The sequence below is a fragment of the Humulus lupulus genome, chromosome 1 (genome assembly GCF_963169125.1).
Source record: "Humulus lupulus chromosome 1, drHumLupu1.1, whole genome shotgun sequence".
NCBI classification, from domain to species: Eukaryota; Viridiplantae; Streptophyta; class Magnoliopsida; order Rosales; family Cannabaceae; genus Humulus; species Humulus lupulus.
The window spans coordinates 23,298,376-23,370,464 of record NC_084793.1 but is presented as its reverse complement, the minus strand read 5'-3'; the positions used below and the strand labels follow the sequence as shown (position 1 = coordinate 23,370,464).

Genomic DNA, 72,089 nt, shown 5'->3' with positions numbered 1-72,089 from the left:
ATGTTCTCGGTATAGGGTCATCGGTACACATACTAGAATGAAAAAAACCGCGTAAAGGAGGCGGGTGTGTAAAAGATCTATACCGAGAACTTGTACTCGGTACGATGTTCTCGGTATAGGACGTTTTTTTTGTAGTGACGGTGAAGAAGGTCTTAGTATTTGTTTTAAAAAAATATTTTATGAAATATAAATATTAAAAAATATTACAAATAGAATAAAATTATAAAAATAACCTCAAAATATATTAAAACTAGCCACTAAAATTGTATAAAATTAGAATATGTTATAAAAATAAAATATTACAAACATATGAGAAAAAAACTCCACTAAAACTGTAAGTAAAAAAAATATAACATAAGAAACTTAAAGAAAAACAAATGCCATATATTTTTCGAAGCTTAAAAATAAATTCCATTTTTACTGTAATTTACTCTACAAGATATGAAGATACAATAAGGACACGAGAACAAATACAATACAAGCCCATATACTTTATGAATAAACATGAATGGAGATAATGAAAGAGCTGTTTGTGTTTTTAAAATTTAAATGGACAGCTAAAGTGCTATTTTTTTTTTAAAAAAAATTAACCTATATTTAAAAAATATTGCTATATTTTTTTTACAAAAAAAACAAGGAATTGAGTTTCCTCTTATTTATCTGGTTCTTTTATTTATGTGGAACTAACATAATATGATACGATTATAGGGTTAGTAATTATGTCTTACGATACAATTAATTATTATACTTAAATTGAGTGCCTCCATAATTATTATGCAATTGAGTAACATAACACGAACTATTTTATATTATAACCATGATAACACAAACAATCACATATATATAATATGAATTAATTATTTTTCATGATGATTGATAAAATTAGTTCAAAACTTTAATTTAAACCATAGTTTTCAAAGTATTTTTAACTATATATTCGTGATAATTATAAATTGCACCTAAATTACAATGGGCTCCATACTAATAAAAGTTGATATAAAATACAAGAAGAACAAATGACATGAATCGAACTTTAAAAAAATTGTATATCTACAATTACCGGCCAACATTTTGGTGTTGATCGAGACCAAGTAGTTTCCTGCTTTATATATCTTTCTTCTAAATGAAACTATTGTTTGTTATTTCAGTTTTGTACGTCCAAGTAGCTATTTCTCTTTGGACCAGTCTTGTCTAAGCAAGTACACCAAATATATTACTAATATATATTATGCTTTCATCACACTCTAGTGAGAGTGCTGAGTTATCTTTTTTTCAAGTTGACTATATATATATACTACTTTTGTATTTGGACAAAATTAATGAGAAAAAACACATACAGTGTATGTTAATTTCACCCATTTGTACTTTGAGTAATTTGAAAAAAATAACAGATATAGAAGTTATCTTTAACAAAGTACCACTAAGCTTTTTTTATTTTATTTTATTTTATTCGTAACTAATCTTATTATTGTGCTTTACTGAAAGTTGCAGCAAAGTGTACAAAACTCTCATAAGGGGGAAGGATCTGCTTACTATTTACTTCTTTAAAACCTTTAAATATTCCACAATTGTTCATGCACTTAATACTTTCCAACTCTATAAATACCTTATTATGATTCCCAAGTCAACCACAACAACCCAATATATACTAACAAAGATCTCATATTACTACAAACAATGGGTTTCTGTAAAATCTCAACAATGCTATTTATTATGTTCATTTGTCTTTTGGGACTTTGCCAAGCCCAAAACACCCAACAGGACTTCCTCAACACCCACAACACGCCCCGGAACCAAGTTGGGGTGAGCAACATCGTGTGGAACATCACTGTGGCCAACTATGCTCTGAACTATGCCAACGCAAGAAAAGGAGACTGTAATCTGGTGCACTCTAACGGTCCTTATGGCGAGAATTTAGCCAAAGGCAGTGGATCATTCTCAGGCACAGCCGCGGTCAATCTCTGGGTAGCAGAGAAGCCTAACTATGTCTACTCCTCCAACTCCTGTGTCGGTGGTGAGTGCCTCCATTATACTCAGGTTGTCTGGAGTGACTCCATTCAAGTTGGCTGCGCCAGGGTCCAGTGCACCAACAGCTGGTGGTATGTCGTCTGCAGCTACTATCCACCAGGCAATTACGAGGGAGAGTACCCTTATTAGTGAGCTATAGGGTTGGATAAATCGAACACATTAATAAACAAACTAGTAGAAAGAAGATTTATAATAAGATTTTGGTTCACTTGTTGTCTTGATCTACAAGTGAGTCAACCGATCAACCATTAATTATTAGGAATATATAAAAATATATATTATATATATTGATATGTATTAATTATGTAACTGCAACCCTTCTTTTTGCTGGAATAGCAGTTATTGCAAAACAAGAGAAGCATACTTCTCTCACTTAAGTATGATATTCTCCAAGTTACCTTAAATAACACAATATGAAAATTGTTGTTGACTTTTCTCATCATCTCTTTTTTGTTTTGGAATAATTCTCATATAGTCCTAAAAATTTTTACCTTAATTTTTGAACTAGTTATAAATAAGAAAAAACTCTATAAATATTGTAATAAGTTATAATATTTTTTGGTACAATCTTTAGAAAATATGCCTCCATACAGTAATAACTGTTGACGCCGTTCTTCGTCAACTTAAAATATAGAGCACGTAAACAGTAAAAACTATGGCAAGAATAGCACAATAAAACAAGAAGAGTTTTTTACATGGTTCAGTAATTAACTCTGCCTAGTCCACGAGTCTTTGTTATTAGAACTTAGGAAATTTCTGGGAATTCTTCAGGGATAAATTCTCCAGAGATTCTCTTAAGATCACAAAATTTCCCTCCCTTACAATGGTACATGACTTCTCTATTTATAGAGGAGATCTCAGAATACTCTCCCACACGTTCGGGAAGTTATTCTGTATATTAATAAATTTAATGGCTTTAAAGCTTGTAACTCCTATATACAATGAAACGTCCCCTGAAGACCAGGGGGCGTATAACCGACTAATTAATATCCCTTTATTGTAGGGAAGTTACAACAATAAATATCTCTTGAATGCATGGATTGCGTCTCCTCAGGTGACCTATTAAACCATTCGAGGTCAGCATCATGCCAGTCTAGGTTTCTGAGTAAATTACGAGTTGCATTATTTTCCCAAGACCAGCTCGGAGTGGGTAAATACCACCGAGGCCGCCTTAGAGCTCACACTCATGCCAAGCTCGGTCCACTTGATTCGAGGTTGCCCAACAATGGATATACTCCGATTGTTCTGTTTTTCGAGCTTATAAGGACTTCGAGGCTACCCATCTTCGAGGTTGCCACCTGCTTTGAAGATTCGGCGTCTAGATTATGAACATGTATTTTAGCTATCGCAAACTCACACTTGACGGATCCAGCTTTCTTGGTCACAACCTCAAGTCTCGAAATCTGGGTGTAACAATAACTATGTTAATATTAAATATATTTATATATGCTATCTTATACATTCTAAAAATATATCGATAAAATTAATTATCAATTTAGACTTATAAAATAACTTTCACTACACCAAAAATTTCTTTCAATATGACTGTAAAAGTATTATTAAATGTATGCAATAACACTTTTTAACATGTTAAAGAAAGTGATCTTATCATAGATCTGAGTACTTTACATAATATTTTTTCATACTTATGGAGAAGTATCATTGCATAGTCTACGGTAACACTATTATTGTGTTATTTTAATAAATGGATAAGTGGTCCTTTATGTTATTTATAATTTTTATATAACACATTTTTCTACTTATAAAATATTATTATAGTATACCTTACGATAATACATTTTCTTCACTATATTAACTATAGTACATGTATAGATAAGCTTTAGCTATTATCTAATATGCTTTTTACTTGCACAAAATTGAAAAAAAAAATTGCCCATTGAAACTAATTAACAAAGAAAGATAATATAAATAAATTATTATAAATTACAAGAATAGTTTTACAATGTAGTGAGTCAAGGCTTACAAAATCATATTTCAACCAAATACAGCAAAATAAAAAGTGTATAAACAAAAATTAGGTGAAATAAATGCATTAAATATGAATATCTCAACTACAATTGTTGTATATTTTTGCTCCAATAGACAATCTAATTATATCTGCACATTGCAAAAAAAAAAAAAAACCAACAAAATCCATTAATCATTAGCAAAACAAAACTTCATATAACATCTTATAGTATTCTAAACACATCAACATAAATATCGCGATTGCCAACTATCTCACCCACAACAAGTCATTGTCAAAAAATCTTGTCTCTGTTTTTCTTGATGAAAATTTGAACTTCCACAATGAAAATCTGTATTTTGTTGCAATTGCATTAATCACGATTTGTTTGTCTTAGTCTTCTCTTTGCTTGTTAAACCACCTAAAGAGCAAAATATTTAGAAGAGGAAAACCAACGTGATGCTTTACTATGGTTAAACTAACACAACAAAAGATTAATAACTCTTTGGTTAACAAACTATAGTTATTAAATTAGAGTCATGTCACACACACCCAAACAAAATAAAAGAAAATGGAAAGAACATACAAAAAAAATGAGTGAATCTTTTCTTTGAGAAATGAAATAACTCTCAATACTCTTGGACAGCTGCAAAACTAACAGTGTCCTTGTGATGACAAATCAAGCTAATCTATTTTTTTAACTAATTCCGACAAAGATAGATAAATAACCAAAAACTCGTAACAACACCACAATGTATACAAAGAATCATTTCTTTAGTAGCGACTAAGATTTAGCAAAACAGAACAAGCTCTAAAATCAGTAGTAGTCACATACACAATTATCTCCAATAAATTCTTAAAATTAATCAATATTCCGTAAAAATTATATATAATATTATTGATTATTTTATTATACTTATCTCAAGTTCTTCATGCAAGAATTACAGAGCAATAAAACATTATTAAAACATTATTAGATAGTCATTATACCATGTCTTCAGCTTTTCTAGGAGGCAACATAAAAAGGAAAACACATAATAAGATATAGAAATGCTAAAATAAAATCAAAACATAGGCAAAAATAGTTCAAAGCAATCAACAATATGTGATGCCTGCTTAATTAGTTGTGGCGGGTATGTTTCTCAAATATAGCAGTTCCCAAAGAAACAACAAACTGTGAATGCAAACAAAAAAGACACACCCATGCAAGATGTAATATCAAGATTCTCACCATGACGAGACAAAATATATGTTGTTCTCCTAAGATTCTCACCAATCTCAATTACTACCAGTGCCTAAGAGTCTCCCAAGCATTTAGTCACTCCCATCAGTAAAGATTCACTTAAGAGAAAAAACAAAAAAACCCCAACTCCATAACCAGTATTATACACACTATAGCTTATTTATGTATGTTTATCATTAAATATGTGGCCCTACCAATCAGTAAAGGTATGGAATAAGTGAATAAAACATAAACCAATGCTAACAATTTTTCTTTTCAAACTAATAACTAAGAAGTGGCTAAGGAACACACCAATTCCTTCATTAGAAGACTAGTGATCGCAAAAGAATAGACTTGGATTGTTTGCAAGGAGATGAAACTAAAAACAAATCATTACAAAATATCAATAAACATTTAACAAATAAAACAAGAATATCATTCAAAAGTAACAATAACCATAAAACAAACACAATCATATAAATATCGAAGAAACCAAACCCAAAAAAATAGAACCCTTCCTTTAAACCAATATCAGGGTCAGGTTCCATAATTTCGCATAAAAAATTATAAAAAATTGCATTAATAAAAAAAATTATACAAAACAAAAAAGGGGAAATCAAGGTTAGCTACCTCAAAATCACACACAAAATTTAGAAATTGCAGTTCAATGGAGATATTACTTTTAGAATCCAACTGCTTAGAAAGAAGAGAGAGAAAAGTGAAAAATAAGAGGACAGGGACTAGAAATATGATTTAACTCATAGGTCATTATAGTTAAGAGAGATTAGAGGTGAAAGTCAAGCGTTGAGAGTGCAGGAGAGAGGCATGAACTTTAAATCACACATATTGTAGTGCACCAAAATTTTTTTTTTTAGATTATTTAAATTTTTGTGATTTATTTTATTTAAATGTTAAGTGTGATGAAATGTTTTATTTAAGTGTTGTTATTTTATTTAGTTGATTATTTGTTTTATTTGATTTTTTATTATTTTATTTAATTGTTAGAATTGTTTGGTATAATCTTTTGAATGTAAATTTGTTAATTGTTTGTTTGGTTAATTAATGAATAATTGTGTAACATGTTTATTTTACTATTAGTGTTACATTTTAAATAAGTGTGACAATTGATGTGATTATGTGAGATTTGGTTGAATGCACTAAGGTGCATGGTAGATAGTGATGCACCCTAGTGATTTAGTGTGTGCTAGTGCATGGTAATGAGGTGCACATGTGTAGATTTTCTACACACTCTTTCCTTTATGGGATTTATTTTAGTTAAAAAATAAATAAATAAATAAATAAAGGAAATGGCTAGTGTGGACGTGTAGTGTGTGGTGTGTAGTGGGAAAAGGATTATTTCTTTTTAAGTAATAAAATCAAAATTTGAAGACACTAGTTATTTTGGGATAGGAATGTGATCACCCTTTATTATTTTATATCTATTATAATAAAAGAAAAATGAAAGGGAATTAAAGGAAAATGGGGAAGAAAGGAAACTTACCATTTCCTCTTGATAGTGGCTTTATGGGAATGAGAATTTAAAAAGGGGATTAAGAAGAGATTAGGCCATTTGGCCGTGACCTAGAGAGGAGATAGAGAGAGAGGGAGGCGAGCTAGAGAGAGAGAAAGCAAGGGCTGCAATATTTTCTAGAGAAGAAGAAGAAGAAAAGAAAGAGAAGGAGAAAAAGAAGAGGGTTTCGAACCCTAGGTAAGAATCTATCAACTAGTGTTTCACATATTTTCTTTTGGATCTTCCCCTCTTCTCTAATCTAAGGTTGATTTTGTGGTTTCTTTCTTTGGGTGTATGGTGTTTGGAAATCATCTATAGGTGACAAGAGGTTTTCTTGCTATTGTGTTCTTGATTTTACAATCAGGAGAGGTAATGGTCTTTCTTAGCCTATATATTGGTTTTGATGGGTTGTCTTTGAGGTTTTGATGGTGATGCTAATGGTTGATTATTGTAGGATTGATGATTATGATTTGTATATTTTGAGAATATGATTTGTTTAAAAATGGTTCATGGGTATTATTGAGGGAATGGATTTGATAGGGTTTATAATGAGGAGATTTGTTATGTTTATATTGCTATGGTTATCTTTTTTTTAATCTTTGATTTATGTAAATGGCAAATGATGATTTTAGAAATATGATAAGAATTATGTTAGGGTTTTTGTAAAGGCATGTTCATGAGATATGGTGTTATGAATTTATGTATGCTATTGCCATGGTTGTTGTTGTTGGATTTCATGTGTAGATTCAATGGAATAGAAAAAATGGTTTTATAAGATTTCATGTGAATATGTTAGTAATATTAGAATCATGTATATAATAAGAGTATGATGAGATTTTGGACATGTATGATTTTATGTGAAATTTTTGGGATAAAAGATGAGTGTCATGAGGAATTAAGCTTACTGTTTTTTTGTAAATAATTGGGTAAAAGTTGATCAAAAAGATGATTTGCATGCATAAGTAATGTTTTTGATGTTATGTTAATTTTATGAAATTAAAAAGGGGATTTTAAGTCTCATTAAAATGATATTTTACTCAAATAATTACCTACAGAATTTTTATTGATTTTTGTGAAAATATGAGCTTTTAAATTGAATATGGTGATTTTTAATGATAAAAATAGTTGCTGGAATTTTTGTAAGAAAATATGAAGTGAGTTTCACTAAAATGAATTTGATGAGTTTTTGGAATAAATTATTTTTCCTAAGTTATGGTAATATTGAAAAATTGTATTTTTAATGGTATGAATGCATATTTTGATAAGTTATGATTTTCCTTTATTTTGATTGAGAAAAATATTTAGATTCTACTTATTTGTGATTTTTGAAGAAAATAAATGGTGGCTGAAAGTTTGTTTTAAAAAGGTTAAAAATTGTTATTTAATTATCACAAATGGATTTTGTTACATAAAACTAAATCTTAAATAATTTAAATAAAAATATATTTTTCCACACTATAAAATATATTTTTCACATCATTTATGTAACACAATGATAAAATTTATTTCTCTAAAGAAACATATTAAAAATAGGCATTTTAATTAAATCCATGCTTTTTGGTTAATTTCTTGTAATTTGAGATTTATGAATGAAATTTGTCACATATTTTATTTTTGAGCTAAAATAAAATAATTTTATAAAATAAAATAATGTTTTGAGAATTTAATCAATTTAGAAATTTTAAGAAAAATAAGCATGTAATATGTCTATTGATTTTAAAATAATAAAAGTAAGAATGTAGAATTATCGTTTTTGAAAACGTCCCTATTACGCAATGTTCCCACGTATGCATGTTACATGCAAATCCACTTTTACGTCCAAAATTATGTTTATTATTCAACTATGTGGTTTTTATAAAACGATCATGCTAGTAAAATGGGTAAAATGAGCATTATTCTTTTCATGGCTTTATGAGTAGTTAAGAATAATTTCATGTTTTGTATAACTGTTATTACGTGTGCATGGCCCATGCACACATGAGTTGTGTGGAAGGGCAAAATAGTAATTTTATGAACCTAAGAAATGTTATTTTGATTATGATATAGGCTCGTTGAAAGATTGTGAAATTTCTTAGCTTGGACCTGAGGTAAGGAAGTTAGATAGATTCTGTGCTTTTATGCTATGAATGGTAAGACTGTTGTATGAATGAATTGTTATGAATTATGAATGCCATAACGTGATGATATGTTGAATGTGATATGTGTATGGATGTTAGATACATCAAACCAGTTACGATGTCAGATACATCAAACAGAATACGATGTTAGATACATCAAACAGATTACGATGTCAGATACATCGAACGAGTTACTAAGGACATTGAGACGTAACTCCTAGGGCGGACGCGCCGAGGTTATTCAAGGACCAGTGATCTCCTGTTTACCTCATAGGGTGACATGGACAACTAGCGATCCATGCTCATCATGTATGCTGTATGTTTGTGATATGATGATATGTCACTATTATGTTATGATATGATGATATGTTACGATTATGTTATGATATGATGATATGTTACGATTATGATATGATATACCATGATGTTTTAGATGAACGTTAGTGTTTGTATTTGTTGTATTCTTACTTGCTTATTTGTTTGTACTTCCTTACTAGGCTTTTAGCTCACCCCTTTACTTTCCTTCCAGGTAGCAAATAAGATTTCTTTATGGCACGCGTGGTGACGCGAGGAGTTCATTCATCATGGGGTGTATGGCGTGGGGTAATCCTATGGATGGAAAAACGATCAACGTAGAACGCCATTTAAATTATGTTTTGTGTTTAAGAGACTTTCCTAAATTATCAGTGAGACTCAGTTATTTAATTTTTGGTTTCTTTGAACTCTGCATAAAAATCTATGTTTTATTTTAAAACTTATGGCGCCAACTTGCATGGTTTTAAACAAGTCCCCCTGAGACTTTGATAATGAATGGTATTCTTTTATAAACTATGTTATGCGAATGTTTTGTAAGTATTAGTCTAGGGCGTTCTTTACACATATATATCATATATGTATATATATACATATAAAGTTAAAAATTTGATTTTCAAAAACCACATATAAATGAATAGTGTATCATACAATCAAGTTTGAAGTACTTACATCCAATAGAAAGGTTGACGAAGGAATAGAGGAGACACTACAAAAAACCTCACTTTTGCTAGTGCAAATTTGCGCCGACAAAAGTGAGGTTTTGCACCGGCAAAGGCTGCGACGTACCCCCGTCGCTAATTTCACTTTTGTCGACGCAAAATGTAATGCGCCGGCAATGGTATCTTTTGGCGACGAAAAAAATGCGCCGGGAAAAATAAGGATGCACCGGCAAAAAATTTTGTCAAGTTGTTGTGGAAAACTCTTTTAGCGACACAAAAATGCGCCAGCAAAAGTTGACTCTTTTAGTGGCGCGTTTTTGCTCCGGGAAAGGTATATATATGCAGTGAGGGTCGAGACTTTTGCCAACGCAATTTTGCGCCGGTAAAAGTAATTTTTAAATAATTTTTTTTATTATATTAATAATTTTATTTTCAATATATTAATATTAATTAATAAATTTCGATTTTAATATATTAATAATTATTTAATTTTTTAGTAATATTATTTAATTAAAAATGAAAATAAAATTAAAATTTTATAAATAAATAAAAAAATTACAACTATTAATATTTATTGTTTCCACCAAACATGAAAATATAAAAGTAGTTCAGTAAAATAAATGTCTAATAAGTTAAACTTTAAATAAATAAATAAAAAGTTCTACAAATGAGTACTGCCCGCCTCATCATCCCCGCCCCCGTCAGCATCATCGTCCTCGTCCGAATCCTGTTCTGGTAAGTCAACAGTAAAACCAGGAGCCATTTCACCAACCTGCTTCAACAAAGCACAGAGCAGGAGATCTTGACGCCGTTGACGACTCTCAAGTTTAGTATTATGCTTTTTTAGGTTCTGATTTTCTAGCATAATGTCCTCAGTTCGCTGCAAAATGTTGTCCACTTTAGGTGGCAATTGCCTGGACATTTGAGAAGTTGACGAAGATGCTGCCCTCTTTGCGCCAATTGCCTTCAACCTAGACAACCCCCAAACCCTTTCTTATAATGCGAGCGGGGTCCAAGGACATCCGTGACAATATCCATATCAGGCGAGAACTGACCGTCGACAATATCGCCGACACAAGAACCAGCAGATGATACAAGGGCCGTACTATGCGATGCTCGACGCTCGGTCATCTCAGTCTGCACAATAAAAAGCACGTATCTCGAATTCCAATATAACATTATTTGAAAACCTAACTTATAAATTTTTAATATAAAAACATATAAAATATAACTTTATTATTTATCTGCCAACATCCTATCATTAATGACTGCAGACCAGTGATTGAAAAATAATGTATTAATTTTATTCCTGTATCAGGGAGCAAGTGCGCTAAAGCAAATTTGGTCATGAAAATCCATATCTGAATCAAAATCATGAATATGTTGTTGATATATACGGTAAGTGCAGTTAATTCCATTAATGGGGAATTTACGTCTCCAAACATATACATGAACTATATTTGCATGTTTTTGATTCAGATATAGATTTTCATAACCAAATTTACTTTAGTCCACAAGCTCCCTGATACGGAGACAACATTAGTTACGTTCTTTTTTTATCTTAGTCCACAATCATTAATCATAAAAATATTGGCACATAGATTATAAAGATTTAATTGTTAAAAATTTAATTAATAATTAATAAATAATTACTAATTGACAACAACCAATTAATAATTAATATTTATTAATTATTTACTAAACCTTTTTAAAGATAAATGATCATAAATTAGTTAAGGTTATCCAACTTACATGTTTTGTCGCCGCTACATCACTAATCCACTTATCATTCTTCTTGTGGAGGTGCTCGAATGTGTCGATCATGCTCGGGAGCTCGCCAGTAGATGAGTAAATCTAAAAAAGAAAATTATTTAAACATTGTGACATTTATAATATTTTCGAAAATGTAAGGATATAGGTTATTATAATTTACGTGATCATAAACATGGGCAACGATGGATTTGGAACCTTGTCCTCCTGGTATGGTCATTTTTGCTCGAGCTTCTTTATTTTTCTTCGATATACGCTTCAAACAGAAAACAGTACTCATTAAATCTAGATTGTAATTTTATAATTAAAAATTAATGTAAAATCTACGGCATACCTGCTGAGAATTAGAAGCCTAAAAATCACATAGAATTGCCCAATCAGAAGAAGTAATCGACCCAAAAGGTTTTGACTTCGCTCTCTCATTGCCCACCTCTCCTCCAACCTCTACCCAATGTTTCTTCATCGTGTGGCACCAATCAGTCAGATGTTTTTGCATTTGTCTTACCATGGCATCGTTGATTACTGGATTGTCTTGTGGATAAATGAATTTGTCCTAAAATCACAATTAAATTTGGAATTTGTTAAAATATTATGAAGATGGACAAAATATTTAATAGTGAGTTATTAAAGGTTTAAAAAATTCTTACAGATAGCCTATTTCGAATAACTTGGATATCAGCTGGTTTTACTTGTTCCCAAGCTAGTGTAGTTGGGTACGGTGTTACGCAAATAACGAGCCATGGAATTGTTGAACCACTTGTCGTACGTTTGAATAGCTTTTCCAGTTTGTGCATCAAACTCTACTTTCAAATGACTAACTTTTTTGGTGGCCAGCTCCTTCTCGATATTGGCACCGTAATAAGCTCCCCTGCCCCTCCTGGAGCCACCACCTGTGTCATTACTTGGTTCGGCCATTCTACATTAAAATATTCATTAATTAACTAATTCAAATTATGTATGTCTATTGTTTTTTGTTACAAAATTAATATTTATTCATTATGGTATTTCCAAACCTACCCTATTTCGACCTAGTGGATTCCTTGGAGATAGTAAGAAGTCATGTACTTCTCCTCATTTTTTAAAAATGTTTCTCAAACATTTTGAAAAAATGAGGAGCAGTACATGAATACATTGGCTATCCCCAAGGCATCCACTAGGTGCATCACTGTTATTTTTTGTTATAAAATTAACATTTTATTACTTATTGTCTTTCCCAACTTACCCTATACCGACCTAGTGGATCCCTTGGAGATAGTAAGCAGTCATGTAGTAATTCTCATTTCTTCAAGATATTTCATCAAATATCTTGAAAAACTGAGAACCAGTACATGAATACATTAATTATCCTCAAGGCATCCATTAGGTGCATCACTATTGTTTTTTGTTATTAAATTAACATTTTATTACTTATTGTCTTTCCCAACCTACCATATTCCGACCTAGTGGATCCCTTGGAGATAGTAAGCAGACATGTTCGAGTACCCATTTTTTCAAGATATTTCATCAAATATCTTGAAAAAATGAGTACCAGTACATGAATACATTGACTATCCCCAAGGCATCCAATAGGTGCATGTGTACCTATATCTGATACTATCATTAATTAATGATAATAAATAAAGTTTTCATTGAATTAAATAAAAAGTTACATATATTGGTTCAAATTACATATCACTGTCCTCATCATCACCAACTACAACATCATTACGGACACCACTATCACTATCACTATCGAGTAGAACATTGTCGTCATCCTCATCGTCTTCATACTCGGCCAACGTGTCATCTTCAAATTCAACTTCATCATCGACAAAAAATTCATCTGAACCTTCGCCAACCAAATCATCGACGTTGTACACTTCAGTGGCATTGACATTAACCCGATCATACTGAAGATTATCGAAAATTGGAAGTTCTACCCACAACTGAAATGAAGAAGAATTAACTTCTTGCAATATTGGTATATCATTTGTGGTCTCAGTGTCATCAACATCAGAATTTGAGAAATCCCATACATTCCTCGGAATGTATTCATTAACGAGTCTCCAATCATCCTCATTTTTCACATCTCGAAGATAATACACCAACTTCGCTTAAGATGCGAGAACGAAAAGATCATCTTTATAACATTCTTCCTTCACATATACGCTCGTAAAATTGGATTCTACTTTAATTCTACTTGTATTGAACCATCTACACTTGAATAGGACAACACTGTAACCCATCAAGTAGGACAATTCAATTACTTCTTCCAAAACTCCATAGTAGTTCACTCCTTCCTCACTTGGCACCATTACACCGCAATTTTGTGTTTTAAGCTTCATATCATGACCATGAGTCACAAATTTCACACCATTCACTATCATCGCTGGATATGAGAACACGGTGCCGCTTGATTTGTTTGCGAGAGCATACAATTCATTAATCACTTCAGTAGGTGTTGACTCATGCAAACCGTTCACCTATCAACATTAACATTGAAAGTTAGTTTTGGATTGATTAAGTGGGGTTTCGGAAAAGAATTGACTAATATACATACTCTTTCTTTGAACCACTGAGGAAAATCAGCTTCTTGTTGAACTTCAAGATTCGAGCCCCCCCATCTTCTTAATTCATCCATATGCTCACTACAAATGGACAACAATGTTATGATTTTTGTCTTTACTCGGTATATAAACCAAACAAATTTACTGAAAAAAGACTAGAAAACACACCTAAGGTACTCCTTAATTTCAGCACAATTGTTCAAGATATACCACTCAGCCTTTTGCTTTAACTGCGGATTGAGGAGCATACTTGATTTCTTACCAAATGGACGACTGACAACCTTATAAATAGAATATTCCCGATTTGGTTGGGATTCAACACGATCGTCATTCCTCTCAGGTCGATTGAATCGAGTCTCAACCCCCCAGAGGTACATTGAGCAAAAGGTTAAGGCCTCGTTGATCACGTAAGCTTCTGCGATTGAACCTTCCGGATGTGCACGATTTCTTACATACTGTTTATAAACCGCCATCGAACGTTCAATGGGATACATCCACCTAAAGTGCACGGGACCGCCAAGAATTGCCTCTTTCGGAAGATGCAAAACCAAATGCACCATAATGTCGAAAAATGCTGGAGGAAATATCATTTCCAACTTGCATAAAATGGTGATAATGTCTGTCTCCATCTTCTCAAGGTCTTTCACATTCAAAGTCCGTGAAAAAAGTTTTTTGAAAAAACCGCACGACTCAATAATTGGCTTCCGAACTTCAGGAACAAAAAACGACCTAATTACGGCGGGCAACAACTGCTGAAACAACACGTGGCAATCATGTGATTTCAGCCCAGTTATCTTGCCATCATTGACATGGACATTCTTCGAAAGGTTTGCAGCAAAACCGTCCGGGAATTCAACTGACTTCACAAATTCACAGAAAACTCAACGCTCCGGGACACTGAGGGTGTAACTGGCATGCGGTTTCTTCCACTTGTTTCCCTCTTTGCGGAGGTGGAGTTTTCCCCTAATTTTCATGTCTGCTAGATCAAGTCTTGCCTTGTCAGTGTTTTTAGATTTTCCCTCTAAGTTCAACAAAGTTCACAAGACACTGTCGCAAACATTCTTCTCAATGTGCATTACGTCCAAGTTATGCCTCAGCAATAATTCCTTCCAATAATCAAGCTCGAAAAATATGCTCTTCTTCGACTAATTAAGTTCAATCGGAGCCCTTTTGCGTTTCACACCACCAAATTCTTTGTGTTTCCCAGGATGTCTAATCTGCAAATTCTCTAATTGCTTCAACACATCATCACCGGAGTAATCTTTCGGTGGTGGCCAGAGTTCCTTGTTACCATCGAATAGTGCTCGTTTGCTCCTCCATTCATGATCCATATCAAGAAACCTCCTATGGCCAATGTATGCAATTTTACTTCTAATCCCTACAGAGGGAGTTTCTTCATTTCATGTGGGGCACGCCTTGTACCCTTTTGTGCTCCACCCAGACATCATAGCATAAGCTGGGTAGTCGTTAATGGTCCACGAGATTGCTGCACGCATATTGAACAAGGTACTATTTTATGCATCTCGTGTCTCGACACCATTCACCCATAACTCCTTCAACTCGTCAAGCAAAGGTCTCATATAGACATCGATATCTTTTCCAGGTGAAGAAGGACCTGGAATTAGAATAGACAACATTAATGACTGTGGTTTCATGCACTTCCACGGCGGGAAGTTGTATGGGAAAAGTATCACAGGCCACATGTTGTAAGAGTTGCTCATGTTCCCAAAAGGATTGAAACCATCTGTAGCCAACCCAAGCCTAACATTTCGAGGTTCGGCTACGAAAGATGGATACAACTCATCAAGGTGCTTCCACGCCTTACTGTCAGCGGGGTGCCTCATCACACCATCTTCCTTTGGCCTTTTAGAATAGTGCCATCTCATATCCTCTGCAGTATATCTGGAACTGTATAGCCTTTTTAATCTCGGCGTCAACGGAAAGTACCGCATGACCTTATGGGCCACTTTCTTCCCGTTCCCACAATTATCTTGCCAGCGACACTCACCACAAACCGGACAGAATTCCAAATTCACATTCTCCTTCCAAAATAATGCACAGTCATGCTTGCAAGCATCGATGGACTCATATCCCAATCCAATACTCCGCAACTTTGCCTTCGCCTCATAGTTAGACTTAGGTAAAATTGTTTCGTCAGGCATAGCGTCGACTAACAATTCCAGCAAACCATCAAAGTAATGATTGTTGCACTTGTTAATAACTTTCAGATGCATCAGCTTCACCAAGAAGTTCAACGCGGAATACTTTCGGCTACCCGGGTACAGTTCACTTGACATCTCCTTAAATAAATTGTCATACTTGTCGCGATGTTGAGAATCATCTTGGGGAGGATCATTATAGTTTCCAGCGGGAACGTCATCTTCAGCGTAAACATCCTCCAGGATATCCGCTATCTCATCTCTATCATGATCTCGTACCACAGCTGGTGGCGACGGCAGCACCTCTCCATGGTAATGCCACACTTTGCAGGACTGTATGATGCCATTGTTGAATAAATGCATCGAAATTATATTTATAGGCTGGAACTTAACATTCCCACATTTCTTGCACGGACAGCGAACCAAACCCCGATCGTTCAACTGATTTTTGGCGATATCGAAGAACTCCTTAACACCATTTCTATACTCTAAAGACCAACGATTCCTCGCACTCATCCAACTTATGTCGCTCGCCATCTTTAAGCGAAATAATTAAAAAAATATTAATAATTGTCTTAAAATGAGGGAAATGATAGTCATAGTATTTCATGACAGTTTGTCTCCCTAATTATCACTAACTGATAATAATATCCTATCTCTAGCAAAAATAAATATTTATAGGGATATTTGCGGATAAAATACTCAAACTTACAACTTACTAACACTTAAATGACACGTGGCACCACATGATTGGTACACATTATTATTATTATTATTTTAAATAATTTTTCATAAAAAATATCATTTTATATTTTTCATTTTTTTTAAAAAATCAAATTTATTGTTTTTCAATTTAAAAGTAACAAAAAATAATTTTTTCTCATTTTTTTCAAAAAAAAAATCAAATTTGTTGCTTTTAATCAATTATTTAAGATTAAGTAAAAAAAAGATTTAATCTTAAATTATTACTTGGATTTTAAACAAAATTACTTAATCTTTAATTGAAAATAAGTAGACAAAATGATAAATAGGAAGATTTTAATAATAATAATAATAATAAATAAAAAAATTTGAGGATATTAACAATAAAAAATTAAATTAAAAAAAAATGTATTTTTCATACTTAATCTTAAATTGAAAAATAGTTTGATTTTTTTTTTGAAAAAAATGTAAATTTTATTTTTTGTTAAATTGAAAAATAAATTGAAAATTATTTTAAGAATAATAATATTGTGGACCAATCATGTAGTGCCACGTGTCCTTTGACCAGTAAACTTTAACATTTACTTATTTATTACTTTTATTTTAAAATTAATTTAATTATACATTAATTTCATTTTGTAATTTTTTTATTAAATTCTTCAATTTGTATTGGATTATTTACCTAATAATTAACAATTTTATTATATTTATATTTTATTAAATCATTTATATTTTTAACTTTTTCAATTACAAAACATCTAATATTAATGTTAAAATTAATTATTAATTATTATGATTGGTAATTTTATTTTATTTAAATTATAGTTAAAAATTATTTTTTTAATGAATATTTAATTATAATTAAATTTTTATTTAATTAATTATTAAACTTTTATTAATTTTACTAACTCTATCAAAAATTGGGCAGCATAACGACTATATTTCAAACTATCCCAAAAATTGAAAAACCTACAAATTAAACACATATATAACCAGAATATTCCCAGATCATACAAAACATATACATACATTAACAAATATTTAACCACAAAAAAACATATACCAAAACTGATTTTTTTATTAATACAAAAAAATTATTAAATGCATATTTACAAACATATCACATTTTGCTACACCCAGATTTTGAGACTTGAGGTCGTAACCTCGAAAGCTGGATCCGTCAGGGGTGAGTTCGAGATGGTCGAAATACATGCTCGTAATATATTTACCGAACCTTCAAAGCAGGTGGCAACCTCGAAGATGGGCAGCCTCGAAGTTGTTGCAAGCTCGGAAGACAGAACATCGGAGTATGTCCATTGTCATATGACCTCGGAACAAGTGGCCCGAGCTTGCTATGAGTGTGAGCTCGGGGTAAGGCGACCTTAGTAGCACTTACCCTCTCCGAACTGATTTCTGGAAAACAAGACAACTTGTACTTCGATCAAAGGCTTAGACGGGCATGATGCTGATTGCTGATCTCGAATGGCTTAATAGGTCTCTTGAAGGGACACAGTCCATGCATTCAAGAGATATTATTGTTGTAACTTCCCTACAATAAAGGGATATTTATTAGTCGGTTACACGCCCCCTGGTCTTCAGGGGACGTTTCCTTGTATATAGGAGTTACAGGCTTCAAAGCCATTAAATTTATTAATACATAGGATAACTTCCAAAAACGTGTGGGAGAGTATTCTGAGACTTCCTCTATAAATAGAGAAGTCATGTACCTTTGTAAAGGACTGAATTTTTGTGATCTTGAGAGAAACTCTGGAGAATTCATCCCTGAAGGATTTTCAGAAATTTCCTAAGTTCTAATAACAAAGACTCGTGGACTAGGCAGAGTTAACTGCGGAACCACGTAAAAAACTCTCCTTGTTTTACTGTGTTTTCCTGGCCATAATTCTTTACTGTTTACGTGCTCTACATTTTAAGTTAACGAAAAATGGCGTCAACAGTTTGGTGCTTTCATTGAGAGTTGAACTCAAGCAGTGCGATCCCTGAACAGTTATGGCCACAGACGATTAGAACGTTCCTGAAGAAAACTATCCAAGACGCCTTGGGAAGCAGCCAATGGTAAACCCAGATACAGAGGAGAGAAGCGAGTCCTCCGATTCTCGGGGACCTCCAACACCTCCAGCCCCAAGGGATGAAGATATGTACTACAATCCTGAACAGTACGTCCCCATTGTGGAACTTGAAAACCGACAGCTGAAAAAATAATTGGCTGAAGCCAATAAGCGGAATGAGGAGTTGGCTAGATTAGCCGCAGAGGCTCAGCCCCCACCTCCGCGTGAGAACCAAGCCCCTCCTCCGAGGGACGTGCATGTTCCTCCCCGCAGGCCCCGTGATGTCCTCAAAAAAATGCTTCCACGAGGAGGCTAGAGCAACCTCCGGCACCAGCTGAGCAATCCGCTCCCTCGAGACCCCAAAGAAGTACTCGAGTTAGGGCTCCGGTTAATTCAACTACGGAGGTACCAGCGGGAACTGGGAATAACCGAGCCCCTACAGAGGCTCGGACTCAAATCCGTGGTAACACGTCGAATGCAACCGACCCGTCTCGAGCGAACTCCGGACCGTCTCGGCCTCGAAATGGGTGGCAGCCACCGTCACCCATACGTTTCCCTCCATCGCCTATAAGATACCCTTCACCGCCTCACAGGAATGCTCAACCAGTTTGAGATGATGAGGAAAGACGTGCAGGAAGGAGGCAAGGCAACAGAGAAGCCTTCAGGGAGCGGAGAGGCGTCCAATCTACAAGAAGTCAAATGTCTCGGTCTCACACTGCAGAGCCGAGGCAGCATGAAAGAGACCATCTCGAAATAATCATGCGACGAGTCTTACCAGTGACGATTCAGGAGATACTAGATCAGCCGATATGTATGATCGAGGTTGAAATAATAGTGGGAACCACGGGAACCGCTCCGACCTGCGGAAACACTTGAATCAGAATCGGGGTAATGTTAACGCGTCAAACCGGGCCTGAGGAATCGCATAAATGGGCGTAGAGATCCCCTGCGGAGGCGCGAGCCTGGAATTGTGATCAATGATAGCCAATTTCAGGCAAGGCCCCTTGCAGACCCGGTCCAAGAAAGAATTGATCAGTTGGAAAAGACCTTTAGGCTTTTGTAGAATGAGCGAGGTCGGAGTCAGGATGAGGATTCTGACGAGGAGCTCGAACTGTTCGCTCCCCATATTTCCAACACTCTGTTTCCTCAAGGGTTTCGGATCCCTCATGTCCCACCTTTTGAGGGGAAGTCCGACCCATACAGCCATCTGAGTACATTCAATACAATAATGAGAGCAAGTAACGTGGGTTACGAGCTCAGATGCATGTTATTTCCAGCATCACTTACGGGACCAGCAAAAAGCTGGTTCGAGAAATATAAAAGACATTCGATAACTTCTTGGGATCATCTGTCGAAGGATTTCAAGAAGCAGTTCAGAGCCATGATCGGGGTGAAACCCGAGGCATCAACTCTGACCAACGTTCGGCAACAGCCAGGCGAGACATTGAAAAGTTACCTTACGAGGTTTAACTTGGAAGTTGCCCAGGCTCGAAATGTGGATGACAGCGGTCATCTAATGGCTGTCCAAGCTGGAGTAATGCCAGGAAGTCCTCTCTGGGACGATATGCAGAGAAAACCAGTGAGGTCCCTAACTGAGTTTAATAAACGAGCTCAGAGGTTTGTCAATGTAGAGGAGGCAAGGTCGACGCTGAATATGACCTCTCAGCCCGTAACTACAACGATAAACGTAAACTCAGCCTCAACCTCGGCGGACCCACCAGTCTCAAAGCCTACTGTGGAAAACCCTTCCAAGAGAAAGAAGAATGAAGGGAATAACCTTGAGGCCGAAGGGGGAAAGAAGAAGAAGGGGGAGAGATATTTCTCCGTGTACAAAGTGTACACCGAGCTCAACGAGTCTCGGGAGAACATATACCTGGCTAATGAAAACCAGGTCCTCTTCAGGCGTCTAGACCCCATGAGAAATCAGAAGTCCAAGTGGGACTCCAACAAATATTGTCGATTTCACAGAGATACCGGGCACACTACTGATGAGTGCCGACAGTTGAAAGACGAGATCGAAGGATTGATCTCGAGAGATTATTTCAGACAGTATGTCAAAAAACAGAATATTAATCAGGCGTCTACAAGCCAGAGGACAACTGCGCCACAACCTGCACAAAACAACAATTCCCGAGCCAGGGAAGAAGATAAGCCCCCTCCAATTGATGGAGAAGATGTGATAACCATCTCGGGTGGGCCTCATCTCGCAGGTATGGGCAGGAATGCCCAAAAACGATATGTGAACGAGCTAAAGACTGGGGACGGGTCTCCTTATGAACCCAAACCTAGAGCTCCAAAATGCCAGAAATTTGAATCTCAACCGATTACCTTTACTGAGGATGATGTGTCCCATGTTCAGTTCCCCCACAATGACCCGCTGGTCATCACGCTCCAGCTCGCGAATAAGAGAGTTCACCGAGTTCTCATTGATAATGGGAGCTCCGTGAACATCCTCTATAAGGCCACCCTAGAAAAGATGGGACTCGCGCTTCAAGACCTAAAAGCGTGTGCAACAACTTTGTACGGCTTTTCAAGAGAGGGGATTGCCTGTATGGGGTCCATCGAACTCCCAGTAACCTTGGGAGACTACCCGGTCTCGGTGACCAAGATGATGGAGTTTGTAGTAGTGGATCTGCCATCAGCCTACAACGTGCTGCTCGGGAGACCCGCCCTAGTAGGGATGGGGGCAGTCTCGTCTGTAAGACATCTGGCTATCAAGTTCCCGACTTCTAGTTGCATCGGGACGCTGAAGGGAGATCAGTAAGCCGGAAAGGAATGTTATAGCATTTCCGTAAGAGGAAAGAAACAGGCGAGTGAACAAACACTCGTCGTTATCCAGAATAAGGACGGGATGATCTTGGAGAAAGACGAAGAGATCGACCCAAGAGTGGAGGAAAGATCTGACCTCGAGCCATTAGAAGAGCTCGAGAGTGTCAGGCTCGAAGAGTCAGATCCATCGAGAACGATAAAGGTCGGGAAACATCTGTGCGAAGAAACTAAATAGCAATTAATTTGCTTTCTGAAGAGAAACTAGGATGTCTTCGCGTGGTCACATTCGGGCATGGTGGGAATAAGTCCAAATATTGTAAGCCACGCGTTAAATATCAATAAAAGCTTCCCACCGAAGCAACAAAAGCGAAGACAGCTGGACGACGATAGAAAGAAGGCACTGAAAGAGGAAGTCGACAGGTTAAAAGCAAACAGATTCATTAGGGATGCTTTTTATCCTGATTGGGTAGCCAATCCGGTACTGGTTCCGAAGCCCAATGGGACGTGGCGAACCTGCATTGACTACTCGGATCTCAATAAGGCTTGTCCAAAAGACTATTTTCCCTTACCACGGATTGACCAGCTCGTGGATGCCACGGTAGGGCATGGACTGATGTCATTCATGGATGCCTAGTCTGGATATAACGAGATTACCATGCATGCCCTTGACCAGGAACATACGAGCTTCATAACGGACAAAGGCCTATATTGTTATAATGTCATGCCATTCAGGCTCAAAAATGTTGGGACCACATACCAGCGGCTCGTGAACATGATGTTTTCGGAGCAAATAGGGAACAACATGGAAGTTTATGTTGACGACATGTTAGTCAAGTCCCAACTGAACAATAACCATGTTGATGATCTTGAAGAATGCTTTGCCGTGCTTCGGAAGTATAACATGAAGCTTAACCCTCAGAAATGCTCCTTTGGGGTATCTTCAGGAAAATTCCTGGGTTTCATTGTAAACGCTCGTGGAATAGAAGCTAACCCAGACAAGATCCAGGCCCTGATCGACATGCCCTCACCTTGAAGACACAAAGATGTCCAAAGTTTGACCGGTAGGATGGCGGCACTAAGTAGGTATATCTCGAAATCTACAGACCGTTGTCTTCTGTTTTTCAACCTATTGAGGGGAGGCAAGAAATTTGAATGGACGGAAGAATGCGAGTTAGCCTTCCAGGAGCTTAAAAAGCACCTCGCAGAACCCCCCATCTTACAAAACCTGTTACGGGAGAAGTGCTATATTTATATCTTGCCACTACCGAGCACGCCATACGTGCAGTGCTCGTGTGAGAAGAAGAAAAGGTGCAGAGGCCCGTGTATTACGTCAGTAAAAGATTACTGGGGGCAGAGTCGAGATACCCCTTGATGGAAAAGCTAGCTCTCAGCTTAATTCATTCATCTCGAAAACTTCGACCCTACTTTCAGGCGCACCCCATCCATGTATTAACTGATCAACCACTAAGACAAGTCTTTTCTAAGCCAGAAGCTTCGGGTCGACTTCTTAAATGGGTAGTTGAACTCGGGCAATTCGAGATCACCTACCACCCAAGGACGACCATCAGGGCACAAGCCTTGGCAGACTTTATAGTGGAATGTACTAGCATGACCAACAATGAAGTTATAACCCCGGCCCACGAGCTGTGGAAAATTTACGTTGATGGGTCATCTAATGAAAATGGATCGGGGGCAGGAGTCATTTTGATCACTCCCGCAGGAAGCAGATTCCATTCTGCCTTAAGATTCGACTTCAACGCATCAAATAACAAGGCCGAATACGAGGCTTTACTGGCGGGACTTCGTATAGCCAAGGAGCTCAATGCTAAAACAATACATTGTTACAGCGACTCCCAGCTAGTAGTTAACCAAATTTTGGGAGAATACCAAGCTCGTGGCACGAAAATGGCAGCTTACTTAGAAATGGCAAGGTCGGCGTTGAAACATTTCGAGTTTTACGCGATCGAATAGGTCCCCCGAGAACAAAACTCGAATGCAGATGCCATAGCTCGGCTCACTACTTCCACCGAGAATGATGAGTTAAATGTTGTGCCAATTGAACATCTCTCGGCACCTAGTATTAATGAGCCAGAGCTAGAAGACATGTGTATGATCGACTCTGAGCCTACCTGGATGACTCCAATAGTCGAATATCTCGAGACCGACACCCTTCCAAAAGATCGAAACTAGGCTCAAAAGTTGATGTATCAAATCCCCCGTTACACCATCATGGATGGCAGGCTGTATAGAAGGGGATATTCCATGCCATTACTTCGGTGTGTGACTCCACCCGAAGCCAAGAAAATCATTGAAGAAATTCACGAAGGGTTCTGTGGAGACCATACTAGGGGGCATAGCCTGTCCAAGAAAATCATACGCTAAGGTTATTTCTGGCCTACTATCAAGTCGGACTCTTTCGAGTACGTAAAGAAGTGTGATAAGTGCCAGCGATTCGCCACAATTCCTCGAGCTCCACCGTCCAAACTGACCATGATGACCTCCCCATGGCCATTTGCGGTATGGGGAATCGACCTCATAGGCTCTCTTCCAACTGGCAATGGCAGAGTGAAGTATGTTGTAGTTGTTGTAGACTACTTAACGAAGTGGACAGAAGCTGAACCGTTAGCAAAAATAACCTCTAAAAAAATCCTTGACTTTGTAGTGAAGAACATTATATGTCGATATGGGATGCCGAGGAATATTGTATCCGACAACGGAACCCAGTTCGATAGCGATTTGTTCACCAATTTTTGCGAAAAAAATGGAATAATAAAGAGTTTTTCGTTAGTAGCTCATCCCCAGGCGAATGGCCAAGTCGAGGCTGTAAACAAAACTCTCAAGAGTTTGCTGAAGAAAAATTTGGAAGAAGAAAAAGGACGATGGCCCGAAGAATTGCCCCAAGTCCTATGGGGATATAGAACTACGGCCTGAACATCGACAGGACATACCCCGTTCTCTCTAGCGTACGGTTGCGAGGCTATGTTTCCAGTTGAGGTCGAAATTCCTACAATTCAAGCCCACGCTTATGACCAAGACTCGAACCACACTCAGCTCGAAGAAACCCTTGACCTGATCGAAGAAAGAAGAAACGAAGCTTAGCTAAGAAATGCTGCATACCAACATCGAGCTACCAGATACTTCAACAAGAGGGTTCGGGATCGAAGATTCAATGTGGGAGATTTGGTGCTAAGGCGTGTATTTTTGGCAACACGAGATCCAGCAGCTGGCGTGCTCGGGCCAAATTGGGAAGGACCCTACCAGATAGAGTCAGTCATCCGACCGGGTGTCTACAAGTTAGCGAGATTGGATGGAAGCCTAGTACCGCGAGCATGGAATGGCGAACACCTAAGACCTTACTATTAATAGTGTAGGAAGGATGTTGCCTGTAACCATGCTTGTTTATTTGTACTGTTTTGCCTACTTTTGGATTTTATCAAATAAATATTTATTTCGTCTAATATGGTTTATTTTTGCAATATCTCTTAATCTAATAACCTATGGTTACATTCATAGGATATTAAGGGGGCATCATTGGTATATATAAATACCACCAGCTTGAAAAATAAAGTAACATATACGAAATACAGGCAAGTGTTTGGATATAACCAAATGCGCGATCTAAGATCATTTGGATATAACCGAATTATAAAAAATATACAAGTGTTTGGATATAACCAAATGCGCGAGCTAAGATAATTTGGATATAACCAAATTATCAAAAACATACAAGTGTTTGGATATAACCAGATGCGCGAGCTTAGATAGTTTGGACGTAACCAAATTATCAAAAGATAAAAATGTTTGGATGTGACCAAATATGCAAACTAGATTAAAAATATAAGTGTATGGATTACAAACTAAACACGACCTTAATAGGTTTGGAGCAAACCATCTAAAATTAATCGACAGTAAGTTGGAACATAAACCCACTTCGAGTTAAGTCGAGATCGAGGCTGGAGTATCTTATAAAACAATAGTTTCGAACTCATAACCTCGGAGAGATAACTGAGGATGAGAAAAAGTAACTAAAAATAAGATATAACTAAACCGTTTGTATTACACACCATACAAGTACTTTCGGGTTCATGGTTAAAGTAATATCCGACCTTGACAAATAACGAGATCGGAAGTGGATAATTCGAGCAAAATGTGCGTGAACGCATTGAATCTCGAGCCTAAATCCAAACTATGTTTGTGCAAATAAACAAGCATACACGATTCTTTAATATAAAATGTGCAAAAATATTTCAAACCAAGAAATGTAATGCATATATATTAAAAGAAAGCCAAAAATAAAAAGAAATTGTATCAGCCCTACGGGCATAAATAAAAACAATTACAAAAATAAAGGGATGCAACCCCGAAGTGAAATTTATGAAGGAGCAGTCTCCTTGGCCTTCTCAGCACCAGCAGCACTAGACTCTTCAGGACGAATAGCATGACTATCCTTCTGAGCAGCCTCCCGAGCAGCCCGAGCAGCCTCCTCTGCATAAAGCCGAGCTTGCCATTTGGCCACAAATCCTTCCTCGAAAGAGCCCAGGAAACTGGTATCGAGGTCAGCGTTGCTAGCCCAGATCCTGTACATGGCCTGATCAACCCCTTGTCCTTCTTCTCTTTGTACTCGGTAAGGAGGCTAGCCTTCTCACTCTCGATTATCTCAAAGGTGGCAGCCTTCTCCTCCTCGAGCTTGGCATTAGCTTTCTCCAGCTCCACAAGCCGAGCATTCGCCTTTTCAAGCTCTGTCTTCGAGTCCTTGAGCTCATCAGCCATTTAAAGCCGGAGATTCCTCGACTCCTGGGCCAAAGAGATGCTCGAGTGCACCTCATTGGTCAACTTATAATTAAGCTGAGCCGAGACGACAAGAGCCTGAAACACAAAGAGATTGAATTAGATCATAAGCCATGGCGCATAAGAAATTAAAAGTAAGTTGCGAAAATTACCGCAGCAGTAAGTTCAATACTCTTATCATAAAGAGTATTGCAGTCTCGGGCCTTATTCACAAACTCCCAGTGATCAGCGTCGAATCCCGCAAGACTCTGACCCATCCGAGAGAGGATATCTGAGCCAATTACAGCTCCGTGGGCCCCGGTGGCACTATCAAGCACGAACTCATCAATGTAAGGTCGGGCCAATGGCAAGAGTGACTTGGAGGTTGAGGGTTTTTTCGGGGGTTGGCTGAGTGCTGGAGGAATTGTAGCCGGAGGAAACATGGCAGGTGCGGCCGAGACGGATGAGTCGACCTGGGCAGTCGGGTCCTCGGCTGTGCTCGCAGTAGTTGGAGCTGGTGGAGTCTTCTCAATGCGCTTGAGGATTTTGGAGGGTCGGTCTGACCTCCGCGAACCTCTTGGGCACTTACTCGTCTAAGCCCCCTCGCCACTGTAGAGCACGACGTCAAGGTCAGAGTCCATGGCACCTGCACAGTTGCAATCAAGATTTAGCATGGTGCTAACAAACGTAGAAGACATCAAAAAATAATAATAAGTGGAGAAAAACCTAACTGGAACTCTCCTCCGAGCTTGAGCTCGGAGACCATGAAATTCCCCCATCTTCAGAAGAGGCAGGGGGAGTACCTTCCCTATAGGTGGACGTCAACCTCGAAAGGTCCCTATAGTCGTTGGTCCCATATTGGACAGCTATTCCGTTCCATACCTCGTTCAGGCTATACATAGTGTCGTATTTCCCGAGCCAGCTATCGAACCTATGAACCTGTTCATCTACCCAAGTCCATACATAAAAATGGTCCATATCGTCCTCGCACAATACTAACCTATCGATTTTGTGTTTTAATAGGGCGGGGGACCACATTTTCGAGCTTAGGATGACTGTACCTTGATCATCCGAGCCCGAGCTTGAGGCTTCATTGTTGGCCTCGTTCCCTGATCGCAGGCTCCTTCGGCGAACTACAGGCGGGGGCCTCACCTCTCTCCTTGGGGGGAGGATTCCTGTTGGCAAAGGCACGAGCTCCCAGCGGTCATATTTTTTTGGACCAATCCAAGGTGGACTGGACATTTCCCAAGAGCCCGCAAGCTCGGAGCTTACCTTCATGCAAAAGGTATAAGAGGGATCTCCTGCCATAAGGGAGTTGGAGCAGAGTCTCTCTATGCTCCTTCATCTCGTCAGTAGGAGTAGGACGATGATATTTGGCTAGAAAATAAAATACATTTCAACTAAGTATGGGCCTATAGACAAAAGTCTGAGCACAGAAAAGAAGGAGGTTGGGATACTTACGAATCCTTCTAAACGAATAATATCGAGACGGAGCTAGGCCATCTCTCCAGAAGAAGGCCTTCTTAAAGTCAGGAGGATGGTTGGGAAGATCCTCAAACACCTTTTTCTCCTTGGGGTAGCTCGAGAGATAATAGAAGCTGTTTCCTCCCCGAGCTCGGGAGGGATTGATTTTCAAGCAGAAAAGATACAGGATCTCCTCTGGCGATGGTCCTTCCCACTTCAGCTTGTGGTATAGCGACCTCAGGGCAGACAGAACCCTGTAAGAATTAGTGTTGAGCTGGAATGGGGCCAACCCAACGAAGTATGTGAAGTCCTTGAAGAAAGACTTCCAAGGTAGTATCACTCTTACCTTCATGTGCTCCTGGCTCCAAGTCGCATATCTCAGCTTGTTGTCAAGATTCCCATCTCCTGGAGCGCAACAGCTTTGCTCTTGGGAGGTGGGGGCTCGACACCTTAGCGAGCCTGATAATCTTATACCATGAAAGGCCAGGATATCGTTTATCTGACCTAGCGAGGTAACCTAGCTCCAGTAATGCTCGGCCTCGAAAATTTCTCTCCTCGGGTGTGAGGTAGAGGGTTCCCCCATCAGTGAGAATCGAAGATCTCCCGGGTTGTACGCAACTGTCCCTTTCAGCCTGGGATCAAGGGGGATCGGTCTGGGCCCTGAGTTAGATTCCAGATAAAGATCCTCGCGAAGGATTTTTCTCTTCTTCTCTATGACCTCGACGATTTGACGACGATAATGAGCTCGGGTTTCTTCTTGTTCGCGAGCTAGCTCGTGTTCACGAATCAGACGCTGGTTCCGGGTAAACAACGACTCTGGGCTCAGAGTTTTGGGCGAATATGGGATGGCAAGCAACGACCCCCACCATCTTTCCAGATTTTGTGACATCTAGCAAGAAAGAAAAAAGTGGTGAGGGCCATGCATGCAAGGAATCAAGAATAACGATCTTGGTGGGTCAAGCTCAAAAATGCTTGGATACAAGATGAGTTCGATCCTAGAGACCCGGTTAAGTGTCACGACGTGTACTTCACGAAAAAGGGAGGGAAGTGGGTCTAATTTTTTAGAATCCTGAAATATCAGGGAAAAAGGTGGCGGTTATTCAAAAATGGTATTTTTGAGTATCGTGCATTCTTTAAAATCAAGATTTTGTACCCGATATCTTGGTGTGCAAGATATGTCCTCTAAAATTTGAAAACCCAGAAAAAGACCATATTTGGGGTCTTCATACGTTTGAACTGGATTCAAAACCAGTAATGGGGAACCTAAACTAATATCTATCAATCAAAGTATCTTAGTATATCAAACTAGAGAATAAACCAACACATTCCCAGAAATGTAAAAGCAACAAAGGCAGAAATTGGCGTAAAGAAAAAAGAAGATATACATAAAAGTTAAGATCAGATACTTACGCACTGAAGGTGGTGATTGCAGAGAAACAGATGACTGAAGAAGAGGCTACAGGTATGACCTCACGGTCTCGAACAAGCTGGTGGTCCTTTGTTTTTTTGGGCGAGAGAACATGTAACACCAAACACTTTCTGGGCTTGCCTCTGGTTTTCTCTTCTCTTTTTTCTTCTGGTAAACGTGAAAATGAGAGGAAGAGGACGACTGAAGTCTTATATATAGGCTATCAGAAATCTTAATAGAAGGAGTAATCTAGGCCATTGGCCAGATTCCGTATCAAATCCAACGCCCAGGGAGATGGTGTCGTAAAGGTGGCAGGCGAACGATTATGGGCTGATTACCGAGGCACTCGAGTACCTTAAATAAGCAATACTCAACTGACGCGTGTCGACACTCGAGTATATGTGATGGTGCGGTTCCCAAAGAAAGTAGTTCAAAAGTTTCCTTCTCATAGGATTTGAACAAATACTTTTGAGGGGGCAAAATGTTACATCCAGATTTCGAGACTTGAGGTCGTAACCTCGAAAGCTAGATCCGTCAGGGGTGAGTTCGAGATGGTCGAAATACATGCTCGTAATATAGATACCGAACCTTCAATGCAGGTGGCAACCTCGAAGATGGACAACCTCGAAGTTCTTGCAAGCTCGGAAGACAGAACATTGGAGTATGTCCATTGTCATATTGACCTCGGAACAAGTGGCCCGAGCTTGCTATGAGTGTGAGCTCGGGGTAACGCGGCCTCGGGGCCCGAGCTTGCTATGAGTGTGAGCTCGGGGTAACGCGGCCTCGGTAGCACTTACCCTCTCCGAACTGATTTCTGGAAAACAAGACAACTTGTACTTCGCTCAGAGGCTTAGACGGGCATGATGCTAATTGCTGATCTCGAACGACTTAATAGGTCTCTTGAAGGGACACAGTCCATGCTTTCAAGATATATTATTGTTGTAACTTCCCTACAATAAAGGGATATTTATAGTCGGTTACACGCCCCTTGGTCTTCAGGGGACGTTTCCTTGTATATAGGAGTTACAGGATTCAAAGCCATTAAATTTATTAATATATAGGATAACTTCCAAAAATGTGTGGGAGAGTATTCTGAGACTTCCTCTATAAATAGAGAAGTCATGTACCTTTGTAAAGGACCGAATTTTTGTGATCTTGAGAGAAACTCTGGAGAATTCATCCCTGAAGGATTTTCAGAAATTTCCTAAGTTCTAATAACAAAGACTCGTGGATTAGGTAGAGTTAACTGCTGAACCACGTAAAAAACTCTCCTTGTTTTACTGTGTTTTCCTGGCCATAATTCTTTACTGTTTACGTGCTCTACATTTTAAGTTGACGAAAAACGGCGTCAACACATTTAATATAAAACAATTTAAAAATATAAACATACATTATTAATCTTAATTTTTTTATGTTCATACTTTAACTAATATATATATATCACAAAATACAATATAATAAATATTAACAAGCAAAAATAAACAAATACATATAAAGCATTCAAATAAAAAAAGTACATATTCAAATGTATTTTTTTTATTTTACAAAAAAAAATTAATAAATACAAAAAACATATATTATAAAAATATCTTAAAAATAGTTTTTATTAAGAGAAACAAATAAATATAAAGCATTAAAATAAAAATTAATGTTAGTGGCTATACTTTTTGTAATTAATGTAAATTCTCCTAAGACTAACGAAATTTGGCCAGCATAACAGTTATATTTTAAACTATCCCAAAATTTATAAAACCTGCAAACTACACACAATATACAGAATATTCTCATAGCATGCACAACATAAACCAAGATTAATAACATATATCAAATTTTTTTATATCAGTAACATCAAAACAATTTATTTAGTAAATATTTATAACCAAATAATATTTAATATAAAAAATTATAATATATATTTTTAATATACATAATCTAATCTATTTTTTAATATACATATTAAGCATTAAAATTAAAAAAATATACATACTCAAATAAGTTTTTTTTTTTAATAAATACTAAAACGATATTTTTTTTTCATTAGTAATCTCATTTTTCTAAAACTACACAGATTTATTTGTTTTTTTAAACAGAAAAATATAATTATAATACCAAATATCACACACATACATATACATATAAACATATATATACATATATAAAAAAACAAACATATAAATATAAATATACATATATATATATACCCACATATAAATATATATACATATATATAAACTGATATATATAAACAGATATATACATATATATATATAAACTGATATAAATATATATATAAACCGAAATATATATATATAAACAGATATAAATATATACATAAACTAACCTTTGGAGTTGTTCCACCGAGAGATTGGAGCTGTAACACCTGTTTATAGAGAGAGAATAAAAAAAAATACAATTACTAAACGAGATATAGAGAAAAAAAATCTAAAAATGTTAAAAAATTTCCCATTTGATTTACTAACCTTGAGAGAGAAGCTTCCCTATATGAGCTGAGCCACGGTGGGATTATGGCTCACGGGGTGGTCGGTTCCATTAACACAGAGGAGGGAGAGAGAGAAGCTTTTTTCTGAAAAAAAAAACTGAAATGGGGAAGAAGGGCTCACGGCAGGTCTAATATCGCTATGACTTTTGTCGGCGCGTTTCGTTGCGCTGGAAAAAGTCTAAAAATGCGCTGGAAAAAGTATTTAATAAACCCTAGCACAAAACGGTGTCGTTTTACTTAGTCCGACTTTTACCGACACAAAATTGACTTTTGCCGGCGCGTTAGGTGAAATGCGCCGGCAAAAGTCTATGGTATTTTTTTTTAAACTAGTGTTACTTTTGCCGGCGCAAAATTGCGCCGATAAAAGTTGTTTTTGCCGACGCAATTCCGAATTGCGCCGGCAAAAACCTTGTTTCTTGTAGTGAGAAGAAGAAAAGGCTCCATATGGTTGCACTAATTCCAGAAATCATTTGCTTACAATTACTTGGAAATAGGGATTTCATCGTTGCTTTGAGGGCTTTTAAGATACCAAAGGGATGGAAGAATACTTGGGATTTAGAGAGAAACAAAAGAAAAATAAGAATTATATCTAATAGCAAAAATATCGAAAAAACAACAAAAGCATAGTAAAAAAGTTGGCGCCCAAAATTTTGAGTCACTTGATCATAGTTTTTTACCAAGCATGATATTTTTTTAATTCAGTTAGATTTTAGTGTCCTAGGCCCTTTTTGGTATACTATTTGTATATTTCTAACATTATAAATATATGTATATTGTACTTATACTTTTATGTCATTTTTATTTATCAATGATTATACATTAAATTTGATCATTTTTATCAATTATTATTTAATGTAGATTTAAATGTGTATATTTTTAATATTTTATAGATATAATTTTATTAAATTATAATCTCCTTATATTAATAAAGTATATTGGTCTCAATATTATTACTATAAAGATGTTTTACTATATATTTAAAATGTCTTTTTTAACACATTAAAATATAAAATTCGTTACTGCTATTTATAATATAATATATATAACCCACTTTATGGCAATCTTATCCTAACGAGTTTTATGATAATGATGTTACTGTGGCCATTGTTTTATAGCGACCACGACATTAATAATGTATCTGCTATACAATACTTTTTGACTTTGTCTAGAGCAACGTGGATTAAATTGGAAATTCAGCGCTATTAATATAATTCAATATCAGTTCACATAATTTGAATTTATAATTAATATTATTAGTCAATCGTAAAGAGTTAATTCGTGTAATGCTGTACATTTTAAAATACCAAATAAAAATACTCTTATTAATATGTATGAATATGATGCTTAATTAACAAGATAAAAATCACTTGATATATGTCATGACAACCACATTTATATTTGCTTGCTCTAATTTTAGATCTGTCTTTTATTTTATATTACACTTATATATGTACATCTAAATTTACAAATTCTTATATCATTGAATCCCTAATATATTTTTATTAATTTTCACTACTAAAAGTCACATTTTACAATTAAGTTCATACTGTAATGTCTTGACTTTTGTCATGGTCGTATCGTACAGGGTTTAGAAGTCTCTGTCCTCTTGTAGTTCTGGTATTGATTTCTATACTATCAGATTTCTTGTCTTCTTTGTGGTGGTGACGATGGCTTCTTCTAGTACGCTGCCAGAGAAGATGTTCGAGATCAGTTTGTCTGAGGAAGATGAAGGCGGTCTGGCTATTCAGGAGGGAGATGTTGCGGCGGTGGACGACAACGATTTCAATTGGAGGTTGTGCCTTGTTGGTCGATTCATCGCTCCAGGGGCTTTGGATTTCCCTTCAATGCAGCAAACGTTAGCTGCCTTATGGAAACCAGGCAAGGGGGTGTACATGAAGGAGCTTGATACTAACAAATTCCTATTCCAGTTCTTTCACGAAATAGATATCGAACGTGTTATAGATGGCAGTCCATGGTTCTTTAATCGGAGAGTCCTAGTGATCTCACGGATGGAGAGTAATTGTAATCCACGCCTAATCTCCTTGAACACATTGGATCTCTGGGTCCAGGTGCACGACCTACCTATAGGCTTTATGACTTCCAGAATTCTTGAAGCAGTCGGTGGTTTTATTGGTAAATTCAAGGAATCGTGTCCTAAAAATTTCATGGGTGTTTGGAGGGATTATATGCGAATTAGAATTACCATTGACCTGCACCTGCCCCTCAAGAGAAGGATGCGCATCCATAAAGGTGACAATGAGTGGATATGGGTTACGTTCAAATATGAGAACGTTCCTACGTTCTGTTTTATCTGTGGACGAATTGATCATTCAGAAAAATTTTGCCCAAAAAGATTTGAACTACCTGAGGAAGAAATCTTCCAGCCATACGGTGAGTGGATGAGAGCTCCATTCCGTCGTCAGACCAAGCTTATCAGTGCCCAATGGATTCGTAGCAGCTGGAAGGAGGAGGAGATACGCAGTCCTGGGGAAAGGCCGGCCATAATCCCCACTTCAGTTCTCATTGGCGATGGGCAGGGCAGTGTGAACATACCAGGATCGTCTCCCTTGATTTTCGGCAATCAGATCAATTCCCCAAATCGTGGGGTGCAGTTAATGGCTAGTAACGGGAAAGATGCTAATGATGGTCAACCACCCATTAATCCCACTTATATCATGCAAGATATTGCAAATCACTCTGGGGTAATCAATAGTGGGTCTATTCTCATTGAAACCAAGAAGAGAAGGGCTAGTCCTGATTTGGGACCTAGTGATCTGGTGGGCCTCGAGACTGAAGTGAGTCCAGAATCTGATGGTGATGAGCCCATGTTTATGCATCCTATAGATGAAGGCAGTCCAAAAAACTTATTTTCGGCGGGACCCGGTCCACGGTCCCGCCAGGAGTCATGAGTATCTTAAGCTGGAATTGCCGTGGGCTTGGGACCCCGCGGAATGTTCAATTCCTAAAGGAGCTTGTCCTCCGTAAGAAACCCAATTTTATTTTCTTGTGTGAAATTTTATGTAAAAAGGATAAAGTTGATAGAATTAAAAAGAGTTTGAGCTTTGAAGGTTTGATTGTTGTGGACTCAATAGGCCATAGTGGTGGGCTTGCATTTCTTTGGAGGCATCAACAGGAGGCCTAGATTATTTCCTTCAGCCAATCTCACATTGATCTTCTTCTATCTTCTCGTGGCAGCCCTGATTACAGACTTACAGGTCTGTACGGTGAGCCTAATAGGTCTAGAAGACATAATACATGGAAACTCTTGGAAACCTTGGCCGACTCTTCTTCCACTCCTTGGTGCGTGATTGGCGACATGAACAACGTTCTTAGCAATCAAGACAAACGTGGGGGTAAGCCTTATCCCTCTTGGTTGATATCTGGATTTCAGAATGCACTTCGTTATGGAGATTTGGTTGATCTAGATATGCTCGGTTATTCCTTTACTTGGGAGAGAGGAAGGGGCTCAACCAATTTCATTGAAGTACGGCTGGATCGTGCTCTTGTGTCTACTAACTGGCTGAATCTTTTTCCTCAAGCTTCTCTTGTTAATGTCGAAGTAACTACCTCGGACCATTGTCCGATTTTACTCTCTCCTCTGGCTGTTCGCAATGTACCTCATACCCGCCCCTTTAGATTCGAAAATGCCTAGTTGAGGGAGCCAATGTGTAGGAAGTTGGTGGAGGATATTTGGCAAACCCATCGAGGCAAGCCCTTTCGCGAGAAATTAGCCATGTGTGCGAGGGAGCTGGCAGTTTGGGGAAAAGAGATTACAGGGACTTTCCATAAAAGAATCACTGAGTGTAATCGAAGAATCAAGTCTCTCAAGCCGTGTATTGATGCCATTTCTGTCCGCAAGTTCAATGAAGAGAATAAAAAACTGTTTGAAATTCTCACACAAAAGGAGATTTTTTGGAGGCAGAGGTCTAAACAGCTATGGCTAAAGGAAGGAGATAATAATTCTAAGTACTTTCATGCTGCTGCCAGAACTAGAAAACGCACCAATCAGATTGAGAAACTTCGCAACAACGATGGTGTTTTGGTGGGTTGGGACCACGGGTTACAAGGAGTTTTGGTGGAATATTTCCAAACTCTCTTTAAGTCTACTACTTCGGCTTGGGACTTTCCTGTTCAGTGTATAAACCGTACCCTGTCTGTTGAGAAAAATGATATGATGTTGCTACCAATATAGGAGGATGAGGTGAAAAGAGCCCTATTTCAAATGCACCCTGACAAATCCCCTGGCCCAGATGGTATGTCTCCTGGCTTCTATCAACGACATTGGGGTGTAGTGGGTTCTGATGTTACCCAATTGGTTCGTGATTTTTGGGATACCGAATTATTTGATGAGGAGCTCACTTTTACAAATATTGTATTAGTACCAAAAAAGAAACAACCGTTATCTATGGGTGACCTTCGTCCTATTTCCCTATGTAATGTCCTTTATAAGGTTGTTTCTAAAGTTCTTGCTAATAGATTGAAATGTGTTATTGACTCAGTTATTTCAGAGACTCATTCTGCTTTTATTCCTGGGAGATTGATCACAGATAATATTATGATTTCCTATGAAATCATGCATTACATGAAAAGAAAGACCAAGGGGAAACAAGGCTACATGGCTCTAAAGTTAGATATGAGTAAGGCCTATGATCGAGTAGAGTGGTCCTATTTGAGAGCCGTACTTTGGCGGATGGGTTTCTCAGAAAAACTAATCAGGCTCTTCATGGTGTGTGTCACGTCTGCAAGATATCAAATTTCTCATGTAGGGAGGGAATTTGGCCATATCGTTCCAGAAAGAGGGCTAAGACAGGGAGATCCTTTATCTTCATATTTGTTCATTATATGTACAGAGGGTTTTTCAGCTCTACTAAAGGACTATGAGCGTAAAAATCTCCTTAAAGGTATTCAAGTATCTCGTGGTGCCCCTCTCATATCCCATATGTTTTTTGCAGATGATAGTTACATCTTCTGCAAAGCTAATAGGGATGAGGCTAGTCAGGTAAAGCAGCTACTTACTTAGTTTGAGGAAGCCTCTGGTCAGAAAATCAATTGTGAGAAATCATCCATATTTTTTAGTCGAAATACGGAGGCAAGAGTTCGTGACGATATTTGTGGTGAGCTGGATATACACGAGGCAGATGACACTACCACCTACTTGGGCCTCCCAAGTATGTTGGGTCGTAAAAAGTCTAGCTTATTGGGGTATCTTAAGGACCGCATTCAGCAGCGTGTGCTTGGGTGGGAAAACAAATTCCTATCTCGGGCAGGTAAGGAGATTTTATTAAATACTGTAGCACAAGCTCTTCCTAATTATGCAATGAGCGTGTTTTTACTTCCTAAGGAACTTTCTAAAGATTTGCAAAGGACTATGAGTAATTTCTGGTGGAAGTCATCTCCAAAGAAAAAATATGGCATTCATTGGATGAGTTGGGAAAGAATGAGCGCTCCGAAGGCAATGGGTGGGCTTGGATTTCGTATTCTTTATGATTTCAATGTAGCTCTTCTTGGGAAGCAGTGCTGGAGGCTACTTAATAACCCAGATTCTTTGGTAAGCAAGCTATATCGGGCAAGATACTATTCCCGTGGGTCTTTCTTAACAGCCAAGTTGGGTAATAACCCAAGTTATATATGGCGTAGTCTAATGGAAGCACAGACTCTAATAAAAAAAGGTGCCTCTGTCTGTGTGGGTTCGGGGAGAACAGTCTCCATATTGACGGATCCGTGGCTTCCCTGCGTGGAGGACCCCTTCGTACACTCGACTCACCCTTCATTGGTGAATCAAAGGGTCTCCTCTCTTATGGTGATGGGGCGATCTCAGTGGGATATAGACCTTTTATCAGATCTATTCATTGACAGGGATGTCAATTTAATTTTGGGAATACCGATTGGGGAAGGAGAAGAAGATCGTTGGTCTTGGCGGTATGATAGATTGGGCCAATATACAGTGAAGAGTGCCTATGCCCAGTTACAGATAGACAAAACTAGCTCCTCAACAGCTGATAACTCCGGTTTCTGGCGTAAGCTTTGGAATCTCAAGGTTCCCCCCAAAGTTAAAAATTTTCTATGGCAAGCATCGCAGGATTGTCTTCCCACAAAAGTTCAGCTACAATTAAAGCAGGTTCCACTTAATGTCTTTTGCCCTCTGTGTAATCTGGATAGGGAATCGATTAGCCATATCCTTGTTTCATGCCCTTTTTCTACTGCATGTTGGGATAGGCTCGGTCTTGGAATATCTACCCTTGTCCCTGGTACCTTTTCGAATTGGCTCTCCTCTAACTTTGATACTTTTTCTGGTGCTAGTCGAGAGTTGGTCTCAATGGTATGTTGGGCCCTTTGGAAAAATAGGAATGAGTTAGTGTGGAATCAAAAAGGAATGGAAGTGGGAGAGATCATTATTTTGGCAAGAACGGTGGTTAGTCAGTGGCAAAATGCCCAGGATAAGCATTTTGACTTAGCTCTGGCCCTTATTAATCAAGGTGATGGCAACCCAGTTTGGACTCCCCCAGAAGATGGCTCTCTTAAAATCAACACTGATGCTGCTCTGTTCGAATCCGAGAGATGCTACAGTTATTCCTGTGTGGCTCGAAATCATCGTGGTCATCTGGTTGAAGCAGTTGCGCAGTGCCGAAGAGGCTCGGTCAAACCCGAAGTAGCTGAAGCCATAGCCATTAAAGAGGCGCTCAGTTGGATTAAGTTCTCTGGATGGAGCAATGTGGAGCTTGAAACAGACTGCTTGCTGGTGGTTCAAGCATTACGCAGTTCTTCCCTCCTTCAGTCCTATTTTGGATGTTTAATTGCTGAGTGTAAAAGCCTATTGGCTGACCTTAAATTGAGATTTGTTTCTGTCAAGTTCATTAAACGTTCAGCTAACAATGTAGCGCATTTTCTTGCTAGAACTACTTGTTATCCGTCTGATCGTAGGTTGAGAGCGGATGACGCTCCTTCCGAACTTATTGCTGTATTGTTACAAGATTTATGTTCTTAATGAAAAAAAAAAGTCACATTTTACGCGCACTTAATCAATTGAACAACGGAGACTTAAAAAAAATTAACTCGTTTTTTCCCCTTTGAAAGTACTTTATTCCCTACGTACATGTTATAACAAGAATTAAATATATATATATTAAAATGTGCAAAATCTCAAACGCTCCCTAGATAATATAATTTAAAATCTAAAAGTAATACATTGTAAGAAAATTAATATGGAATAAAATTGAAGATACAAATTTTTGTTTATATACTTAAAATGCGTTTGGTCTTTTATTAATTCTTATCTTCCGTTTCTGAATAGAAACAAAGAAAAGTTCTCAAACAAGTGTTGAGAATTTTCTCAAAACAACTCTTAAGAAAATCTCCTTCACACACAGAAAATCAAAATGAAACTAGTGTTGCCAAACACATCTTGTAGAGCATAGCCTTTTTCATCAAACACTATCATCACACGATGACAATATTGATCGATCATGGATCGAGTTAGAATTGCTCAACATACGATGCTAACACATCAAAAGGTCGCTGGCCATTCCAGTTGCCCGGAGGATCATAGTTGCAGGTAATAAAGGAACCCCGATTATTATCACACCGAACCTTAGCACACCCAAGACGAACCGAGTTACGCCACACCACCTGAGTGTAGTGTCCACAAACCTTCCCAGGGCGGCATGTGTTGGAGTTGTAATCGTAGTCGGCCTTCTCCGCCACCCACATCTTCACGGCGTTGACGCCAGAAAGGTCAGGTCTTCCCCATGCTATGTTCTCGCCGTAAGGCCCTTGGGAGTGCACCAGACTACAATCACCCTTGCGTTGGTTGGCGTATCGACGCGCGTATTCAGCCACCGTGTTATCCCATCTGATTGGCCCCACACCGACCTGCGCGCGCGCCGCGTTGTGGGCGTTGAGGAAGTCTTGCGGAGAGTCTTGGGCACGAGTGGTTTGGAGAACAGTAACCATGCATGTGAATAATAGTACCACTAGTGGTGACATTCTATCAATACGACCTCCTAACTCCATTTTTTTTGCTATATATATTTCGAAGATTTTAGTGTTGTGGATTATTGAATCATAATGTCAAGATATTTATAGTGATGGAAAGTGGAATTAGTTTTATTTTTCTTATTATTTCACTTCGGTGTATACAATATATTTCACACCATGTATATTATAATATTGTAATAATTTATTAGATAAACCAGGCAGCAGGCGGCGGCGGCCAATGGATCATCATTATAGAAAAATGAGACATTTATACCAAAAAGGCACTTGTAAAAGAAAAACATTTTTTTAGTTAGAAATTTATTGATGTTGTCGTTATCCTCATAATTATAGTCAAGCACTGATCAATGATCCATTTAATCTCTTTACTCAGAGGTTTATTATTATTATTATTTGATTGGCTAATATAGGATAGATCACCTACTAGCTATATATATTTTTCTAGAATATTGGAAAATTGTTTAAATAAAAAGATTGCCGTGCCTATCCATGAGAACTTAAGGGTGTGATTGGTAGGGGATTCAAAAACAGTTTTATCATTTTCAGATTTTAAGAAATGAAAACAGCAATGAAAACTTGATTGGCACACTTGTTTTAGAAAATAAAAAAAACGGTTTTTGAAAACTAAGTTAAAATCCTTCAGCAAAAGAGAAAACAACAAATTGTTGTTTTCTTTATTTTCAAATCATTTGATTTGAAAATAATTTTCTAAAATTATATTTTTGAATTAACTACCAATTAGCCCCTTAATGTTTTCAGTATAATCTTACTATTTAAAAAAAAAAAAAAATTCTTGCTATTTTTCATATATTCTTGATTTTTTTACTTTTGTCATTTTTACAAGTCAATCTACTTTTTAAAATTTTTATCTATATAAATTTAGTAAAATAATTAATTATAAAATTATATAACATAATATAATTTAATTCTAATTTACAATATATTTGCTAAAAAAAATCATTGATCAAATAAAAATTACAACAAATAAATAAAAAAATATTTTCAGTTCAATTATTATTATACAAAAATATATATATATATATATTACATATTCAATTTTTAGATTTTCTACCAAAAAATTATTCAATTTTATAAAACTAAAAAATAGTTAACGGACAATACATTCAATCACATTTTCATAAACATATTTTCAGACACTAAATCTAGATTCTTTTTTCAGAATCATACTTTTTCAAAATACAATTTTTAAATCACTAATCAATTGTGTCCTAAAAAAATATAACTTTAATATAAAAAAAATCAAAGTTAATGACAATGCAATATTGTTATGAATTTAATTAATGCAATATTATTAAATTTTAATTTATCAATATAATTAAATTTTACTTTCAGCTAAACCAATCACATATTCAGTTTCTGTTATATTTTCAAATTTAATCTCAATCACAGATTCAGTTTTTTAAAACTCAAAAACAGTTTACTGACATTAAACCAATCACATTTTCAGAAACATTTTTTCAGTCACTAAATTCAGATTTTCATTTCAGAATCCCACTTTTCAAAAATACAGTTTTCTAATCGCGAACCAATCAGACCCTAAATGTATCATTTTAGATGTATATAATTATAATAACCAACAAAAATACATGAGTTTTGAATAACTCATAACAAGAAATAACACATGGTTTTTTTCCTTCCAAAATGTACTAGCTATTTGTTCCTCTATTTAAATTACTCATTTGTCCCGGAAAAGGAAAAAGGAAAGCCTAGTCCACCAAAAATAGCCCTAATTCTAGACCCTTCTTAAACTATAGCATTTTACTGTTAGGAATTATCTAACACCTAAAAGCTCTTATTTTTCCTTTCATTCTTTCAAAAGGCATGGTCTCTTGAGCCTTATCTTATCTTTTATTGGAGCCTCTTTGTGCCTTATTTCTCTATCGATGATCTGCCCCTCAAAAATGCTCGATTGAGATGAAGGATATAATTTTTTAATATAAACGGACAATAAACTCTTTTTCTTATTTTTAATGATAAAGAAATGATATTTTTATGTTGTTTATTACTTAAATTGTCATAATTTATAAAAAAAATTATTTATTTAGAAGTAATTTTTATTTTAAAGTTATATTAATTTTTTAATTTTTTTATGGGTATGGGATATTATTAAACAATCTATAAAAAACGAAAAAAAAATTATAATAAAAACTAATATACATATATTATAATATTAAAATATTTAGAAAAAAATAATTATTTGGTAAATGATACATTTGGTAATATGTATAATATTAAAAATATACTTAAACTATTTTACTACAAAATTAAAAATATGAACATTTAATTATTTTCACTTATGATTATTTTCCATCGTACCCCTTTTCAAATATATAATTTCTTTCAACCAAGAAAATTCCACCACGATGTCTATTTATGCCTTTTTTTTTTTTTTATAATTGGTTGATGATAGGACAGACTTTCCAGGTAAGGTTGTTTATTTTGTGTATCTTTTAATATATATTTAGTACAATCAATTATTTCCTAAAATATAAATCTAATATACACTCGTATAAAAAAATAATCAGTTATTGGTGGGTATAATATACTATATCCCGATTAATATATATATATATATATTGTGAGGATATATATATATTTATAGAAATGTATATAGTTACTTATTTGTAATAATTAAGTAACACAAGAGGAAGCTATATATAAATACATGTTGAAATTGATAAATATTTTACTTAAAAAAAATAGTTTTCACGCACAATTTGTTGTGATTACCTCTTAAAAAAATTATTAAGTGATAAATTTTTAATCACCACATAATTTTTTTTGTAATATAATTTTTAGTTACAAGTTGCCACACTAATATAATTTTAGTACATATTATAGGTCAATTTGGTAAAATTTTTATAAAACCTTAAAATTACTTTTTATTTATTTTTTTATAATAAAGTTTTTTGACAAACAGATAAATAATAGTTTATCAAAGAATTTATGGAGAATTTAAATAATAATTTATATATTCTTCTCGCTTTTTTTATTATATAGATAATTTAAAATAAAAATGTTTAAAACTAAATAAATATAATTAAAAATTTATATTTTTATTTTATTTTAAAAAAAATATAAAATATTTATTAGATATTTTAAATGTTCATTATATATATTACCAATTTTATATTAACAAACAACTCTAATTGTAGTTCATAAAACAATATAATTTATTTTTTGCATTTAACAATACTTTCAAATTATAATGGACCAAAAACACAACAGTTTTATGCTTCAACTATTTTTTTTCTACAACACAATTGAAATTGATTGTGAAATAAATTACAACTCTACCAACTAATGATAAAATTTGTTTTGATTTAAAACATATTTAGTCACAACAAATTATAATATTTGTGACTATATAATATTTTTGGCTAGACTTCTATGTGATAAGTATGATGAATATTTTTTAGTCCTATTGTTTTCTTTATGTATATATATAGTATTTATATGAATAAGAGTGATGCAAGACATACACATTTTTTACACCATATATACTTTTGAGATTTTTTTTTTACACAATATTTGTGTATACAATAATATATGTGTCATTTTTTTCAATCACACAATTTATTAAGAGTGGACCATATGAATTATCATGTGTAATTAATAACAAATAATATGTCTTAATTTATTATTCACATCTTTTGTTTTCAACTTTGGCTTGTATTATCCTAGCTAGTGGATTTAAAAATAAAAAATTAGTTATGTAAATAATCAGACATAAATGTCCAAGATGTCATATATAAATATATATATATATTAAATTAAATAATTAACGTGTTAGAATAGGTCGTCGTTTTGCAGCCAGGATGACCAAAATTTGGCAAGCCGCCGTGTAAGTCAGTTAGCTCTAGTACGTACGTAGTACCAAGCTACAAGCTATAGAAGCATTTTATTTAGTCAAGCACTTCAAAGGGATCTCCTGCTTTTTAAATTAATCCTTCACTTTATCCCTAAATCAACTTAGTTGTAAGCTTATGCTAGTTGTATCTCATGAAGAGTTATTTTATGCGATAATAAATCTACTTAGAGCACTCTCAATTGATGAGTTAAAATATCTTATTATTTATAATATAGAGAAAAATAGTTAAATAGTATTCCAATAGGTAATACAAACTTATATTTTTTTTATCCAAATGAATAATATTTTTCTATACGTAGTAAAACATTATTCATCAAGCTATAAATATTTTATTATTTTTTTTATAAACTTTTATATATATATATATGAGTGTGATATTATTATATTTAATTATTTTATTTCTTAAAATAAATAAAATATTTTAAAAAAATATGATATTTAAATGATGTAAAGAAAAAAATAGAGAAGCTGATGTATGATATAATATAAAAATTTGAGGTAAATTATAAAAAAATATGTTTTGGTGAGGTATTTTGTAATATAGAGTAGAGCACCCTTAGAGCACTCCCAATGACTCCTTTAAAATAGCTATATTTTACAATTATAGCTTAAATATGATAAAATGGTTTTCCATCAAATGAGCTACTCTAAATTTTTTTAACTTGTTGACGCGGTTCTTCGCCAACAGGTAATTAAGAAAATAAGAGGAATGGATTAGTGCTTAATAATGAACCGAAATTGATGAATGATATTTTAATGGACTGATGATACAAACACGTTTTTGAGGTGGTTCGAAGGTTAAAATCCTTCTACTCCACCAGCCAATGTTATTGCTATATGTCTGATATTCTTTACAGGGTATTTCCTTACACAGTAAAATCAAATCCTTTGCAACTCCCAGGGTCTCCATATTTATAGGAGAGGGCACCTGGGAGTTGGTAAGGGGGGTCATCCCGTGACCTTCTTACCTATCATGTCACTTCTGTGACATTCATGATTAATTCCTAAACCTTGACATGTGAAGTGTGGTCTAATCAATAGGTAAGGGGGATAATGGGTCGCACGGCCCAACCCAGTCGTGGGTGCCTGAATACGCACGTTCATACTGCGTGTCCGAGAAGTCAGGGGTATATCAGACACGTGATGTCTGATATATGCACGTTTACCTTGCGTGGTTGACTTTTATAAAAGGTCATAGCCTCCAACTCCAGCTCGTACCGCGAGCTGGATGCCCCCTCGACCTGTGGCCTTCACAGTTCTGACTCGGTCCTTAAGTAATCTTGGCGAACCTTTGGATACCCCGAGCTAACGAGATAGGACCTGATGACAACAGCTCCGGTCATGGGGGATCCACGTGGCTGATATAATTCGGGCCGTATCTCAGCTCGCTAATAGCCCGTTGGAAAATCAGGGCGTACATTTGCCCCCCAAGCCCCTGCTCGTGGTACACGACGTCGTGTAGGGCCACAGTAGGGGAGCTCGGGCAACTGTGGTGAACCGCTGACACTTGTCACATTTCTTGACATACGAGATCGAGTCCTTGGACAAAGTGGGCCAGTAATACCCTTGCCTTAAAACCTTTAGGGCCAAGCTTTGCCCCCCAGTGTGATCCCCGCAAAAGCCCTCATGCACTTCCTGCAGGATGGCCTTTGCTTTGCTTGAAAGAACACATCGTAGGAGAGGTAGGGATTGCCCACGCCGGTATAGCACCCCGTCTACCACCGTATACCTTGGGACCTGGTACAGTACCTGCCGTGCATCATTACGCCCTTCAGGTAGCTTCCCCTCGGTGAGATATTCAAGGATGGGGGTCATCCAGGTCGTCCTGCCGTCGATCATCTCGACCTCCGCCCCGACTCCTTCTATACTTGGTTTCTCCAAGAACTCTACCGGTACTAACCCCAAAGCCTCCGTCTCCCGGAGGTGGCGAGCTTGGCAAGAGCGTCTGCGTTAATGTTCTGCTCCCGAGGTATCTCCTCGATTGAGCCTCGCTCAAACGCGGATAGTTCAACTTTTACCTTTGCCAGGTAAGCAGCCATCTTGGTTCCTCGTGCTTGATATTCGCCTAGCACCTGGTTTACCACGAGCTGGGAGTCACTGAAGCACTGAACGAAGCTCGCCTTCAGCTCCTGGGCTACTCTTAGCCCGGCCAACAAAGCTTCGTATTCGGCCTCGTTGTTGGAGGCCTTGAATCCGAATCTCAGTGTCGAGTGGAATCTCTGTCCCTCAGGGGATATCAAAATGATTCCAGCCCCGGAGCCGTTCTCATTGGATGAACCATCCACGAAGATCTTCCACGACGTCTGGGCCGAGGTGACCTGGGGTGAGTCTTCTGCAGGATCCTCCCGGAATCCTGTGCACTCTGCCACAAAATCGGCCAGGGCCTGACTTTTTATAGCAGTTCGTGGGGTGTACAAAATCTCGAACTGACTGAGTTCGATAGCCCACTTTAACAGGCGTCCTGATGCTTTAGATTTTTGCAAAACCTGCCTTAAAGGCTGATCGGTCATGACGTGTATTGAGTGGGACTAGAAGTACGGCCTGACCTTTCGGAAGGCCGTGATAAGACAGAACCAATTTTTCCATCAACGGGTATCGGGATTCAGCCCCGAGAAGTCTCTTACTGATGTAGTAGACTGGTTTCTGAACCCGGTCTTCTTCTCGGACCAATACGACACTAGCTGCATCCTCTGTGACAGCTAGGTAGAGAAAAAGGGGCTCTCCTACCTTTGGTTTGGACAATACGGGTGGTTCGGCCAGATGTGCCTTCAGGTCGAGGAAAGCACTTTCGCACTCCTCTGTTCACTCGAATTTCTTATTTCCTTGGAGCAGGTTGTAGAATGGCAGGCACTTGTCAGTGGATTTTGAAATAAACCGATTTAGGGCTGCCACCCTTCCTGTCAGTCCTTGGACGTCTTTGCGTGACCTGGGTGAGGGAAGCTCAAGCAATGAACTAATCTTGTCGGGGTTTGCCTCGATTCCTTGGGTATTGACGATGAAACCCAGGAATTTTCCGGATGCGACCCCAAAAGTGCACTTCTGTGGATTAAGCCTCATGCCGTACTCCCGTAGTATCTTGAAGCATTCTTCCAGGTCGGAAACATGGTTATCGGTAGTCTTTGACTTGACCAGCATGTCGTCAACGTACACTTCCATGTTCTTCCTGATCTCGTTGGCGAACATTCTATTTACTAACCTCTGGTATGTAGCACCGGTGTTCTTCAGCCCGAATGGCATGACCTTGTAACAATAGACGTTAGTCGGGGTCATGAAGCTGATGTGCTCCTGGTCCGCCGGATTCATGGTGATCTGATTATAACCTGAGTACGCGTCCATAAAGGACATGAGCTCATGCCCCGCCTTGGCATCTACCAATTGGTCAATCCTTGGCAAGGGAAAACAATCCTTGGGGCAGGCTTTATTCAGGTCGGAGAAATCGATGTAGGTCCTCCATTTCCCGTTGGGCTTCGTGACCAGCACGGGGTTGGCGACCCAAACCGGAAACTTAGATTCACGGATAAAGCCACATTTCTTGATCCGGGCTACTACTTCTTCTAAGGCCTCAGCCCGGGTTGCTCCTAGGCGCCTTTGCTTCTGGGACTTTGCAGGAACGCTCTTATCCAAATGGAGGGTGTGCATGATGACACTTGGACTAATTCCCACCATGTCCTCGTGTGACCATGCAAACACATCCAGGTTACCCTACAGAGGCTTTTCCCGAGCTTGACCATCCGTGAAGGATTTTGTGGATCGATGTTTACTTCCTCAAGCTCTTCAAAGGCCTTGAGCTCGGACTTATCCTCGCCTATTCGGGGGTCAATATCCTCACTTGAGACGATATTTTCCCCTTCGGCGCTCTGAGGTTTTTCAATCTCAGGATCAATTAAAGGTTCCTGAGATTCCTCTCCTCCACCTTGGATGGCCATCGCTAGCTGCCCGGGTTTCGATTTTCCCTTCATGGAAATGCTGTAGCATTCCCTGGCAGCGAGCTGATCACCACAGACGGTGCATATTCCCATGGAATAAGGGAATTTCAGTGCTCGGTGGCGAACATAGGTGATGGCCTCAAAAGCTATAAGTGTGGGTCGACCCAAAATAGCATTGTACGCAGCGGGGCAGTCGATGACCACGAACTCGAGGAGTTTAGAGACTGTTCGAGGTCCTTTTCCTAAGGTGATCACCAGCTCGATCATCCCTGTAGCCGCTGATCCTTCTCCTGAAAAACCATTCATCATCATGGAGGTCGCCTTCAGCTCGGCGACCGTGAAACCCATCTTCTCCAGCGTGGACTGGAATAGAAGGTTTACCGAGCTCCCATTATCGATCAACACCCTCCTAACCCTCCGATTAGCGAGATGCACTGCTAGGACCAGAGGGTCGTTATGAGGAAACTGGACATGGCCAGCATCTTCTTCTATAAAAATGATTGGTTGCCTCTCAAATCGTTGTTGTTTTGGCAGACGCTGCTCTAGGACGAACTCTACTCCGTTATGCGCCTTGAGTTCGTTTACGTACCTCTTTTGGGCACCCCTACTCACGCCAGCCAAATGCGGACCTCTCGAGATTGTGGATATCTCTCCTCCTATCACTGGAGGAGGGACGTCTTGATCTACCCGAGACCCGGGCTGACTGACCGGGACTTCCGGAGCAGGTCGACTTGTTGGAACCCTGTTCCGCGCGTACTGAGCCAAGGGGCCGGCTCTGATGAGAGTTTCGATCTCATCTTTCAAATGCCTACAATCATCAGTATTGTGGCCAACGTCGTTATGGAAACGGCAAAACTTGGAGGTGTCTCTCTTCCCCTTCTGGTGCTTTAATGGCTCCGGCTTCTTCCAGGGGAGGCGAGCAGAGTTCGCTAGGAAGATGTTCTCCCTAGAGTGGGTGAGCTCAGTATAAGTCGCGTAGAACAGCTTAAATTTGTCTACGGACTTATTCTTCTTTGGGTCGTGCTGGTTGCCCTCGCCATTCCCCTTTCTTTTGCCTCCACCGAACTGGTTATTTTGTGTAACGTTCTAGGTCATTGTCACGACCTCCGTTCCCACTCCAGCGGGCTGCTCAGGGACCTGGCTGGTTCCTGCAGCTGAGGCTTGGGCTTCCTCCAAGTTGATCCATCCTTGGGCCTTATTCAGGAATTCATTCACTGAGCTGACTCCCTTCTTTTGTATTTCGTTCTAGAGTCCCCCTCCGACGAGGATTCCAGTTCTCAAAGCCATGAGCTTGGAGCTGTTGTCTGTGTCTTTGGCCCGAGCAGCGACGTTTGCGAACCTGCTCAAGTAAGCCTTCAGAGGCTCTTCGGGTTGTTGCCTCACGTTAGCCAGAGAGTCGGCCTTGACGCGGGCGACCTGGGAGGCTCGGAATGCCCTTTTGAAGTCAGCAGAGAAATTTTTCCAGGAGCTGATTGATTGTTTCTTGCTTTGTTTGAACCATTGCCTGGCTGGTCCAGTCGGTGTGGAGGGAAATATCAGACACCTCAGCTCAGGGCCAATGTTGTGGGCCATCATCAGGGTATTGAACATCCCCAGATGATCCGACGGATCTCCGTCTCCGTCGAATTTGGACAGGTGCAGCATACGAAAACCGAGTGGGTATGCCGTTGCTGCTATGCTGGGGGCGAAAAGCTCAAGCTCGTCCCCCGAATTATATTCGTCTTTTTCTTTCTCCGATAGGAGCTTCCTTATTAGCTCCTCCATCTGAGCCAGGCGCTCAAGGGTTTTGTCCTGATTTCCTTGGTTATTCTGGGGCTGCTCGACAGCTCCGGATCCATTGTATGCGTTTGGTGGGTTATTGCCCCTCCTATCTTGAGATAGGTTATTTGGGGCGTTACCGCCGTTACGCACCTCGAACAGGTCTCCCCCTGAGTGACCATGGCTGCCACCTCCCGCTGGTTCCCCCCTATGAGAGTTAAGGTGATCTCAAAGGTCGCCCCTCGGGGTGGCTTGAGGACTCTGCGCCGAGCTTAAGCGTTGACGCAGGTCTCTGCCAGAAAGGTCACTCCGGTGACTGCCGGTCCAGTATCTCCCGTTAGAGAAGCTCGGAGTCCACCTTTGGGGGTGAGGATCCGGGCTCCCTCTTGGCGCCCTGCTACGTCGGGAAGCAACTGTGGAAGGTGGGTTTCTCCTGCTGCTTCCATAAGCTGGAATATCTCGGATGGGCCGAGGAGGAGACGGATATCTTATGGGCGACGGAGGATGCCTGATCGGAGATGCAATCCTGGTTCCGTTAGGGCGGATCAAGTTAGGTGGGGGCCTTTCGGCCCTGCCAACCTGCGGGTCCTGCGCCTGGCGATCTGGACGAGGCGCAGGACGGCTGGTGGGGACGGGCTAGTGTTGTGAGCCCTCCCCGGATCTCCTTCTAGAATTTCCTCGAGCCCTCCTGGGCGCGCTCGAGGCTGGCTGGGAGCTGGGAGTTGAAGTTTGGACTGAGCGGCTGTACTGTTGTTCGGCTCTAGGCATTCTTCGAAGTTTGCCTCTCGACGGCGCGATGAGGGAATAGAGTTGGATGTCGGAGGTCTGTCCGAGCGGCTAGGCCTGGACCGATTACCCCGGCGGGACTTACAAGTCTCGCCTTGCCTCTTTCCGACATTAGCGTCAGTTGTAAGAGGGGGTAGTCGGGCCAACACCTCCTTAATCTGCTGACTAGCTTTCGCCAGTTGGCTCCTCAGCTGAGCGTTCTCCATTTCTACCGCAGTGTAAAAATCTGGGTTTGGATTAGATGGATGGGGCGCCAAACTTCCAGTGTCATCCTGGCCAACCGGCTGCTTGCCCGGCCGCTGCTGGACTTCAGGATTTTGCTCACCAGAGATGGCGGCATGATGAGCCTCCTACCCATCATGTTGTTCCGCCTTGTTACCATGTCTTGATCAAGTGGTCACCATAGTCGGATGTTTGCGATAGAACCAATCTAACTAGCTCTCAATGAAAGCACCAAACTGTTGACGCGGTTCTTTGCCAATAGGTAATTAAGAAAATAAGAGGAAGGGATTAGTGCTTAATAATGAACTGAAATTGATGAATGATCTTTTAATGGACTGATGACACATACACATTTTTGAGGTGGTTCAAAGGTTAAAATCCTTCGACTCCACCAGCCAATGTTATTGCTATATGCCTGATATTCTTTACAGGGTATTTCCTTACACAGTAGATTCCAACCCTTTGCAACTCCCAAGGTCTCCATATTTATAGGAGAAGGCACCTGGGAGTTGGTAAGGGGGGTCATCCCGTGACCTTCTTACCTATCATGTCACTTCTGTGACATTCATGATTAATTCCTAAACCCTGACATGTGAAGTGTGGTCTAATTATTAGGTAAGGGGGATAATGGGCCGCATGGCCCAACCCAGTCGTGGGTGCCTGAATACGCACGTTCATACTGCGTGTCCGAGAAGTCAGGGGTATATCAGACACGTGATGTTTGATATATGCACGTTTACCTTGCGTGGTTGACTTTATAAAAGGTCATAGCCTCCAACTCCAGCTCGTACCGCGAGCTGGATGCCCCCTCGACCTGTGGCCTTCACAGTTCTGACTCGGTCCTTAAGTAATCTTGGCGAACCTTTGGATACCCCGAGCTAACGAGGTAGGACCTGACGACAACAGCTCCGGTCATGGGGGATCCACATGGCTGATATAATTCGGGCCGTATCTCAGCTCGCTAATAGCCCGTTGGAAAATGAGGACATACATAACTCAATACACTATTCATTATTTACATGTAGAGACAACTATTCACTGCTTTATAGATCTTTTATTATTTTTTAATACTGGTTTTAGTAATTTTTTAAAACTTATATACATATTATCATTTTATATTTTGTTATAATTAATATATTGAGAGTTATTTTTAAATTTTGTATTAATTTATATTTTATTTATTTTGGAATAATCTATAATAAAGTATAATTATATTTTGATATTATATATAGATAAATATCATAAATATTAAAAGATATAAAGATACTATTGAGATAATAAGAGAAATTTTTTAAAATGAATTAATAAAAAAATATTAAAAAATAATATTTGAATGATATAGAGAAAAAATAGAGAAGTTGATGTATGATGTAATGTACAAGTTAGAGATAAAATAGATAAAGTAGTGTTTTGATGAGGTATTTTAGAGGATAGAGAAGAACATCTATTGAGAGTGCTCTTATTTATCATATTTAATGTTATAATAAGGGAGATTTGCGGCAAAAATCATTAAGTAGTTCAAAAGATTGCACTTAAATTACTAGTTTTTTTTGCCACAAAAGTACGTAAGTAATCTAAAATATTGCATTTAAGTAACTAAGTAGTTGTTTTTGTTGCAAAAGTCGCATTTTACACAAATTTTATCTTAATTTTAATTAATCATAAAATGTCCAAAACTATATATTCATAATATCAATATAATAAATGAAATCTCTTTTAAAAATAAAAAATGATTTTAAAATTTCTAATATAAAAATATTATTCACTATTAGTTAAATTAAAATTTTTAAAATAATACAACTTAAATTGAAACTAAAACTTTGTTTATTTAAAATTAAATAAATTTTCATGTTATAAATTTTGATTTTTTTTAATTTCTAAAATAAATTTCAAATTATTTTTTAATGTTAGAATTATATATTTTTATGTTTTTATTAATTAATTAGAATTGAGATAAAATTAGTATAAAATATGACTTTTGCAACTAAAAAATTACTTAGTGACTTAAGTGTAATATTTCAAATTACTTACTAACTTTTGCCATCAAAAAATCGATTTAATGGTTTAAGTGCAACATTTTAGTCTATTTATTGACTATTGCCGCCAAAAAACTTATTAGTATCTTAAGTGCAACTTTTCAGACTACTTATACATCGACATATACATCGACGCAAGGCACAAAATCGATGGCAGCTAAGCGTCACCAATTTGTAAGTAAAAATATTACTTTAATTTAACAAAATTTTACATTCTAACTTCCTATCTCTAAATTTGTATAGGCGAACCGTGATGAACATGTTATTGATACTTGGAAAGATAGCCATTTGAGAAAATCGACAAAAGTTTTTGTCAACGACACAGCTCGAGAAACTTTTGTAAGTTTAAACTTTTGTGTTATTATTTTCATTAAACTATGTTACTGATGTGTTTCTAACACTTTTTATGAACAGGAAAAAATGACGGAAGAGGTTGAGAGGGCACGACTTCAAAGCCAGTCTCAAGGACCGACGGAGGGATCTGAAATTGGATCTACTGCTGAATCCTCGTCGATCGATCAGTACGAGATTATGAGTAAAGTACTTGGGGAGAGGTCTGACTTTCAAAGAGGAGTAGGTTATAGCAAAGGCAAAGGGAAAAAATCAGCTTCCAGCTCCACAAGTCAAAGTCAGTCACAGGCCCAACTTGCTCATACACCTCAAGAAGACATGGCTACTATGGCGGAAATAATTAAGTCAATGCGTGAAGAGATCCGGATGTTGAAATCTCAACAAGGCCCATCTGGTAATCCTTAGCATACCAGTACAGAAACTGAGTCGCGGTTTGAAAGCCTTCTCCAACGATATTTACCATCACAACCTGAAGGTGGTATATCTTTTCAAAGTCCACCTCCTTGGTCAATGCCACAACAACAACATTTGTATCCACCACAACAGAATTATCCAAACAAGTATGGACGCTCCTCCCAGTCCCCTCCTTTTTATTACCCCGACGTCCCTGCAGGATCTCAGACGTCACATCCTAGGCGTCGTGACTTCGGGGATTCATCGCAGCAGTAGCATCCACAGCAGATGTATGGTCAATTTGTGAGTTCGTCGCAGCAGTAGAGGTATGGTCAGTTTGAGAGTTTTTTGCATCAGTCTCCCTCGCCGCGACCACATACTCGACAATTTAGATCATCTTCGCAGCAGCACTCTACACAAGCACCACAGTTTGCTTCACCACCGTTGCCGCGCCCTAATACTAGTGATCAAGATATTGATCTTAATGAATATTTTACACCAAGTTGGCCCGATCAAAACAATAATAATTAGATTATATTTTTTAATTATATTAAGACAATTGAAATTTTATTATGTTTATTTTATAATTAGTTCATATGTAATTAAAATGAGACAATTTGTATTTTATTAAGTTAATTTTATGATTAATTACAATGTTATTTTTGTTTGATGAATATTAATTGTGTTATTAATTATACTTTATGTTAAATATTATTATTTTTAAATAAGTATTATATGTATATTTATTAAGAAATAAAAGAAAATTAATTATTATATTTTAATATTAGTATTTTATTACCGGCGGATTAATAGAGGCGGAACCCGCTGGTAATAAATGAGTCAAACGGGTCCCAGCGTTACACATCACCGGCGGAGTCCCGTCTCTATTAATTCGCCGGTAATAATACAATACCGGCGGGTGGTGTCAGTCGGTCGGTAATTGTGGTAATACTGACCGATTATTACCGGCGGGGTTTTACCGGCGTACTTCCGCCGGTAATACGGAATATCGGCGGACGCAGAATGTATTACCGGCGGGATCCCCCGCCGGTAATAGTAATATTTGTTGTAGTGATAATTTTCATCACAAATTTCCCAAATTATAATTAGGTTTTGATATTAGCTAGCTAACTTTCATATATTGATCATTTCTATTTCTAGAACACTTTGTTAAAAATACTTAGCGTTTGTAAAATTATTTGGTGAAGAATTATATACAAAAATGTCTATTTAGCAACCGTGTATATTATCAATTACTCAATATTTTATATATTATTTTGGCAATTTCCATATGTAATGATATATAATAAAAAATTGGAAGATTTACACTCACACACATTATATTGTAATTAATTACTAATTTGTTATGCATATTTTAATATACCTACATTATGATATTAATTAACCTAAATAGCATATATTCCAAATTTATTTATCATTTTATTGTACCTCTTATTTTTTAATTTAATTTGGTGTATGTTACTTGCCATTTTGATACATCATTTTATTTCCTTATTTTCTTGGCATTTTTATTACTGAATCACTTTATTTCTAAAAAAAGACACATTGTTTCAATATTTGCTTTACTTTTCACGTGGGTATATATTTTGTGTTCTATTTTTTTTTTAGTTTATATGTCTATATTATGAAATTTATTGTAATTTTTGTTTATATGCACATAATAATTTATAGTTGCCTTTTGCATTATTAACTAGTTTTTGTTTTGAATTTTGTAGTTATTTTAAACACTTGTATTTACCAACATAGTAACTTAATACTTAATAGTATCTAAATCACTGAATTAGATGTCTACCTGAATAAATTAGCAGGTGTGATGTCTATCTGAATAAATTAGTAGGTAAATGTTACTTTGGATATTTGTATTTATCAAAATAATAGCTAAATACTCAATAGTATCTAAATCTACGACTGTTTTTAAATGCTTATTTGCATCAAATTATTATGTAAATGTTACATATATTTTTGTTTTTTAAAGACCCAGTTTGTCATAACCATAATTTGTTAAATATTTTCCTTTTTTTGGATACTTTTATATGTATGATGGTAACTAAATGTAATACGTTGCTCTTGAAAGTTCCCCGTATCAATACTTGGCAATTGTTACTTACGGGTAGTTAATTGATACTCTCATCTCATATGTCAATCCCAATTAATTGAAATCCATTCTATGCCAAATGTAATTATGCTAAATGTATTTGTTTACTAATTTGAATATTTTTTCCAAACTTTATATATAAATACATACTTATGGGTATATTACATAAAAAAAAAAAAATCCATTGTTAACATACTTGCAAGCATATATAGTATAAAAATGATCAATTTAACAAATAGAAAAATACTAATTCGTGTCCATCAATAATTTTTTTTATAAATACTTTTTTTCTTTTCTTATTTTTAATACCCTTTGGTATCCTACATACAACAAAAGCATAACCTTGATGATATAAATAACTAAAAAAACACTTTTTAATATCCAATGAAAATAACATTATCAACATCAAAGTTTTTAAAAAAAACTACCACTAAATTATTATGTTATACATAGAAAATCATTATTTATTTAATTATATACTAAATGGTATCTTTTTATATAATTATATACTTTTGGGTAATATCAAATAAAATAAAAGCTTCATTTAGTTTTCTTACATATAAACGGAATATGTAAGCAGTATAAAAATTAAGACCAAATAAATTGTATGTCATATCCTATAATAAATATGAATGTCCTAAAAGAAATTAGCCATAATAAACGTCAAAGTATGAAATAGAACATCTATAAAATGAAAGTTTTATAGAATATATAAATAAAATAAAATTTTATAGAACATCTATAAAATAAAATATATAAATCACAAGTGTGCTATAATATTCATAGAATGAAAGTTTTTATTAAAATAAGATGCATCCAATATAGAAGTTGGGTAAAAGTCTAAATTTTGTATTAGATTTGGATGAAACATAAGAAGAAAAATAACATAAACAATAAATAACTACCAATCGGTACCCAAAATACTTGATTTTCTCAATAATCCATACCACCTTAATATTGGTATGATCTTCAAGTTGGTTGTAGCTTCACATTCATTGTTCAAATAATAATAACGATTTTTTAGTAGTCAAATTTTATATAAAATAAATCAGTAATAAAGCAACAAATTAATTAATTAAGCTATTTTAGGAAAGTTGTTAAGTTTATGAGTAAATTAAGGAAGTGTAATATTTTATTAAGTAAAATTAAATCAGTTATATACAACAATAATTAATATATTTTGGTTATATTATTTTATCTCTAACAAAATTGTTATTATTTATTCTTATAATTATAAATGTGTAAACTGTCCTAAAAAATTTCATTATCCTTCAAATAAATTAAGCAAATTAATGCTGTATGATAGGACTATCTCAACTACTCTATTGCCAATGTTCTACGTACTTGGGCCTATTGAGCGATCATATAGAATATGCTTTTAGTTTGACTTTTCATAATGATAAAATACCAGTTAGACACTTATGCTTTTACCAAATATGTTATTGAGTCATGTGTTTTGTTAAATAAAAATTGGAATATTTTATTTTACAAAATGTATTAAAATATATAGTACTTTATGCCTAATTTTGGTAAAAAAAAATTCAAATATAATCTTTCATTTTGAACTCATCGACCACTTTTTCTGCTTCTTTAACCCATCGCATCACTAACGATCCGAGAATTGATTTTATAATTAAAAATATTTTGACTAAAATTGGGTCTAGGATACTATTTTGGTCAATTTTGTAAAACACATGGTCTGAATTATTATTTAACAAAACACAATGGTCGATCACATATTCGTAAAACACACAAGGGCTAAAATGGTATTTTTCCTTTCATAATTAATATTAAATTTAATTTCAGGGTTCATATTGACTACTTCTAAGTGAGGTAAATATATATTGAGTTGACTTCTTAAATTATTTGGCTTAGTTTTAATGTGCAATCCCACTTTAAATTAATGTGAGTCATATATTCACATCCACTATTTTAAGACGAAGATATTATTTAAAGATTTAATTTAATGTATCACTATTGAGTAGGTCTTGAAATTTTCTATCCCAAACGATTTTCCACCGATAAACATATAAGCCATCACATAATAAACACCTTTTAATACCACTATAACTAATTATTAATTGATTATAAACCTATAATCGAATGTTGAGTTATTAATTCCAGGAAAATGTTAATGGATACCTTCGTAGGGATGCACATTTTCTCTATGGGGATGGGACCCCGCGGGGACCCGCCCTTAATAGGGCGGGGAATCCCCGTCTAAATGGAGAATTGGGCGGGAACGGAGATAACTTTCAATCCCCGAATGTTAAATGGAGCGGGGATGAGGATAACAATCTCTGCCCCGACGGGGCCCCGTTTAAATTTTTATATATTTTTGTAATATTTTATATGTATTTTATATATTTCTTTATGTGATTTTCTAGTATAGTAGTAACTTTTTGAATATTTTAAATTTTATTTAGGATAGTGTTTAATATTTTAAATAATAATTATTGTGTAATATTTTAATTTATATATAATTTACGATTTAAAATTTTTAATTTATTTTTTAAATAAATGGATTCCCCGTGGGGGTTCCCTGCCCCAATAGGGGATTCCCCACCCCGTCCCCGATGGGGAATAAGCGGGGATGGGGCGGGGACGGGGGGAGCACTCCCCGCCCCATGTGCATCACTATACTTCGGTGTTCATATTTAATATCTAATAAAAGTTTTCTATTATACACGAAATTTGTTGGTAGTGTGTATCTAATACCATATGTATGTTTCACAATAATATTTATTAATAAGTGATGTTATACCCATTTTTATCATAGGCGCTGATGTGGCAAAAATGCTGACTAATCTAGCCACCTCGCTATGTACGACATTGCCAGATGTAAAGGTCGCCTAACTACTAGTCACCTCACTAATCCAGATGTTAAGGTTGTTAGAGAATATATTATATTCAATGGAAATATGGAAAAACAAAATACAACTCTAAGCAAGAATACAATAGACAAGATATTTGATAAAAGTAATATTACAACTCAATTGCTCAAAATACAATTAAATAGAAAAATGTAGAAGAGAAAGATCACAAACTCAAAATAATAATAATAATACAAGTAAATAAGAACAAAAGAATGAACACAAACTCTCACACAACCAAAGTGTAGAGTACTGTGGATCATCAACTTAAACAATGTTCAAAATATTTTATCCAAAAGCTTATTTCCCCCTATTTTCTAAGCACTAAGGGATCTCACAAGGAAATAGTTCTATGGAATTATCAAATCTCTTCTATGGTGTATTTTCTAGCCAAGTGCTTTGTAGATAGAACATGGTGTGTCTTACAAGCGAGCATTAGACTCCTATTTATAGAGTTTGAGATACCCTTTGAATTTCAAATTCCACCAATCCCCATGGTTGTTACTAATGTTTAATTGGATATTTATGGAATTAAAATGAAGATTTGGGAGTTACTTGAGATGTTAAAACTATTCAAATTGGAGAAAAAACAAAATTGGAATATGTTGTCAGTGCCCCAGGCCGCGACTAGGAGTATCAGTGGCCGTGACCACTAGCTTCTGTCCCCTAGGCCTCGACCAGGGATAATCAGTGGTCGCGACCACAGTGCAATTTCAGCTTCTAATTTTTCAATTTTCCAAAAACGTCCCAATCTCTTCCTATATGATTTTGTAATCTCCATAAACCTCATGGGAGTTAAAAACATGTCGTCAACATCCATATTACATAATGGCTCTATAAAATTCAAACATAAATGTGTAACTCTCAATCTACACATTATTGGGTAATATTTCAAAGTTACAAATTTGTAACTGATTTTGTAGCTCCAAAATATGTTACATTTGAGCACACACATGTGTCCAATTTTGTAACTCTCAATAATATGTTACAAGGTGTGACAAATCACATTTGGTCACATTATTTAATCTAACATTATATTATATGAAATAATACAACAAAGGTCACCTAAACTATCCAGATCACCAGATGTTACGGTCTCATAAAACATCCAATTCTTGAAAAAAAATCACTTGCTCGCTCATGTGCACATACCAAACACAAACAAAAACTACACAAATTTGGTAGAACCAACAATAAGAAACTATGTTCGCCTATGTGTACACACTAGGTGCGAATACAATGAAACAAAGGCTATAGTAACACATGTATAATTTGGTTGTTCATGTATGCCTACTAGGGATGACTAAGATTCAAAGTAAAGAAAATTAGAATAATTTACCCTGCTTAAGTGTCGTAGCAATCTCTCACACCACCAAGGAGTTCGTGGTCACCTTTCTCCACATGGTGATGTCTGGTCACCCGTTTCCACATGGTGGTGTCTGGTCGCCCATCTCCACATGGTGGTATTTTATCACCCATATCAACAAACATATAACAAATAGGACAAGAGAGCAAGCAATCATTTGTATAAATCTTTGAGCAATCAAAATCCACAACTTACAAGGTTCATGACACTTGGTCTCTCATTTGTATGAATGTAAAACGAGCAGGATTGAACGAAGCAACATGTTCTCTCCTTTATATGCATTTAAAACGAACAGGACTGGATGGATATGCAAACAACAAAAAAGAATCATGTTCACCCATGTATGGTTACAAAAGGCGAACATGGATCAAGATGGTGCCACCGGGATTAAATGTAGCTTCAAATTACAAGAAGAGATCCTTGCAAGGTCATACTTAATGAGAAAGAGAGTTCACGATCCTTGCCAACGAAACTTTATACGTAATCATCTTCGAACTAACTTGCACTTGTCATCCTAGTGGATTTGCACGAATCATCTCCAAACTAACTTGAAAGACAAAAAAAAACTGGGATGTGATGGTCTATTCATGTATAAATTGTTGGAGATTAGGCTATAGATAACCTTTGGTTTGTGATACAACTCAAGAAAAAGATACAAGTAAAATAATCTTTGAGAGTCGTTCAACACAAATTACATAAATACAATAAGGTAAGAGTTTAGAGAGGACCTTTCTTGAAGAACAAATCCTAGGAACATAAAATCACAAGATATGATTTTATGTGAAACACAAAAGTTGCATGACACAAATGAAGATTTTTTGTCCAAAAATCTCTACTCCTAGCTAGCCATCTCTATGGAAACGCTTGAAGCTACAACAATGGAATGATAATGGGATACACAAACCTTGATTATTCATACAAGCCAAGCTTTCTTGATGAAGATTCTTGGAGAAAACTAGTAATAGAGCTAGAGGGAGAGAGAGAGGGGTAAGTGATCAATTCACCAATTAACACATATAAACCCTTTAAATAGTATAGGACCCTCATTAGGCTTAACCAATGAGATTAGAGCATTTAAATTTAAGTTTTTGAGGTCATTTACGTAACTGAACGAACTTTCTGTAACAACCTAGGCAATGCATCGCCAATGACCAGGCAATGCATCACCTGGTCTATCTCAGCCAAGGGTTTCATGCTTTTGGCGACGCGTTGCCTCCAAGGGGGCGATGCATCGCCACCGTCTCTATTTTGGCACTCCAAGACTTGTCTCAAAACACATCCAAATGCTCCCAAACTTCTTGGGTACTCTTATATACTCCCAATAAATATTTTGCACACAAAAAGTTGATTTATAAATGCCTATACTGAAAGTCAACTTTCACATGTTGACTTTTGTGAAATCGTTATTGTTTTAGCATATCTTCATATCTAAACAATTTTACCATGTATTTAACAAATATCAACATTCCCCCACTTGGTTAAATACTTTTAGGATTAATGCCCTAAAAGCATGTAAATACATTTTATTGATTTAAATAAAAGTACAATTTTATTATATTTAAATATTATAATTATTGTTTGAATTAATTATACAATAATATCAAGAAAATTCCTTATTCATTTATGAGAATATGATCTTTTATTAGTACGAGAGAATTAAGATAATATATAATGAATAAAATACTCAGTAACATATTAAAGTATGAAATCTTTAATGAATGGTTACTAGTGTGGTTTACTAAGCATGCAAGATGCCACTACAACAAAAAGGGTTTTTAGTCGCCCCTAATTACCATAAAAGTCCCCCATGATGTGTCGACCCTAAAAGTTGAGATGTCGCCCCAAATTTTTTCACATGTGGCATAACTTTTGGTCGACGTGTCGCCCCTGATGTGTCAGCAGTTGCCCCTGATAATTTTTTATTAGGGCCGACAAAAATACATTTTTATTTATAAAAAATTATTTTAATAATTAAAATATAGATTTTTAATTAAAATATAAATTATTAATTAAAATTTAAATCATCGAAAACAGATATATTAAAAATAAAAATATTATATTAAATATTCAAATTAGTTAATTAAGATAACACATATCCATATTGTTAATATAATGTAACAATAACTAACAATAATATAAACCTAGTCTCCTAAATCAGTTGCCTCATCCTCCATATTTTCTTCTTGTTGCGGTTGTGGTGGTTGCGGTAGTGGCATCAACCAAGGATATTGGGGAGGTAATGTGGAAGATCCTGCTCCATACATGTAGGGATACAGCGGCTGGGACGACGGTGGAATCAACCATGGATAAGGTGATGGTGTTGCTCCGTACATGTATGGAGGTGCCATAGGTTGAGACGGCACTACCCCATACATGGAAGGATAGGCTAGAGCTAGAGGTTGAGAAGACAAAGATCCAAAAATATTGTCGCTACCAGGCATAGGCGACATCTGAATGTTTGGTGGACGAAATGAAGGTTGAAAAAATTGAGACAAGAAAATAACTTGGTCAGTCAAATTCTGTAGCTTATTCTCCAAATTTTCTATATGTTCTGATGAACGTTGAGGAGGAGCTTGAGACTCGCTGAAGTGAGATTGTTGGGTAGATAATGACCCCGACCCCTTCAATTTGCGGCATACTCCTCGCACGTATCCACGCCTTTGGCCCAATACTTTTTGTAGGACCTCCACCTATCAACTGTTGTTGAACCCTCATTATTGAAAGCGGCAATGGATGTTTGCTGAGTTTGTAACTCAAAATCAACCTTCAACTTTTTCTGTTTTCAGAAAATGTTAGACACTAACAATAAATATAACTCTATGAATATTAAAAAAATATAATTCAATTTTACATAATCTTGGCGAGCATCGTCATTCACGAAATCATTTGTTGTTTTCTTCCAGTGGTATTCCTTCCATGACTCAATAAGGTACGGGTTCGCCTAAAAATATAACCCAAATGTTAGAGAACATATAATTTAAAAGAACATAATTTTGATAAAATTTTAACTTTCACTTACTCTTTCATCACAGATAGCCGCTAGCAATTTTGTACCCTGCGTTGTAGAATACTTATGTTTCTTCCAATTTTCCTTGTTCTTTACGGAGCGCGCAATAAATTTCAGACTTGTAAATAATTGAGAGATTCCACTCCTCCTTGTTAACATCCTTGGTTGGGTTGTTTATAACCTTGTCCCAATCCTCTGATCCTTTGTAGTATTTCTCAAAGTGTTCGTGTCTTATTGTTTTTCTATGACAGTATCGGTCTTTCATCTCTCGATCGATACCATCTATACACTTTAAGAAATCCTCGTGACCCTCTATTTGATAATACCACTAAATTGAAAAATAAAAATATTAATAATATATATACTATATTAAAGACATGGATCATGCCAAGGACTTGGTCCTTGTATTGTTGAGGCACTGATTCCCAGGAATCGAAATATCCGGGAACTTTGTTTTAATTTGGGTGCCCATGAGGCAGAAAAAAGCAACGTGCTCGCTCCCAACACCCTTGTACGTTCGCAGGCAAAACATTAGTTCCAGTGGTTTTCCATTTTTCTGCCGCCTCTCATCTAGATATTTTCCAATAGTTGCGGCACAACCCTTTCTCTTAGTTGGGATTCCTGTTTTTTTATTAATAATACAGAGAATATTAGTATATACAGGATAAACATATTTGATTGAATAAAAGAACAAAAAATTACTTGACTCGCATGAAGTTTGGATCCTAGTAGGATCCGGTGGAGGATCATCACCAACGTCTCCACCGTGGGCTTTAGCCACATATTCTGACATTTGCTAACATGACAATAATTTAACATATCTATTTTAATATTGAATTCTTATTTATAATTGATTTTAGTGAGTATTAATTTAATTGATTAGGTACTTTGAAACATGTTATTTGGAAACAAACTTTTTTATTTCTCAATATGTATAATACTTTTACAGAGATACAAAACTAAGTAGAATAGTCACTATCATCACTAATTACATCAACATCTATTGGGGACACGTTATTAGTATTATTATCAGTAAGGTCAACAAGCAATTCATCCTCATCTTTTGCTTCTTCTACATTGTCTGCCATATCATCTTCATCGTCATTAATAAATTCGTCATCATCTTGAAACAATTGAAGAAGGTCGATGGGGCGTGTTGACTTGGGTTGCTGGTGCATCAGATTGCTGAAACAACCAGCTCTCCGAGATCCTCATTCAAAACAAAATTCGATGAGTTGGTGTCATGTACAACATCAACATCAGTAATCATATCTGAAGCGTCTAGAAAGTCCCAAACTTGCTGGTGATTCACTTCTTGGATAACTATCCAATCTCATCCTCTAACGGGATCATCGATGTAGAATACCTATTTCGCTTGACTAGCTAGTATGAGCGGTTCATCTTCATACCATTCACCGCTAACGTTGATACTAGTGATATTATTTTCAATGATTGTTTTCTTCTTCTTCTTCAGATCTGTATTGAACCATTTACATCGAAATAGTACCACCGAATAAGCACCACTAAAAGGCAACTGAAGTATTTCTTCAAGTTGTCTGTAATAGTTAAGACCTTCTATTCTAGCAACACACACTCCAGTATTTTGTGTATTTTGATTTTGATCTCGATTGTATGAAACAAATTTAACTTCATTCACTATACATGCTTGATAGGAGTAGGTCAATAGATCCAACCCAGATGTTAAAGCTAGCAATTCATCAGCATGCTCTAATAACCCGAGCTGGTGCAAGTCATATATTTAATAATAAAGAAATATATTAGAATGAGAATGTGATTTTTATTAAAAAAAATTCTAAGTACAAGTTACCTTCTTATGAAACCATGAACGCAACTCTTTCTTTTGTGTTAATTTATGATTAGCAGCAAGATCTCTTTGTTGCACCTCAGTTAGGTGTTCCCTGTTAATTAATTAGCAGTGTCAAGACTATGAGAGGAGTATATTGAACAAAGAAGAATGTGAAAATTAATGTTGTACTTACTCTAAATACACTTCAGTTTCCAGTGAATTATCCAATATGGACCACTCAGCTTTATTCCGAGTATTTTCGTCGATGGGCATGGGAATTCCCTTACTAAGTGAACGACATTGTGATTCAAACACTGCGAGGTGTCGATTCACATGCAGTGCATCTTCATTATGATCGGTCTTATTAAATTTTGTTTCCACACATTTGAAATACATTGAACAAAATGTCAAAGCATCATCTGCAACATATCCTTATGCTATAAACCCTTCAGGACGAGCTTTATTCCTGACATAGCTTTTTAATTTTTTCATGTATCTTTCAAAATGATACATCCACCTTATAAATACGGGTCCTCCCAAAATAGATTCATCAGGGAAGTGCAAAACAATATGGATCATTATGTCAAAGAATGCTGGAGGGAAAATCAACTCCATCTTGCATAAAATTATAATCAAGTCATCCTTAGCTTTCTCCATATCATAAACATTCAGTGTCCTAGAGGACAATTCACTACTACAAAAATTACACGATAAGTCGGTTAAAAACCGACTTTTGAATGTTCATAAGTCGGTTGGGAGCTGACTTCCCATGCAGTGACTTATGATGTAAAAACATGGTAGGTCGGTTGGTGCCAAACTGACCTCTGGTGTAGGACATGGTAGGCCGGTTGCAAACCGACCTCTGGTGTAAGAAATGGTAGGTCGATTGCACATCGACCTCTGGTGTAAGATATGGTAGGTCAGTTGCAAACCGACCTCTGGTGTAAGTCATGGTAGGTCGGTTGAATCGACCTACCATGTCTTACACTAGAGGTCGGTTTGGCGCCAACTGACCTCTGGTGTAAACCATGGTAGGTCGGTTGCACACTGACCTCTGGTGTAAATCATGGTAGGTCGGTGTGGCACACTAACCTCTGGTGTAAAACATGATAAGTCGGTTCATAGCCAACTTATGGTGTAGACTTCTATTGTTAGTTTTAGTAGAATCAACTTATGGTGTTTTTTTTATTAAAAAGTGTAATATGCCCAAAAAATCTTGCTTTTTATACAAACAAATTGAGCAAAACAAAACAGATATCACAATAATATAAAATACTAGAATTTGAACTAAGTATCCAAAATAACGAGTCTTAAGTTAATTACAAAATGACTCATATAAGCATAGTAAACTATAGTTAGACAACAAAAGTGTGTATATCTTCAAGAAAGTGTGTAGCTATATAACCTGCAACATATATGGCTTTCCTTTGTTATCATTTGAAATATAGAAGGAACTTAACAAAACTACAATACAATAAGAAGAAAAAGTGGCAAGCAACTCAAGTAGATTAAATAGTTCAACTTAAACTAGTGAAGAGATTTTGTAATGTGGCTATTCTAAGTCTAAGTGTGAACTACAAACTTACATTAAAGAAGGCTTACAATCTCCTCTCTTTAATTTCCCTGTTTTTTTTCCTCATACCCCTTAGAACGTTGCTTGTTTTATGTTGTGAAAGTTGTCCCCTTCCAGCTCTTCTGAGAGACCTCCCTGCATCAGAGAGACATTGTCATTAATTGAAAGTTTGCTAACTAACAGTCTATAAAATCCACATCAAACAAGGATGCCCAATCAACACCCATAGTTGAATAATTATAAAAATTTTGAGCAATCAAATACTAACTGATTATATGTAACTATTTTGCTGGACTTAAAATACAAGACTAATCTATAGAATGACATCTTATTAAACCTATATCAATATAACCCAAACAGAGAAGAATCACGTATGACGCTCACTCAAGTACCCCAATTAAGCTGCTCTCCTTCCTCTTCGATCTAATGCATTGTTTATCCAAAAAACAGTTGTTGATGACGTGGCAAGAATTTTTGACACGTGGCCAACACGTGGCAGAGATACTGCTCGCATATCGACCATAGATATTTCCGTATGAGAAGTTCAAGTTTTATATACGACCAGCCTGGTCGTATACTCCGTTTATTTAAGAATAAATCTGTACAGTTGTAATGATATCCAAGAATATCTCTTCATTATGACCTAAAGATCCGTTTATTAAGGGAAGATATTATTACTTGACTTATGTAACCCATCTTGAGCCTATAAATACACAAGAAGAGGGACCTTTTTCTCTTTTACCGAATTATATTACTATTATCCATCGTTTGTATTGTTTTCTCCTTCTAAGGTCTATGAAACTCAGGAACCTTAGTTCTTTGATCACACCTTTGGAGCTCAATATTAATAATAGTATCAAGTGGGCGTAGGTCATTACCAATCACTAGGGTCGAACCACTATAATTCATTGTGTTATTTATTTCCCATTAGATTGTTTTCTTAAGCTTTGTATTATTTTTCTGTCATTTTCTAGACTCCGTGTCGTTGACCAAAACGAGGGTCAACATTCTGGTGCTTTCATTAAGAGTTGAACTCAAGGCGATCTAATGGAAAAAACTACCAAGAAGACTGGACAAACTGCCGCTGCACCATCTCAGCCTCCTCCCCCAAATGTGGCTGAAGACAAACCTCATTTGGAGTTTGATGAGGAGGAGTTGGACTCTGAGTGTAATGCCCCAAATCCCTAATGCAGTTTAATGGGTGGATTAGTAGGCCGGAAGGGCCATAACTGTTTAATTATGCCATTAAATGATAATATGCATGTTTATGTGAATTATATTATAATATGATGTTATATGCATGCATGTGGGTCCACATTTGAATATTAGGGTGTTTTGATAATTTTTCCCGTTAAGGGTATATTTGTATATTTGGGTGCATAATGTGATTTGTGAATGAGATCCCATTATTATGGAGATATATTTGAGCTATTCGGCATGAGACGGTCCTATATAATGGATTAGCGGTTTTGTCATAACGGGGTCAATTATTGGGTAATAAGAATGTTTATTTGATGATAAATTGGGAGTTATTGAGATCAGGATGAAATTCTGGAAGTTTTGACTATAATGTCCCCGGGGAGGTTTTTGGGACCCCAACCACTAGGTTTTATTTGAGATTACTTAAGCTTGAAGTAGCTTGTCAGATAGAACGTACGTTAGAAAACCTCTCGTTCTATTCCGTTAGTTCATTTTTACCGTTCGAAGCCTTTTCGAAGAAATCTCGAGTTCTAGGAGTCAGAATCAAGCGAGGATCGAGGTATAGAAATCCTAGGAAAAATTAGAAGCTTCTTGACCGAAGGATTTGACAAGAAACAACCCAATCGAAGGTAATCTAAGTTTAAGTTTTGAGTTTTTAGAGTTTCTAAGCTTTGAATTGGACTTTGTGAATTGTTGAGTTGTTGGTTTGATTGAGCCTTGGGTTTTGATGGTTTTGGGCCATTGGGAAGCTTGGGAACTTTGATTTGATGATTTGGTAATGTTTAGGCATGATTTTGGAGGCTTTGAGATGTTGGAGAACAAGTTTGGGCATTATCTGGGTTGGGGGCCGCGGCCCTGTTCTTGGAGTGCTGCGACCCTAGCTCGAAGAAGCAGGTGGGGGAAATTTCCTTTGCTGGGCGCCGCAGCCCTTGATGTTGGGTGCCATGGACCTAGTTTCAATGGTGGCTGGGGGCCGTGGCCCAAGGTGCCGGGGCCGCAGCCCTTGAGCAGGGTTGAGCCCGTTTGTGTGTTTTGACCCCGGGAACATAGTTTTAGGCCTCGGGATTGTTCCTACTACTTGAATTGGTTTGGATTGATGTCCCGGAGGCTAGATATTGGTTTGGGAACCTATGTTGTTCATTTTTATTGATGATGTCTCGTATTTGGTTATGACTAGGTGACCGCTAAAGGACTAAAAGTTGATCGTTCTCAAGGGTCGTTCTTTTATTCATTCTAGCTCGAATGTGAGGTAAGAAAACTGCACCCTGTGTATATATGACATGTGTGATTGTTATTGAGACACGTTGATTGATAAATGTGGACATGGATTGCATATTAAATGCTAGTGAATGTTGCTTACTTGTATATGGCACTGACTAGTCAGGGACACTGACCTAAGAGTCAAAAACGGCATAAGCGTCCTGAACGCAGGGCCGAATGAAGATTAGATCTAATCGATATCAGTGTTGAATGGCTCTAAGACATTAATGCTAGACCGACCCTAAGGTCGATGAACTTATAAGCTCTTGGCTAGTCTAAGACTAGTTATTGAGAGCCAGGGCCTAAGGCCCAGGTGACCGTTTGTCACATGTCTACGAAACGATGTTCCAGGGTTATGGCTCTATGGTCATGAGGAAGGTTATGTGGGTGACTAGTCACCATGCACCTATCCTGTTTAAGCTAGTGAAATGTTCACTTATCAGTTAAGCCCCGGTGACCCTATCGTCACAAGGCTAAAGGGAGCTATACCCAATTTAGTGACTTTTGCGATTGTCACCTATCTGTTTTGGACTGATAGTTCTGAATGATTATTACGATCATTGTTGATATTATATCATGCTATATTGTGTATTCTTGCTGGGCCTTGGCTCATGGGTGCTATGTGGTGTAGGTAAAGGGAAAGAAAAGATCACACAGCCTTGAGTGGAGAGCTTAGGTGGTGATGTGTACATATGTGGCCACTTGACCACCATGTCCAAGGAGTTCTCAAAGGGACTAGGGGGTTTACCCTATTTTGCCGCTTAGGTCGACGGGTTTGTAAATTTGAAACAGTAGTGACCATTTTGAGTTGTAAATAACTTGTAAATGTTTTGATAAGCTCATGAGCAGTTATATACTTAATAAAATATATCCTTTCCTTTTTATTGTTTTTCCACCTTAACCTGTTAATAACACTTAGAGCACGTTTTTAACCAAAGGACTCGGGTAGCGGGTCAAATTTCCGGTTCACCGTTCACTGTAACTATTCTGGGGTAACCAGGGCGTTACACTGAGACCCTAAAGACAACACTGGGGGTGTTGCAAAACGAGTTGGAAATCTTAGGGACAATCAGGAGAATGCTGCCAAGATAATGGTGTCGCAGCAAAGGGAGATAGAGCACCAGCGCCAAGAGCTGAGCGAGCGGTAGGTGGAGATGGATCATCGGCAGAGGGATTCCATGGAAGCCCTTGAAGCAGCCATCCACCTGGCTAGGAATCAGGCTGCACCAGCCTCCCAGCCTCATCAACCTCCAAGCGGGCCACCTCAAAGGGGTCCTAATCCTAGTCCTCTGCTCCAGCCAATAAGCCCTCAGAGGACGGAGCAGCCACCTATGCCTCAGGATGATATCCCACCTAGGGATCCTGGATGCAACCTCTGTCTCAGGCTGGTCGAGGCAATCCCCTGCGCCCGAGGCAAAATAGGGCCGGGCAACAGCCCCGCAGCCTTAGGCGCGTAGGGGGTAAAGAGCCTCATCCACCGAGCAGGGGGCTGCGTCCTTCTTCCAACAGAAGGAACATAGAGACAGGCTCTGCGGTCAGGGGCCCCCCACGGCATGACAATGCACAGGGATCTACTGACAAACGCAGGCCTCCCCCTAACGCTCGGGAAATGCCAGCCCAAGGAGGCAACAGAGGAAATAGTCGGTCGCACCATAGCCAGTCATGGTTCAGAGATGGCCACGGCTACAGTGAGGCCGACTCGGGCAGAGGAAATGCTGGTCGGAGGAACAAAGAGAGAGGTGGAGGCAGGAGCCCCCCACCTAGAGAAGATCGACAAGCAGGTCATAATGCTGGGGGGGCAGCCCAGGCAAAATAACGTCTTTAGCCAGCTTGGAGCCAGTGAGCAGCGGAGAAGAGACGGTGATTTGAGGGATGTACTCAATGACCGCCGATAAAGGCACGATGAGTACATTCCCCTGGCACCAGAGGCCCCAGTAATTCTGGAAGCCGTTCAGGCTAAAATCGATGCCCTGAACTAGGCTGTGCAGTAGCTGGTCGGGGGGGGGGGGGGGGACATCGCACATTGAGTACGATCAGAGGAGAGGCACCATTTTCGTACAAAGGATTGCTGTGGTAGAAACCCCCAGCAAGTTCAAGATGCCGACTCTGCCAAATTTCGACGGGTATAGAGACCGAGTATCTCATGTTAACAAGCTTGAGATACAAATGGACATTCAGAAAGTCTCCAAAGATGCTCGCTGCAGGATCTTCCTAGCGACACTTTCTGATGCCACCCAGGAGTGGTTGTTTAAGTTCCCTCCTACAAGTATAGTATCCTAGGAGATGTTTGTGAAGGAGTTTTACGGAAAGTTCTACGCGGGTCGTGTGCACCCCACCGAGGCGAACCAACTGGTCGAGATACGCCAGAAAGAGGGGGAGCCCTTGAAGGAATACGTTCAGTGCTTCATGCGAGCTGCAGCAGGAGCTAAGACTGTGGGCGATGAAGGCAAGATGATGGCCTTAACTGCTGGGGTTAGGCGCCATTCTCCCCTCTGGAGTAGCCTCAGAAAGCATGGGGTTAAAAGTACCCAGGAGTTTTTAGATCAAGCTGATCGGTACATCAAGCTCGAAGACGCGATTGCCAATGAAGGGAAATCGCCAGCAAAAGACAAGGGGCCCAAGGAAGAACCCGCCAAAGCCGCACTAATACAAAAAAGGGCAATTGTGTCAGTCAAACGTGTGAGTCAGCGCAGTTGACTGACGCTGTTGACCAAGAATTAGCATTTGTGGCAGTTGGACACTGGCACAAATGAGGGCCCAATTGCGTCATAACGTGCATTGACGCTGTTTAATGGGACCGTTTGTGTTAGTGGGGCACTGACGCAAACGGGCCGTTAACGGCGTCAGTGGCCCACTGACGCAACTGGGTCTCCTATATTAAAACCCTCATCGTCCCAGCCGAGCCCCATTTCACTCAAACCATAATTTCAGACTACGTTTTCCTCCCAAACCAGCGGCGCCCAACCGAGGTTCTCCACATTTAGGTACGTTTTCAGCCATTTTTTTTCAATTTTAATGTTAAAATAATTATTTATATATGTTTATGAAACCTATATATAGTTTTTTTGGATTTTTTTGTATAGATTTTGTTTTTTGAAGATTATAGTTTGAAAACCCATAATCTTTATTGGATTTTTGGGGTTTTCTACATCAAGAACCCACATTGCACAATTACCACAAGTAAGTGTAATTTTATTAATTTTTATGATTTAAATATAAATTTTGTGAATTTTTTTTTATAAATTGACTATATTTCAGATTTTTAATTTTTAGATAGTTTTATTAACTTTTTTTTTAAATTTAATTAAATTTCGAATTTACTATGTAAATGAGTATATATATATAGATTAATGTATATATTTTGTATAAGTTTCATTTTATTAAATGTTTAGTTTGATTATTATTAGTAATTTTTTGTTTATATTTTGTTAACTTTTTAAAATTATTTTTAAATTTTGGGTTTAATTGGTTAAATAGGTGTATATTAAAATTGTTTGTTTTTTTAAGTTATATTTTATTATTGATTTAGTTAGGATATTTATAGTCAATTTTTTATTTATGAG

At 37.2% G+C, this 72,089-nt stretch overlaps 3 protein-coding genes across 3 annotated transcripts; 2 read left to right on the top strand and 1 right to left on the bottom strand.

The window, feature by feature from the left end:
* The first annotated feature begins 1,637 nt into the window (after positions 1 to 1,637).
* LOC133818172 (pathogenesis-related leaf protein 4-like) lies at positions 1,638 to 2,330 on the top strand. Its single transcript, XM_062250931.1, has one exon. It carries the CDS (start codon positions 1,678 to 1,680, stop codon positions 2,155 to 2,157), a length of 480 nt encoding a protein of 159 aa, XP_062106915.1. The 5' UTR covers positions 1,638 to 1,677; the 3' UTR covers positions 2,158 to 2,330.
* A 31,305-nt stretch (positions 2,331 to 33,635) lies between these two features.
* On the top strand, positions 33,636 to 35,620 carry LOC133798519 (uncharacterized). Its single transcript, XM_062236875.1, has 2 exons — positions 33,636 to 34,795; positions 35,164 to 35,620. Exons 1-2 carry the CDS (start codon positions 33,636 to 33,638, stop codon positions 35,618 to 35,620), a joined length of 1,617 nt encoding a protein of 538 aa, XP_062092859.1.
* A 3,574-nt stretch (positions 35,621 to 39,194) lies between these two features.
* LOC133789088 (pathogenesis-related protein 1-like) lies at positions 39,195 to 40,030 on the bottom strand. Its single transcript, XM_062226811.1, has one exon. The coding sequence runs from the start codon at positions 39,976 to 39,978 to the stop codon at positions 39,442 to 39,444; it is 537 nt and encodes a 178-aa protein (XP_062082795.1). The 5' UTR covers positions 39,979 to 40,030; the 3' UTR covers positions 39,195 to 39,441.
* Positions 40,031 to 72,089: the final 32,059 nt, after the last annotated feature.

Excerpts from the sequence above, each read along its gene's own strand:
- LOC133818172 (XM_062250931.1), top strand. The coding sequence starts at position 1,678 with ATGGGTTTCTGTAAAATCTCAACAATGCTATTTATTATGTTCATTTGT.
- LOC133798519 (XM_062236875.1), top strand. The coding sequence starts at position 33,636 with ATGGCTTCTTCTAGTACGCTGCCAGAGAAGATGTTCGAGATCAGTTTG. Across the intron at positions 34,796-35,163 it reads TCTGATGGTGATGAGCCCAT|CCCTGATTACAGACTTACAG; the intron begins GTTTATGCATCC and ends TTCTCGTGGCAG.
- LOC133789088 (XM_062226811.1), bottom strand. The coding sequence starts at position 39,978 with ATGGAGTTAGGAGGTCGTATTGATAGAATGTCACCACTAGTGGTACTA.